The following is a 72,089-nucleotide window of genomic DNA, read 5'->3' as shown; positions in this document are numbered from 1 at the left end:
TACAACTCAACCTGTTGAATCCTGGTAACTTCCTGGTAAATCATTTCATTTTAAGAGGCGGCTTGGCCCTTCATGTCAATAGCAGTTATTTACTGGAGCCATTGTAGATTAATCCCATGTTTTCCAAAGCCCCGTACGACCTTTGTTTTGTTCTACAACAAATTCCTCTAGCTGATTTAAAACATTGGGAAGTAAACAACACAAAATGCTGGACTCAGCGGGCCAGGCAGCATCTCTGGAGGACATGAAGAGATTGTTTGCAGGATATAGAGATTGACATTCCTCATACCTTCCCAGCACAGACTGGAATGAATGCCCCTGGAGCAGAGAAATGCCAGAGGTGAGACTGGTATTCTTCACGATGGTACCACACAAGGGTCCCAGACAACCTGATGAATCTGATGCACTAAGGTACACAAAATTGCTGGAGAAACTCAGCGGGTGCAGCAGCATCTATGGAGCGAAGGAAATAGGCGACGTTTCGGGCCGAAACCCTGTTGATTTCAGCAGTTGACACGGCAGAGAAGGTTAAACAGACAACTCGCGGGCCAGTTCGTGGAAGCTAAGTGCCACTTCAATTCCGAGACCATCATTCAAATCCAACAGTAAGCCAGTTTGCCTCCACTAGCCTCTTGGGACCAAACAGAAGGAGTAACAGATATAGGGACTGTAATGTATAATCCATACACTATCATCTAGGGGAAACACCTGGGCCAAACAGACCGAGCACATGTGAACCAAGATCTGGTTGCAATTTATTTGCAGAATTTTCTTTGGATCCAGTCATATATTTTACCAGATTTCCCTAAATGCACCACAGGCATTGAGTTACTTTTGAAGAGCTGTCTCTGTTATATAACTAAATGACCCGCGAAATTGAACTGATTAGCACCTGTTTTTAATGTGCATTTTATGCAAATTAATTAAACCCAGAGTACAATGTGAAATTGGACAGGGGATTTACATGTGATGGTAACATCATGTGTCTGACTTTTCTCTGACATCAGACGATCACCTAATGATATCACTGTTTGAGCAAAATGCATTTCAACTCTTCTCAGCATAAATTGGAGCTTCAACCTACAATGGACCTGCAATAATCTCAGTTTATCCAGGAGTACAGTGCACTCATAAAAATACACAAAGTGCTGGAATAACTCGGCAGGTCAGGCAGCATCTCTGGAGAACTTGATGTTTTTGGTCAGGACACTTCTTCAGACTGATTGTGGTGGGGTGGGGGTGGGGGTGGGGGGGGGGGGGGGGGAGGGGAATAAAGACGGAAGAGAAGAGGAGCAGGTGAGGATAGAAGAATTGTGAACCCAGAGGAAAGAATATATGCATGAGGGAAGCGGAGAAATGGGTGTGTGGCCAGGTGGGGCACAGGGAAGATGGAGGGGGGGGGAGTTGCAAAGCAAGCAGATATGTGGTAAAGAAGGCATGAAGTATGCTTGCCTTCATTGGTCAAGTCAGGAAGTTATGTTGCAGCTCTAAAAGACTTTGGTTAGGCTGCTATTGGAATATTGCGTGATGATCTTTCAGACTAATTGGGAATTCTTCAACCTCTGAAATCTATGCTCCAGAATCATAGTCGTGGAATGTAGTCATGGAGTCATAATACAGCACAGAAATAGGCCTTCTGACCCAACGTTCATCATGACTAAGATTCTCCATCTAAGCGAGTCGCGTTTGTCAATATTTGACTCCATATCCCTCTCAACCGTTCCTATCCATGCATGGGCCACGGAACCGGGGGGGGGGGGGGCGGGGGGTTTCAGCCCCTTCACATTTTTGGCGAGACCTGCTTCATAGCCCGAAATTATCCGGCCCGCAGGTGTATTTTTCTCTTCTTCTGAGGACCTCCGCCATCCAGAAACTCAGAACAAACGCACAGCGAGCGCGGCAAAACCATGACCAGCCGTGGCGGAAACCGACTGCCCCCCCATTACCCTCCCTCCCCTCCGCTCAACGGCCAATCACAGTGCGGTTTACAGTCGAGATATGGGACAGTGAACGAAGCGTTGTGAATAGCCACCCGAGTGGATGAGAGGGAGGGTGGGCCGAGAGAGAGAGTGAGTCGGCCCCGATAGGGAGGGAGAGAGAGGGGGGGGGGGGGAGATAGGGGATATATCACCCCACTTTTTGAGTTGGGGGTAGCCTGTATTATCCCCCAGTTTTTGGAGGTCGGGCAACAAACAAAAAATAATAATTGTGGCACCTTCCCCCCACTCAGTCGTTCCGCTCCCTCACCAGGTACCCCCGAGGCTGGTGATCAGTGATCGCTCAGCCCCCCCCCCCACTTTCAAAAACGTTCCGTTGCCCCTGCCATGTACCAGTTGAGATATACCATGATAGAGTCTGTCCTCACCTTCTCCATCATGGTCTGGTTTGGCTCAGCCACCAAGCACGACATCCAGAGGCTGCAGCGAATCATTCGATCAGCCGAGAAAGTTGTTGGCTGCAACCTTCCCCCCATTGGTGAACCGTACACTGCAAGGACAGGACCAGGAAGCGAGCGGGTAAGACCATCACTGACCCCTCTCACCCTGCCCACAAACTCGTTGAAGCACTTCCCTCTGTGAGGCGACTCCGGATTATCAAAGCCGCCACAGCCAGACATAAAAACAGCTTCTTTCCACGAGCAGTAACTCTACTCAACAGCCAAAAGTCTGCAGCCTCCTTTTACTCTGGTACTTTATTGTCACATGATTAAATTATAATGTTTTAGTTTTAATTGTCTGATGTATATCGTGTTTTTTAACGTGCGAGCAAAGCACCAAGTCAAATTCCTTGTATGTATACATTCTTGGCTAATAAATTTATTCTGACTTCTGACTTCTGAATTGTACCTGCCTTAACTACTTCATCTGGATACTGAGTTGGATGATCAGCCATGATCATATTGAATGGCGGTGCTGGCTCGAAGGGCCGAATGGCCTACTCCTGCACCTATTTTCTATGTTTCTATGTTTCTATCTGGCAGCTTGTTTCATATACCCACCACTCTCGTTGTGAAATAATTGCCCCTCAGGACTATTAAATTTTTCCACTGTCACCTTAAACCTAAGCCTCCTTGTTATTGATTCCCTTAACCTGGAAAAAACACTCTGTGGGTTCACCCTATCTATTCCCGTCAAGTTTATGCCCCTCCATAAGATCACTACTCAGTCTCCGCTTCAAGAAATAGTCTTAGCCTACCCAACCTATCCCTATAACTAAGTCCCTTGTATCCTGGTAACATCCCCGTAAATTGTCTCAGCACTCTTTCCCGCTTAATGGCATTGTTCCAAAAGCAGGGTGATCAAAACTGAACACAATACTCCAAATGCGGTCTCACCAGAGGCAAGGTAACGTGAACCTCTGTAAATGAGCTGCTTTTGCATTTATGTACGTTCCAAGACCATATTATTAAAAAAAGATACTCAGCATCTTTCAAAAGAAACGGCTGTGAGTGGGGTAGGGGATATGGTTTAGGTATAGGTTTATTATTGCCACGTGTAGCAAGGTATGATGAAAAGCTTTGTTTTGCATCCAGACAGATCAGATATACCATACATTACAGTACATACAATATGTGGATGTATTTCGGTTTGTGGAGTAGGAGTGTGGAATAAATTGAACGGGGAATTAAAGCAATGCACAAACATGAATCATTTTAAAATGATATATAAAAAAATAATTTTCAAGGGGTACAGGGATGGAGGGGATGGTTGACAAGTGGGGGTTAATGTTTATTTATTGCTTTACTATTGTTTACTTATGCTTGGGTACTTCAGATATGAAGTTTGTATGTGCATAATAGTTGTATGTATATATATGTCTGTAGGTATTATGGGAAATTGCCTAGGGTAGTATTATTATTAGTAATTAATTGATTTTTAAATATGGTAGAAGTGTTGGGGAAAAGGGGTGAGATTTAATAAGTTATTCTTCTCACTCCTTTTCGAGCTTGTACAGACACAGAGTTGGACATTGGAACTTTGCTTTTGTTCTTTTCATTGCTTTGTAAATATTGATTGTAATGTCCAATTGTTTGATAATTTCGATTTTGTTACTATTAATGTCTTTAATGTCTTTACTTGTTCGGAATAAATAAATAAATAAATAAATAGATAAATAAATAAATGGGGGGGGGGGGGTTGATTGGCAGATGGGGCTAATGCTAGAGATGAAATGGAAGCAAAAGGGTGTCAGATAAGAAATAAAGGATACACTGATAGAAAAAATGGCAGGAGGCTAGAAAGCAGTGTAAGTACAGACAGGAATGATCTGAAGTCAATGATCTATTTCCTTTGTAATCCTGTGTAATCCTAAATAAAACTTCAAAGCAGGAATTCATCAGCACCTCATATGGTGCTAGTTTACAACCAAATGGTATGAACATTGAATTTGCCACTTTTTGGTGACTATCCGGCAAACACACCCCTTCTCCCCCCTCTCTTTGTACCCCACCTGGATGCACACTGTGGAGTCTGCCCCCTGCTCAACTCCTGAAGACTGGAGAACCGAAGAGGAGGGAGTTGGCGATGTTGGTTGCGAGGAGCGAGACCGGTAGAAACGTGAACAGGGGTCTTACCTTCCGTGCCCTTGAGGCCGGCTGTGGAAGGCGCCCCTGTGGCACAAAGGTGATCGGGCAAGAAGAGAAATGTTGATATGCTGAATGATCCACGGGCTCACCTGGATCGGGCACCGTTCCATAAAGGGCCTGTCCCACTTGGGCATCATTTGCGCGTCATTTACGTGACAGGTCGGTAGTGTCTAGCAGTACGTGTGCCAAGTGAGGGCCCTGCTTCTATTGGGAGCCATTTGCGATATCGTTCGTACTTAGTCCGATCTCCATGGCAAGGATTTTTCCAGTGAAAATATTTCAACACCACGAGCGCTTTATACCCGGGTGGTCACATGGTGCGGTGCACAAATGATGTGCAAATGGCACGCCAACAGCGTACGGGCGGCGCATGGTTATGAACGTTGATGCACGGTGATACATAATAAATTAGCATAGGCAATGTTCGTGCGTTATCGTGCGTAACCATGCGTCACCAGGCGCTACACGTACGCCGTCAATACGTCAGCGTGAGCAAGGGATACGTCATGCAGCGGGCGCACGAGGATTTTCAGACTGAAGAAGTGTCTCGACCCAAAATGCCACCAATCCCTTTTCTCCAGAGATGCTGCCTGACCCGCTGAGTTACTCCAGCCTTTTTGGGTCTGTTTCCTACAATTTTTTATGTTCACTGTTTCCACGTTCTTCATAATAGATTCTTGCATTTACGAATTAACCACACTAGGGCCACCCGCTGTGGCTCCAGCAGAACAACAAGCTCATTAGCCTGCTGATGTATGGTCTGAGAAGGCAAGGGAAGAAATATGTGTCTGGGGAAGAGAGTATTCTTCACTGAGCAGCAAATACAGGAGAAGCTACAAACACCACACTACCTAAGAGCACCACGTGAATCTGTGCTGGAAGGATCACACAGTGTTTAAGATGTTGACTCACACTTTACAATGGCTGCAACAGTCAGGTGATAAATGCTGATACTTCCAGTGATGCCTGTAACCCTTAAATCAATTTAAAAATATTCAATGTTGCATTAAATGCTTTGGCTGCTTTTATCAAGTGTTTCAGCATGGTGTTCCCTTGGAATAACGGGATAATGCTAACACAGAAAACAATCATCCCTGAAAAAATAACTCCCATCAATTACCTCTCAACAACACTCCCATGCATAGAGATTCAGTGGTTTATGATCCACAAAACCAGCAGTGTGTTTTGTGTCAAATCAAAGTCAGTCCCTACAAAGAAAATCATGAAATTGGCCAAAAATGCACTTGAAATACCAATGTAGGCATAAATATCACTGGCAATTTGTCCTGGACCATCTATATTGAAGCTGTGGCCAAGAAAGCACACCAATGACTCTACTTCCTCAGAAGACTAAGGAAGTTCAGCATGTCTCCAAAGACTCTTACCAACTTGTACAGATACACAGCAGAAAGCTTGGTTGGGCAATTGCTATGCCCAAGACCACAAGAAAATGCAGAGAGTTGTGGATGCAGCCCAGTCCATCACTCAGACTAGACTTCCCGCCAGTGATTCCACCTACCCTTCATGCTGCCGTGAGAAAGCGGCCAACATAAACCCCGATCATTACCTCTTCCCCCCCCGCTGTCAACAAATAGAAAATATAAATGTTTGAAAGCGCATACCACCAGGTTCAGGAATAGTTTCTTCCCCCTGCCATCAGACCACTGAATGGACCTCTCATAAGCTATGGGTGTGGTCCTGATCTCCCAACCTACCTCAATATGACCCTTGCATTTTTTCATCTGAACTTTATCTGTAACTTTGTCTAACCTGTTTACGAGGATGTTGCCAGGACTCGAGTGCCTGAGCGAAATGGAGAGGTTGAGCAGGCTAGGACTTTATTCCTTGCAGCGCAAGAGGATAAGGGGTGATCTAATAGAGGTCTAGAAAATCATGAGAGGAATAGATTGGGTAGCTGCAAAGAGTCTCTTAACCTGAGTAGAGGAATCGAGAACCAAAGGACAAAGGTTGAAGGTGAGGGGGGAAAGATTTAATAGGAATCAGAGGGGTAACTTTTTCACGTATAGGGTGTTAGTTGTATGGAATGAGATGCAGAAGTGGTAGTTGAGGCAGGTACTGTCACAATGTTTAAGAAACAGTTAGACAGGTACTGTACATGGATAGGACACGTTTAGAGGGATATGGGTCAAATGCAGGCAGATGGGACTAGTATAGATGGAACATGTTGGACAGTGTGGGCAAGTTGGGCCGAAGGGCCTGTTTCTATGCTGTAAGACTCTATGACTAACTATAGCACTGATACTTTTTTCTTTGCATGATGGTAGCACAGTGGTGCAGTTGCCTCACAGTGCCAGTGGCCAATGTTCAATCCTGACCTCGGGTGTTGTCTACGTGGGATTTGCACGTTCTTCCTATGATCACGGCGGTTTTTTACAAGTGCTACACCCCAAAGAAGCGCGGGTTTGTAGCTTAATTGCTGAGTTACTCCAGCACCTGTTTTAACACCATCCAAAACCTCTCTTGGCACAAACAGAATCCCTGAAGCAAAGATGAAATTTGCAGGGATGGATGTGAAAGTGATATAACATAGAACAAGTGTGAACTGATGATCGGTGGTTGCCGTGGACTTGGTGGCTGAAGGGCCTGTTTCCATGCTGTATCTCTAAACTAACCTACCTGTTGTAACCACTGATGACAACCTTGGAAATTTGCCCCCATGAATAAATTGATGATTACATGGTGTCTCTGACCTCTCTGCGGGATTGGGCTTCTTGCAGACGGTCACATCTTTAATTCCTGTCCTGTGCATCAGTGAGTGAGTGCCACACCAAAGTCTCCAGTGACAGACTGTTGCCAGCAATGCCACTGCCCAAGTACTACTCATTGTGTATCTCAGGAGCAAAGTGATGGGGACGGCTCTCTCTGATAGCTGTAGCATGTTGTGTGCCTGAGCAGCTTACAGTCAGTTCTGCAACTGCTCGGTCAAGTCCCCTGATATCTGCAGTGTCTCTTTAAGGAATAATAAATGTTGCAAAGTAACGCAATGCACTCCAAGAGTCAAGGGTGTATAATTGTCACATGTACCGACAATGGAACATTGAAATTCTTACTTGCAAAAGCTTCACGGTACTTTACTGTGGCAGTTCAATGATGATTAATAGGGTGCACTCTAAAGGGCCTGTCCCATTTAGGCTATTTTTAGGCGACTGCCGGCGACTGTCAAAGTCGTAGCAGGTCGCCGGAAAACCGGTGAGTGGACCCCAATTCGACATAAGATTTGAAATAGAATCATTACTTTAAAAATAAAAAAAACCTGAAGTCAGCACTGGCGACAACCTACGTTAACCTGGCGACAACCTACGTTAACCTGGCAACAACCATGACAGCACCTACGTCAGGAGAAGTTAAGCTACGCTCATTGACGTCAAATCCACTGTCGCCGACTGTCACCGAAAAATGTTCAACATGTTGAAAATCCAGCGGCGACCAGAAAGACGCTACATATAATTGGGCGATTGGGGAGACTACTCACGACCATACAGGCGACCCCCGGCGACCATGTGGCGACAGCCTAGTCGCCTGTTGTCGTCCAAAAAAACGCCTAAGTGGGGCCCTTTAAGAATAAATTTGTTCTTATGAGAGAAGAAAAAGTTATTATGCAAATAAGGGTCAAGAGCCAAGAGTGTTTAATTGTCATATGTACTGACAAATGGAATAATGAACTTCTTACCAACAGCAGCATAACCAGCCTGTAAAACAACACACATAGATAATATAAAATAAACAAAAAATCACTAACCCTAATGCTTGTGTAAAAAAAGTCCAAGTCCTTAGTGCAACCAAAGACTGCATAGTTCATAGTTGAGGTTGGTGTTGTGTACTGTTCAAGAGCCTGATGATTATGGGAAGAAGCTATTCTTGAACCTGGTGGTCACGGTTTTCAGACTCCCGTACCCACTATCAGATGGTAGGAATGAAATGAGAGTGTGGCAAGGGTGGTGTGGGTCTTTGATGATGCTGGTTTCCTTTTTGAGGCAGCACCTCCTACAGGTCCCTTCAAAGGTGGAGAGGTTAGTTCCCATGATGGACCGTTTAGTCTCTGCCACTCTGTAGTGCCTTATTTTCATGGGCGTTTGATTTGCCCAACCATGCATGATGCAACCAGTTGATATGCTCTCGACCGTACACTAGAAGTTCAAGAGAGAAACTGTCGGCATACCAAACCTCCTCAATTTTCTCTGGAAATAGAGGCATTGAAGGGCTTTCCTTATGATTGCATAAATGTGCTTGACAGCTCTTCAGAGGTAAGCATGCCCAGGTACGTGAAGTTGTTGACTCTCTCCACCGCCAACTTACAGATGAAAACAGATTTGTGGATCTCCAGTTTCCTCCTCTTGGTCTTACTGATGTTGAGAGCAAGATTGGTGTTTTGGCACTATTCAATAAAATGTTCAATCATCCTCCTACATTCTGACTCATCATTACCTGTTATTTGTCCAACAATGTTGGTATCGTTGATGAATTTAATTTTCAATAGTGAAATAGAATTAAATAATGAAACAATGATTTGTTTATTATTTGTGACACTATTGACACATATGTTTTCCTGGTATATGCAGGAATGGAGGGATATGGATCACGTGCAGTCTGTTAGAAGAGATTACTTTAACTTGGCATCATCATCTGCACTGACATTGTGAGCCAAAGGGCCATATCCCTTCCTGTACATTTCTTTGTTCTATGGTGATGTGAGTAAACCTATAATGTTTGTAATTAAAAAAGAAAGAAGTAGCGTAGTATGTGCAATGTTGATTGTGAACAGTTACTGCTGTTTTGAAGTAGCTAATTTTTTAAGGGTTGTCAGATAAAACTATCTGCTATTTGGACTGCAGATATGTTTACAAAGAGTTCCCGAGAGGCAATTGGAGAGGAGCTCTGAATTTGAGCTCCATGTATGTCATGTGTGTGGTCTGTACACTCTGAATATGCTCTTCATTGGATGAAATGTCACACATGTTGTCCCACATGTCCTGTCTGTGTGGAGTTTGCACATACAGGGACACATGACAATAAACTAACTTGAACTTGAACTTGATTGCATGGGTTTCTTCCAGGAGCTCTGGTTTCCTACCACATCACAAAAGATATACAGTTTTGTAGGTTAATTGGCCTTCTGTAAATTGCAGCTAGTGTGTAGGGTGGTAGCGACAGCGGGATGATGTAGAACTAGTGTGAACGGGTGATCGATGGTCAGCGTGAACTCTTTGGGCTGAAAGGCCTGTTTCCATGCTATATATATTTCAATGATTCAATGAACTGTTTTCTCAAGACACAGATTCTGGATCTTTGTACACGCATTCAACGTGTAACATTTGATTTTTAAGTACTGCTCCAAAAGCAGTAAAAGTAACTCCCACACACACCCCTGTGGCAAACGGCTGGCAAAGACTGACAACAACCTCTCCAGCCTGAACAGAAGCTCATGAATTAGGAATATTGAATGCAATCTGACCCCAGACATTCTGGAATTAAACAGCATTTTACAGTTAAGTAGCATATATAGAAGCAGGCTGATTTCTGTTTCAATCTTATACCAGCCCTTTAAAATATCTAAAGCACAATGTAGATATCCTAACCAGAAATCTCACTAACAAGGAGATTGTTGGTGAAACATTTCTTACTTTTATGAGTAAATGGGAATGTTGGTTACGGATTTCTACTTTGTGCATCAGATATTTTAAAGGGATAGTAAAATGTTGAGACAGAAATCAGCCTGCATCCATATCTGCTCCCTTGTGATGTTTAATTGTAGAATGTTTCGGGCAGACATCAGAACAAAAGCCTTGGGAAACACAAAAAATATTAGGCATCCACCTTCAAATTCAATCATCCAAAACTGATAGGGAGAGACAGCAACAATTTTTTTGTTGGGTAGATAATCACCTCAATAAGAGGGAAAGACACTGAAAATAGACTGCAGATGCTGCAGGAACACATTGGGTCAGGGTAAAAAATTGACCTGTTTAGTTTCTCCAACATTTTGTTATTTGCGATTTTAGGAGGTTTTAGGCGATTGAATCCGAAAGTGGCTGCCTAATATTTTTTAAATTATATTAAATGTCTTAGAGAGAATACAATTGACTTTTATAATGCAGAAAATAATATTTAGACACAATAGTGGCATTTAATAGTATTTTAGATAGGCACATGGATATGCAGGGAATGGTGGCAAATAGATCATGTGCAGGCTAAGGAGATTAGTTTAATTTAGTGTCATGTTCAGCACAAACATTGTGGGCCAAAGTAGAATGTCAGAACCAAGAGGTAGTGATTTTCTAATTTTGTTTGGCAAGGATATTGTGGGCCGAAGGACGTGTTCCTGTGCTATACTGTTCTATGTTCAATGTTATGTCGCAACTTTCATGACCATGACACCGAAAGACCTTTGTAACCAGTCAGATATTTCTGAAGTGCAGTCATGTCAGGTGCAGCAGCTAATTTGTGCTCAACTATGTTGACATAAGGAACCGCAGATGCTGGATTACAAAAAGAGACTCAATGTGCTGGAGTAACTCAGTGGGTCAGGCAGCATCACTGGAGAACATGGATAGGTGACTTCTTCAGTTATGTTCAGAGATCCACAGGGTTACACCCGCACTTTGCCTCTTTTGTTTTGCTCAATAATGTCTGACGAACAGCAATGAAAAATGACCTGATAATTTGTGTTGGTGATGTGAACTGAGAGGAGGCGTCATTGTGTTGCAGTGGCTGAGTTGCTGCCTTATAGCACCAGATACCCGGGGTTCGATCCTGACTACGAGTGTTGTCTGTACAGCGTTTGTACGTTCTCCCCATGACCATGTGGGTTTTCTCCCGGTGCTCCAATTTCCTCCCATACTCCAAAGACGTACAAGTTTGTAGGTTAATTGACTTTGGTAAAGATTGTAAATTGTCCCTAGCGTGTAGGATAGTGCTAATGTGCGGGGATCGCTGGTCGGCACGAACCCAGTGCCTTGGTTAAGTGCTCATAGCACTTAAGTGGGCCTAAATAAATGCTGGTAATTGTAATTTCCCCCCACCATCAAATTAAGAGTTTCCTGAGTTTAATGACCTTACATTAACAGCCTGGGGCTGAATCTCTGTAATTCCTTCCCTAAACTTTCCCACATGCCTGTCCTTGTTTATGATCTTTCTTAAGAACTTCATATTGACCAGACTTTTATCTCCATATGTTGCTTGGCGTCAAATCCTATTTGATGCTCCCATGAACTACTGAGGGATGTTGAGAGTGCAAGTCAGAAGTTTGTAGTGTTGGTTAAATAATTCAGCAATTATTGCAAGCATTCAAATGGAGATGAAAACAGAATCGACATTTCAAGTCAAGATCCCATCTCGCAACGGGAGAGCTAAGATAACAAGTGTGTTAAGTGGCTGAGTGGGTGAAGGAGGGGAGAAAGCAGAGAGAGTTACTGAAATGGGGTGCAGATGAATGGAACGATGAGGACGCATGATATAGAGGCTGAAATCTTGAGCAAAACGCAAAGTGCTGGAGGAACTCAGCAGGTCAGGCAGCATCTGTGTGGGGGAATCGTAGACAATGTTTCAAGTCAGGACCCAACAATGATTTGAAGTTGGATAACCTTCTTCTTCACTCCAGGGAAACTAAGCCGAACCTGTCTGATCTCTCCACATACTAACGTCCCATAATCTAGGCCACATCCCGGTGAATCTCCTCTGCTCTATCTCCAGTACAACCACACCCATATCCTTCCTGTAGCATGGTGACCAGATTGCACACAATACTCCAAGTACTGTACAGTGGTTTGTAAAATTGTAACGTAACATCCCAACTGTTATATTCTATGCCCCGAGCTATGAAGGCAGCATGCAATGTGCCTTCTGCACCACACTATCTACCTCTGTCAAGGATCTGTGGACATGAATCCCAAGGTCCCACTGTTCATCAACATTCCTTAACACCCTACCGTTTGCTGTGTAATATTCCACCGTTATTTGACTTCCCAAAAATGATCACCCAGCATTTTCCATCTCACTAAGTTATTAAGAGTGTTCTGTTGTCAAAGACTGCTCCCCTCACTATCAACCACAACAGCAGAACAAGGATCCTGCTGATAATCACCAGTGGGTACATGAGTATTTTTGGGAGGTCAGCGTATAAAGATCATTCCTAATTGTTATTGTGGTGGAGATGATGCCCGTGGCTAGTTACAGTGCATAGAGTGAAGGAAGTCCCACAGAGCTGTTTGCCAGACAGAGTTAAAGTTGTCTTAATGAGTACACATGAATGTGATTTATAATTCCGTGTCAAGATCAATTGTGCAATGGCCATTTATCATCCTCAGTGGTGGAGATCAAGGCTTCTGCTTTGTGGAAGAACTGACAAGTTGCAGTCATCCCCTTTTTTTTGGACACTAATTGTCCCAATATTTCTCATCCACTCTTTCCGATAATGGAAAATAGTTGGTAATTAAAAGTAACAATATGAAACAGATTACAGAGCCAGTCAACAGTCTTAGAGTGGCTCTCTTCCAAACACACTGCCTCTGGAACTTTTCACGCACATTGTGGTTGCCTGGAGCAGTTAATCACATGATAATCTTTAGTGGACTGACAACTTTAAAACAACAATTATTATACAAAATCAATACTATGTTTGTTACATCCGTCTTTGATAAGAAACAAACGTCTATTAACTGTCCCATTCACTTTGTGCTCCAGACTTGGTTAGATGGTTAGAGGCATGGAAACAGCACTAAATAATGTTATAGTACCTGCCTCAACTACTTCATCTGGCAGCTCGTTCCATATACCCACTGCGTGGAAAAAGTTGAAATTGCCAATATAGAAGATATAGATTAAAAACATCACTGGAAAAGAGCTAATTTTAGTGGGATGAACATAAATCTAGTCGATATAAATGTAAACCAAAGTTTAGTTAAACTGTGATAAAACAATTAGAGGCCTTGAAGGTTATAGAATTACAGAGTCCTAAACCCCATTCAGCCCACCTTGTCCATGCTGACCAGTTTGGTATACTGGGCTAATACCAGATGCCTGCATTTGGCCCATAGCCCTCTAAACACTTCCTATCCATAAAACAAATTAAAGTATTTTAAAAGTCATGATTACATCTAAAGTCTGAAGTGGGGTCTCTACCTGAAACGTCACCTATCCATGTTCTCTGGAGATGCTGCCTGACCCGCTGAGTTACTCCAGCACTTTGTGTCTTTCTTCAGCATAACAAAAAACTCCTACCTAATTCTGCCATTCTACCGTTCCGCCAGTCATGACAGAAAGGGGCAAAGATTTTTCAGAGATTTTAAAAACATTTCAAGGGTCCTCAGAAGTCAAGTAATGCAAGTTTACATATACACGTTCCTGAATAGTTTGAAGTGTGAAATGTAATAGGAAAGTTTAAACAAAGTGAAGAATCTTGGGGAAACAAATGCTGAGCACGGGAATGGAATGCTTCCAGACTCACCCTGCCTTTGTCGTGCTTTATTGCAGTTTGCAATAATTAGCTATTAAGCAGGTCATCTGCCTCTAACTCTTTCTTCCTGTCAAAACTGTCTGGATGACCTTTGGTTCAGACCTGAACTCCTAGAAGTTTGTAAGACAATTTTGTCTGATGAACTTTTTATCTCTGCTAAGTAGATTAGTCATGTTCTTTGATACCAGATGTTGATGATTGTTTGAGATACTAAGATGATATCAGACATCAATTGGATTTGTGAACATACTTAAGAATAAATTGGGATCTCTCCCGTAAATGGAAGAAGGCCAAATGCAATAATAAATACAATAAGCATCCTCTTCAAGTAGAGCCATGGAATCCCTTGAGTCCACCCAAGAGGGCAGCCTGGACCTTGGTTTTTCTCTTCATCTGAACATCAGAAGCCTGGAAATTCACTAGATACAAGGGATTGCTGATGATGGTTTATAAAAAAAAGACACAGAGTACAAAGACAAAGACAAAGAGTGCTGGAGTAACTCAACAGGTCAGGAGGCATCTCTGGAGGTTTCTCATCCCTATTACAATCAGTCTGAAAAAGGGACACAACCCAAAATATCACCTATCCATGTTCTCCAGAGATGTTGCCCGAACCATTGAGTTACTCCAGCACTTTGTGTCTTTTCTAGAAATTCATTGTTGCGGGGAAAGTGCACAAATCATTTTTGCACAATGTACCAAAAAGCATGATGATCATGAATTCTCCCACCATCGCATGGAGCCAGTAAACGGCCCATGGACACATCCCTTCACACACCGCACCATTGTATAATGGAAGCAATGGTTAGGTGCCAAGAATGGGAAGGTGCCAAGCAAGAGGACTACTTTGTCTTGAATGGTGTTGTATTTCTTGCTTGCCGCAGCATCACAGGGCAGATAGACTCAGACGACACACATAAACAAATTACACATAAATCACACATAACATTCTAAAAGAAGGCTGTGCAAAAATCAAGACAGAACTGCAAAAAACATAATTAGAAAAAAAAAAAAACCCCACCATAGTGCAAAGGTAGTTTGTAATGTTCCGTTACTGAGGGAGGATTAGGGTTGTGCAAGTGAGTTCAAGAACCTGATGGTTGTAGGAAAGTTGCTGTTCCTGAACCTGCTGGTATGGGTCTTGAGGCTTCTGTACCTCTTGCCAATGGTAGGAGTGAGATGTGGTAGCCGTGAGATAGCACCCTCAACATCCCTTTTATGATAATTGAATGTAGATTGATTGGTAATCAGTCAGACTAGATTTGTCCCAGCCAACTTTCCACTATTGTCTAAAGAAGGATCAGCTATTCATGTTTTTCAGAGATGTATCCAGACCCGCTGAGTTACTCCAACACTTTTTATCTTTTTTTTTATTTTTTATAAAGCATCTGCAGTTAGAATTGGAAATACAAGGATGGAGTTAAAGGGAAAGAGAGTATAGGAAAAGTTAAGAAAGACACCAGAATTGATGGGGCAGAAACTCACGAAGGGTTAGGAGAGTATGGCCAAGTCATATAGGAATCGATGTGAAAGGTGAGGTGAGTAATGGATTAAAAGTATTATATATGAATGCACAAAGTATTAGAAATAAAGTGGACGAGCTTGAGGCTCAGTTAGAAATTGGCAAGTATGATGTTGTGGGAATTACAGAGACATGGCTGCCAGAGGACCAGGGCTGGGAACTGAATATTCATGGGTATACGTCCTATCGAAAAGACAGACAGGTGGGCAGAGGGGGTGGGGTAGCTCTGTTGGTAAGGAATTCAGTCCCTTGCAAAGGGTGACATAGAATCAGGAGATGTAGAGTCAGTATGGATAGAACTGAGGAATTGTAAGGGTAAAAAGACCCTAATGGGACTTATCTACAGCCCCCCAAACAGTAACCTGCATATACGGTGCAAGTTGAATCTAGAGTTAAAATTGGCATGTCGTAAAGGTAATGCTACGGCTGTTATGGAGGACTCAACATGCAGGTAGACTGGGAAAATCAGGTTGGTTCTGGACCCCAAGAAAGGGAGTTTGTGGAGTGCCTCCGAGATGGATTCTTAGAGCAGCTTGTACTGGAACCTACCAGGTAGAAGGCAATTCTGGATTTAGTGTTGTGTAATGAACCGGATTTGATAAGGGAACTCGAGGTAAAGGAGCCATTAGGAGGTAGTGACCATAATATGATAAGTTTAAATCTACAATTTGAGAGGGAGAAGGGAAAATCGGAAGTGTCAGTATTACAGTTGAGCAGAGGGGACTATGGAGCCATGAGGGAAGAGCTGGCCAAAGTTGACTGGAAAGGAACCCTAGCAGGGATGACAGTGGAACAACAATGGCAGGTATTTCTGGGAATAATACAGAAGGTGCAAGATCAGTTCATTCTAAAGAAGAATAAAGAATCTAAGGGGAGTAAGAGGCGACCGTGGCTGACAAGGGAAGTCAAGAATAGTACAAAAATAAAAGAGAAGTACAACGTAGCAAAGATGAGCGGGAAGCCAGATGATTGGGAAACCTTTAAAGAACAACACAAGGTAACTAAAAAGGCAATACGGGGAGAAATGATGTACGAAGATAAGCTAGTCAAGAATATAAAGGAGGATTGTAAAAGCTTCTTTAGGTGTGTGAAGAGGAAACATTTAGTTAAGACCAAAGTTGGACCCTTGAAGACAGAAACAGGTGAATTTATTATTGGGGAACAAGGAAATGGCAGACAAGTTGAACAGGTACTTTGGATCTGTCTTCACTAAGGAAGACACTAGCATTCTCCCAGATATACTAGTGGCCAGAGGACCTAGGGTGACGGAGGAACTGAAGAAAATTCACATTAGGCAGGAAACGGTGTTGGATACACTGATGGGACTGAAGGCTGATAAAACCCCAGGGCCTGATGGTCTGCATCGCAGGGTACTTAAGAAAGTGGCTCTAGAAATCGTGGACGCATTGGTGATCATTTTCCAATGGTCTTTAGATTGAGGATCAATTCCTGTGGATTGGAAGGTAGCTAATGTTATCCCACTTTTTAAGAAAGGAGGGAGAGGAAAAACAGGGAATTATAGACCAGTTAGCCTGACATCAGTGGTGGGGAAGATGCTGGAGTCAATTATAACAGGAAGGCAGATTATTATGGCCTGGGCGAGACCTGGGCGTCCTTGTACACCGGTCACTGAAAGCTGGCTTACAGGTACAGCAGGCAGTGAAGAAAGCTAATGGAATGTTGGCCTTCATAACAAGAGGATTTCCGTATAGGAGTAAAGAGGTTCTTCTGCAGATGTATTGGGCTCTGGTGAGACCACATCTGGAGTATTGTGTACAGTTTTGGTCTCCTAATTTGAGGAGGGACATCTTTGTGATTGAGGCAGTGCAGCGTAGGTTCACAAGATTGATCCCTGGGATGGCGGGACTGTCATATGAGGAAAGATTGAAAAGACTAGGCTTGTATTCACTGGAGTTTAGAAGGATGAGGGGAGATCTTGTAGAAACATATGAAATTATAAAAGGACCGGACAAGCTAGATGCAGGAAAAATGTTCCCAATGTTGGGCGAGTCCAGAACCAGGGGCCACAGTCTTAGAATAAAGTCATTTAAGACCGAGGAGAGAAAAAAACTTTTTCACCCAGAGAGTTGTGAATTTATGGAATTCCCTGCCACAGAGGGCAGTGGGGGCCAAGTCACTGGATGGATTTAAGAGAGAGTTAGATAGCTGGTGGGTTACTTTTATATATTCCAAAGCCATTCAGTCCATTAAGCTTAGGCCAGCTTTCAGAGAATTTCTGAACGGCCCTTCCATAAAGTAAGGTACTGTTTCATTCACCTCTACCCAGTTGTGGACATTGGACTTTGTCTACGGAACTGATGGGCAATGATGCTGAGCTATTTTCTAGCGAGCTTTACTCGCTAGAATTTAGAAGATTGAGGGGGGGATCTTATAGAAACTTACAAAATTCTTAAGGGGTTGGACAGGCTAGATGCAGGAAGATTGTTCCCGATGTTGGGGAAGTTCAGAACAAGGGGTCACAGTTTAAGGATAAGGGGGAAATCTTTTAGGACCGAGATGAGGAAAACATTTTTCACAAAGAGAGTGGTGAATCTCTGGAATTCTCTGCCACAGAAGGTAGTTGAGGCCAGTTCATTGGCTATATTTAAGAGGGAGTTAGATGTGGCCCTTGTGGCTAAAGGGATCAGGGGGTATGGAGAGAAGGCAGGTACGGGATACTGAGTTGGATGATCAGCCATGATTATGTTGAATGGCGGTGCAGGCTCGAAGGGCCGAATGGCCTACTCCTGCACCTATTTTCTATGTTTCTATGTTTCTGCACTCTTTGCTCTATCTATTGGACTTAACTTTGAACTGATTGTATCAATGTTGTGGTATACCTGATTTGATTGAGTATCATGCAAAATGAAGCTTTTCACTGTACCTCTTTGCACATGACTGCTGTTCCTTCCTACACATTTTGTCTGTTCCACTGCAAAATCTCCTCAAGGTGTGCCTACTTTGAAGAACTTCTCCTCTCTTCAATGGGAGTTCTGCAACTGCCTCGCTTACTGCTCCCCCTCTGTGTATCGGTGTCAGCTCTGATTTGTTCTGAACCTGTGACACATTTACATTTTGTTATCGTAACCTCATTGATACAGAAAGTTTGTGCTGCCGAGTTGGCCAGGCCCTGTTAATTCAGAGCATATTAGTCGGTGTAATTGAAAACATAAACCTATTGTGAACGGATGATCAATGATCAGAGTGTGTCTCTAAACTAAACTAAAGTTAATCGAGTGTGTGGATGACAATGTAAAAGAAGGCTATTTGGCCCTTCTACTATATGCCGGCTCTCAGAGCAATCCCATAACTTAATTCTCTCATTGAATTGAGTTTATTATTGTCAGGCGTACCGAGGTACAGTGAAGAGCTTTTCTTTGCATGCTATCCATTCAAAAAAAAACCTATGCATGATTACAATCAAGCCGTCCAAATAAGCAACAGTATGTGCGCTGCTAGCAATTTCTGAAATTCTGTGGGACAAAGGAGCAATCAATGACATCAGATGTTCATGTTGGTAGGGATAGTGCATAATTCACTGAATAAATGAGGCTTTCATTCAAAAAGTTTGAGAAACACCAGGTTAGTTTACAACTGCTGCAAGAACACTGTCACTCGTAGTCACTCAATCTACCCAATCAGATAAGATGTGAGAATGGACATTGTGGGCCGTTGGGACCTATTCCTGTGCTGCACTATTCTATGTTCTATCTCCTCCTCATCTTATAGTCATGATATCTACTCTTTCAATTCCTTCTTTCATACTTTCTTTAACAGGGGTGGCACAGTGACACAGCCGGTAAAGCTGCTGCCTCCCAGCACCAGAGACCCAGAATTGATAGTGACGTCAGGTGCTGTCATTGGGGAGTTTGCACGTTCTCCATGGGTTTCCTTCACCTATTCTGGTTTTCTATCATATCACAAAGACGTGTGGGCTTGTAGGTTAATTGGACTTTGTGAATTGTTCCTAGTGTGTAAGGAGAGTGCGTGAAAGTGGGATAACATAGAACTAGTATGAAAGGGGGGGTAGATGGCCGGCGTGGACTTGGGCATGTGGGCCTATTTCCATGCGGTATTTTTCGATCACTTCACACAATCACTTCTCACCTTCGGTGGTCTATTCTATTTGAGGGACAATTACCGACCTACGACTACCTACGACTACCATCACGACCTACTACGACCTACCTGCGACCTACCTACGAGTAAAAAGTATCATTTTTTTCCACGCTGACCTTTTTTTTACTCGTGGAATTTTTTTCAGGCTGGAAAAAACGCCGCGACCTACTTGAGACCACGAGTACGCGGAGACCACTCATGAGCATGAGGAAGAGTTATGAAGACCTCCTACGACCTCGTGGCGGCCATGCTGCGAGTATGAGTCAAGGACAAACTCGGCAGAGGTCGGCAATTAGGTCGTGAAAGTGGGACGGGGCTTTAGGAATGCACCAGAGAGCATGTGGTGCCTGTCGAACTGGCCCTGGTGTGAATCTGTGCCCAGGAGAGGAAATGAATAGACAAAGACAAAATAAAAGCAGAAAGGTAGAGATTGAATGTAATCTGGAACAGGTATGCACTGCAGAATGCCCATCATGCAATCACTACTAGTCTGTCAAAACATAGTGGGCAAAAGTATCCTTAAGACAGGGGTGTTTGCAGGAATTTAAATATAACTTCTTTCATAGGGACATGTTTTATTAGTGATTATTTTACATATTCATGCATATGTGTGCATCATTAAAATGCTGGGGTCAAAGAAAGAGTGTTCACATCGCGGCCCTGTTAACACTAATCTTTCCACCACCACGCACAAGAAGCACAAGAAGCGCAAGATCTCATTGTATGCAGATGCCGAGAAGTGTGTCAGCTCTGGCTGAACAATTTCTAATCTTGTGATGTGGACTCGATAAGAAGAGTAATATGCTTGATTTCTTTGAGGGTTGTAGAGTTACTGCCTCACAGCACCAGGGACCCAGATTCCGTCCTAATCTTGGGTGCTGTCTGTGTGGAGTTTGCACGTTCTCCCTGTGATCGTGTGGGTTTTATCCAGTTGCTCAGGTTTCTTCCCACGTCCCAAAGATGAGTGGGTTTGTAAGTTAATTGGCCTCTGTAAATTGCCCCTAGTGTGGAGGGAGTGGACGAAAAAGTGGGATAACATTGATCTAGTGTGAATGGGTGATCGATGGTCGGTGTTAACTTGATGGGCCTAAGGGCCTGTTTCCTAGCTGTAACTCTACAATAAACTAAACTAAACCATCAGGTGTTGAAGAAGGGTCCCAACCTGAAATGTAATCTGTCCAGTTCCCTTTACAGATGCTGTCTGACCCCCTGTTCCTCCAGCACTTGTGTATTTTGCTCAAGATTCCAGCATCTGCAGTCTCTTATGTCTCCTTAACGTGTTAAATGATATGCAATCCCCATGTACATGTATCTCTCACCTATACATAGTCATGTTCCAGTGTAAGGTTAAATTGATGATCTCAGATTAAACCACGAATTTAGAGGAGTGATAATAAAGAGCCTGTATTTGACATGGGCAAAATATGAACAAATTAATTGTTATTCAGATCTAAGTTACTTTATTGTCATATACGTCAGGGTGCAATGAAATTCCTTGTTTGCGTGAAGCTCACAGAATCAACCGTATACACGGTAGTTATAGATGAAACACAACAACAACAAAAGCTGAAAGGTGCAAAGATTGTAGTGCAGTCTGAAGTCGTGCAAAATTAATGCTAAAGTGCAATAGTGCAAAAACCGAATGAGGTAAAGTTTAGGTTGAGAATATGTGACAGAAGTTCTGGGAATGGGGTTTAATAAAGGTGTTTGATTCAAGAGTGGGAAAGATGCTACTTTTGATTGTGGATGTCCAGGCTTTCAAAGTCCTGTATCTTTTCCCAGAAAGCATAAGAGAGAATGGGGAATGGCCAACATGACAGGCATCCTTGGTGATACTTCCAGCCTTCATGTTGCAGGGCTGGTGTTCTGGCCCCATGACGCAAGGTTCTTGATCTATTTCAAGTATTCCATCTCTTCGTGGCTGTTGATCTGGCCAACGATGGAGGCATCAATAGTGAACTTAAATATTGAGTCGGCGCTGTATTTGGCCACATGGGCATGGGTGTACAGGGAGTAGAGCAAGGAACTGAACACACAACTCTGAGGGGTACCAGATTTGAAGATCAGGGTGGAAGAAATGTTCTGACCAATTCTAACCAACTGAGTTCCACCAGTCAAGAGGTAGAGAAGTCAGTTGAAGACTGGAAGGCCAAGGTCCAGGATTTAAGAGTCTTAAATATAATCCGGTATACAAATTGTTCTGGAAGGAAAAAAAAAAAGTAGTCACAGTATTATTGAAAGAGAATATTACCATGCTTAAGAAAAAGGATGTCATGAAGGAGGGGAGGGGTAATGGGGGATAGATGGAATCTTCAGAGCTAATAAACTGTGGTGGAGTATGTGTAAATATGTATATATACTGTATACACACTGAACTTTTTTTTCCTGTTGTGTACTATGCTTACATGTTCTGTTGTGCTGCAGCAAGTAAGAATTTCAATGTCCTATCTGGGACATATGACAATAAAACACTCTTGACTCTTGTCTTGGAACATTGTGTGCACACTACAATTTGTTAGCATTGCTGGACGTACACTACAGATCACCAATTTGTGGGAGACATGCAGAGGAACAAAGACGCAGGGAGATTGCCGAGATGTGTAAAAACAAGAAGGTAGCTGGAACGAGGGTCTTTAACTATTCTACTATAAACTGAGATAATGATAGCATTCAGGGCAGGGAGGGTAAGGAGTTTCTAAAATGCTTCAAGGATCATTTTCTTGGTCAGTACGCTTGTGGTCTAATGAGAACAAACTTTGTTGGATCTTGTTCCACAAAACACGGTGGGTCAAATGTACCAAAGTCTTGCTGGAGGAACATCTGGGCGATAGTGATCACTACATCATCAGATTTTGGTTACCTCCGGAAAAGGAAAAGGACGTTCTCAATACAAATAATTAATTGGAGGAAGGCCAATTTGAATGGGATAAGAGTGGACATTGTCCAAATGTTTTTAGGCGAAACTGTAACAGAACAATGGGCTGTTTTTAAGAAAGAAACAGTTCAAATATAGTTGAAACTTCACTTCAAGATCCAGTGCCAGAGCGATGTTGCACGCACAGTGGAAGAAGAGCACCTCATATACACGGGTAGTCTACAACCCAACATCATGAGCATTGAATTATCCAGTTTCAAGTTAAATACCAACCCCTCCCCACACTACCTCTGGCTCCCTTCTTCTCCTCTACCCAGCTTCTCCATCCTACCCCCATGCACTCTTTCTACTCCCCCACCCAGTTCATTTTCTCTCCTCCAACGCCAACCCCTCCAGGGCACACATTTTTCTTCAGCTTCAACCCCCCCCCCCCCCCCCCCCCAAATTCTCTTCGGCCCACCATCCCTAGATTTCACTCCCCACCTTCCTTTCTTATCAGATTCCACCATCTGCATCCTTGTGACTTCCAAACTTATCACACCCATCCTTGGTTACTATCAGCACCCTCCTTTCTTCAACCTCTCATCTGTCTGTCAATCCCTCTTCATCTGGGTCACTCCTTTCACTTATCATAGAATCATAGAAAGTAGGTGCGAGAGTAGACCATCAGGTCCGTCGAGCCCGCACCGCCATTCACTCATGGCTGAACACTAAACAGACACACTTACCCACAAACAGTAGACACAAGACACAGAACACAAGACACTACCCTCCCCTCTATACCGCTATCACCCCTCTCCACCCCAAGAACCGCGTGATCTCCTGGGGGAGGCAAAAAACCGGATAAAAACCCAGGTCCAATTCGGGAAAAAATCCGGGAAATTCCTCTCCGACCCCAATCCAGGCGATCGACACTTGTCCAGGAGATCACTCAGGTCTACTATACTAACCATACCTAGGTCCATATCCCTGCCCTCTCCCCGTAGCCCCTTATCCCCTTGGCAGCTAAAAAACCATCTATTTTTGACTTAAATAAATTTAACGTTTCTGCTTCCACTGCTCCCTGGGGCAGTGAATTCCACAAACTAACCACCCTCTGGGTGAAGAAGTTCTTCCTCATCTCAGTTTTAAAAGAGCCCCCCCTCACTCTGCAACTATGTCCCCTAGTTCTAGCCTCCCCGATCATTGGGAACATCCTCGGTGCATCCACCCGATCAAGGCCCCTCACGATCTTATACGTTTCAATGAGATCGCCTCTCATTCTTCTAAACTCCAAAGAGTAGAGTCCCAGCTTACTTAACCTTTCCTCATATGTCAATCCCCTCATTGCAGGAATTAATCTTGTAAACCTTCGCTGCACTGCCTCCAGGGCTAGTACATCCTTTCTTAAGTATGGACCCCAGAACTGTACACAGTATTCCAAATGTGGTCTCACTAATACCGTGTACAGCGCATTTAGATAAAGCACTTTCAGATGATTTTTACTACCCTTCCTTCCGTTTTTGCCCCTTTTACATCTAGAGCTTTATCTTCACACATTCTGGATCCTCCTGTCACATTTTGATTTTCCGCTTCCCTAGCCTCCCTTAGCTCACTGTACCCTTACTAAATCACTGTACCTTTAACCAAAAAGCAGAAATGCTAACCTGAGGTTGCACCCAATCAGCTGCTTCCTCTAGTCTGCTCCCACCAATCAGCGGCTTCCCCAGAAACCCTCCCTATGGAGTGTGGAACGTCACGGGATTTGGTAAGCCCTGACCCTCCACCGCTGTCTCCAACGGTCCTGGGTCTCTGTGAGAACAAGCCCCGTGCCCGATTCAAGCCCTCACCGCTCTGACCCTCCACCGCTGTCTCCAACGGTCCTGGGTCTCCGCGAGAACAAGCCCCGTGCCCGATTCAAGCCCTCACCGCTCTGACCCTCCACCGCTGTCTCCAACGGTCCTGGGTCTCCGCGAGAACAAGCCCCGTGCCCGATTCAAGCCCTCACCGCTCTGACCCTCCACCGCTGTCTTCAACGGTCCTGGGTCTCCGCGAGAACAAGCCCCGTGCCCGATTCAAGCCCTCACCGCTCTGACCCTCCACCGCTGTCTCCAATGGTCCTGGGTCTCCGCGAGAACAAGCCCCGTGCCCGATTCAAGCCCTCACCGCTCTGACCCTCCACCGCTGTCTCCAACGGTCCTGGGTCTCCGCGAGAACAAGCCCCGTGCCCGATTCAAGCCCTCACCGCTCTGACCCTCCACCGCTGTCTCCAACGGTCCTGGGTCTCCGCGAGAACAAGCCCCGTGCCCGATTCAAGCCCTCACCGCTCTGACCCTCCACCGCTGTCTCCAACGGTCCTGGGATTGGCAGCAATTGCCCCACCCCTTCCCCCAAACCTCTAACAGCTTTCTCCCTTATACTCCATCAGTCTGAAGAAGGGTCCCTGACCCAAAACATCATCTGTCCATTCTTCCATAAATGCAGTCTAACCTGCTGAGTTCCTCCAGCATTTTGGGTTTTGTTCAAGATTCTAGCATCTACAGTTCCTCGTATCTGCTCTATACTATTAGTTTTTTTAATATATTGATAGTGTCCTATCAATTTCAACTGTTACTTTAGAAATAGTATTTTCTCTCATGAAGAAAGATGCAAAGAACTTATGTTGTACCTTTACTGTGTTCTCAGTATCCATCTGCACATTCTTACTTTTGTCCTTAATGGGCCCCAAGCCTCCATGTAATATGCTTTTACTATTTATCTGCTAGGACAAATGTTTGAATTTATGTTTGCAGCTAACCTATTTTCCATATTTTCAATGTGCCTCACTTATTTTAATTTTCAGACTGATTCTTTTGTACGGTATTAGAAAAAATGACGGATCCTAAAATACTTGCCTTAGTAGGACCAGGTTCTAAGATTTTAAGGGAAGTATGGAGGACGTTCTTGGCACACCAACAAGAATTTTTCAATATTTGTTGCTTCCAAGGGTGGTGCCAGGTATGAGGATAACAGGGAAAAAAGGAATAAATATTATCCCTGCAAGTTCTGCCAGAACAGTTTAACAGTGATGGTGAGAAGGCTTTTTCTATCTGGAAGGTACAGGAACCTGAACACTGTGACCACTAGGTTCAAGAACAGCTTCTTCCCAGCAACCATCAGACTCTTGAATACTACACAAAACTAACCTCAGCAACTGTGATCTTCTGTGTACTGTGTCTTTAGTTGCACTACACTTCAATGTTCACACTATTATGGTTGCCTAGTATTACAGCTATTAATTTATTATATACAGTGTTTGATTATTATATATTATATGTGCATTATCGTGTTTATGGGTCAGCTAAGCTGCAGCGTGAGAATTTTATTGTTTGGTTTTCAGTATATATGACAATTAAAGACTCTTAACTCTCTTGATTTTTAGAAATATTGATCTCCTACTGGATTAAATCATTAAAGCAAGTCAGCATGGATTTGTCGATGGAATATCACGTTTAACCAATTAGATAGAATGTTTTGCTCTTGTGACAGATAAAGTCATCAAGGGTAATGCATTAATTGAGGTACATATGGATTTCCAGAAAGATTTTGATACAGTTGGCTAAACAAGGGGCAACAGAGTGTTGTTGCCACTGATTGTTTCTGACACCACAGGAAGATGAACAATGGAGTCCCCCAGAGACAGTATTGCAGTCATTGCTTTTGTTTTTGATCTATACCACTGACCTGGTCTTGGGGAGCAAACGGCAAGTTCTCAATTTGTCGATGACACAAAAGCTCGCAGTATTGTGAACTATGAAGGGGATAATAGCAATCGATTGCAATGGGATATAAACTCGCGGAGTGGGCACATGGATGGCAGGTGAAGTTTAATGTTCAGAAATATAAGCTGATGCATTTTGTCAAAAGAAAGAAAAGAAAACAACGCAGAATAAAATATATTGTTCTGAAAGGGGTGAAAGATCAGTAAGACCTGATGCTTTGGGTTCACAAGTGATTGAAAGGGAGAGCGGGCAGGTTGAAAATGCTGTTAATAAGGTATGCACAATTCTAGGCTTAATCAATAGCGTCAAAAGCATATAAAAGAAGGAAAGTTAAGGTGAACTTTTAGAATATGCTGGTCTGGCCTCAGAATATGTTATTGAAGCAAGGAAGTACTTTGAATAAAGAGAGTGCATCAGATTGATTCCTGGAATGAAGGATTTGTTCTGCATACAGAGATTATGCACACAGATACTCCTTAAAGTTTCAAACAGTGGGAAATAATCTCACTGAAACATGAACATTTCTAACAGTTAAATCTGGTAATGTTGTCCCTGGATTAAGGCACCGTAGACTCAAAATTATGGGGTAACTGTCGAGGAGTGAGATGAGGAACTTTTTTGACAGACGGAAGTGAATCTGTGGAATTCTCTTTCAGAAGTCTGTGGAGACTCCGTTGCTAAGAATACTCAAGGAAGTGACTGACAGATATTTTTAGATATTAAGCAGAATACCTAAATGTCCAGAAAGGGATATGGGATTAGTGTGAGGAATAGATCAATGGAGTAGAAATGAGGAGCCAGCTTGCCCACTCCCACATCCTTGTCATCCATATGATATTTTCCAGCGTCAGATATTTTCTCTGGCAGTTTAATGGGCACTCTATCAAAGTATTCTGAACAGAATTACTGGTGAAAAACACAAATGTGACGTGGAAATTGGTCCTGCCAGGTAAACTGACAAATACAGAAATCGAGTTTACATAGTTGAAAAATACAATGGTCATTTTCAATTCTTGTACAGTTAACTTCATCTGGAAATCTGAAACAACGGAAAAGTCTGGATTTTATTTTTGTTACTACGCAACCTACTTCATTTGGAGACTTCACAAAGGCAGAATCTGTATGTACAAATCGGTCATTGAGACGGGACATGGGAAATTAGTTTCCTGCTTCAACTATCTTGTTAATTCTGTTATGATGTAACCTATGACCCTGAAAAGATATTAGTAGAATGAAAGAATAATTACTCAATGAAAATGATTAGTGTGTACTATACACATAAGGTATAAATTACATTGTGTATAATAAAAACCGCATTATATAATACAGTGAAACAGCAACATTAGATCCTGCAATACATTAGGGAGACTTGCAATAAAACATCAAGTACAATAAAAACTATATTACATACTGCAGCAATTAAGATTAACATTGCACTTGGAGAAATAAGAATTGTATTTTTCTCTACACTAGGACTTCATGTCATGATTCCTTATAGCCAATTCCATAATTTACAGCTACATTAAAATATTACACAACAACAGACAACAATATGCATTTAACACCTTTAATGTAGTCAAAGGAGTGTAGGCAAGAAATGAAAATCAAAATTGGAACCAAAATGATTACAATGAAATCTATTTAAGAAGGAACTGCAGATGCTGGAAAATCGAAGGTACACCAAAATGCTGGAGAAACTCAGCGGGTGCAGCAGCATCTATGGAGCGAAGGAAATCGGCAACGTTTCGGGCCGAAGTCTGAAGAAGGGTTTCGGCCCGAAACGTTGCCTATTTCCTTCGCTCCATAGGTGCTGCTGCACCCGCTGAGTTTCTCCAGCATTTTTGTGTACCAATGAAATCTATATTTTGTACACTCTCACCAGCCCCCTTCCCCTCTACAATCAGTCTGAAGAAGGGTCCCAACCAAAACGTTGCCTGCCTATCGATGTTCTCCAGAGATGCTGCCTGACCTGCTAAGTTCCTCCAGCACTTTGTGTCTTTTTTTGAAGATTAACTATTGTCTTCCAGCGAAAGGAGCCTACCGTCCTAACCTGGTCTGACCGATCCCTGAAGTCTAAACCAGCCACCCTATTCAGAAGCAATTAGGGATGCACCATTGCTGTGTGTGTCCACCTCCAAAGAATGAATAAATAAAATAAAAAAACACTGATCAACAACAGTTGATTTTAGCAATAATTCACATTCTAAACTGAATACAACCAATACTGATTTACTGTGAGCGCCAGGGGAATTTTTTGGAAGGGGGAGAGGGAACTGGGTATAAGGTGCAAGGGTGCGCCTCTGTTTGACCCTACACTCCAACCTAATATATCGTGTATCTTACGTGTTTAACGCGCTTCTCCAAAAGAGGACAAATTTAAATCCCTTCACATGTTTCTACTGCGTGCATTTAAATATTACCCTCAGTCCCATAAACAAATATATATACAATATATGTTGCATTAAACATTACACAGTGCAACCAATGTTGATTAACACTGTACACTGAATGCAAGGGATATTAAATTATATTTTACAATGTGTGCAACGAGCACTATAGCGCCGATAAAACCTAATGCAATAAATGCTGATTTACACTTTACAACGTGTGCCAAGATTAGATTGCGCCGAGTGCAATAAATGCCGATTGTACATTGAATGCAATAAACATTGCACATTACGATGTGTACAAATTAACTATACTGCAGTTACGTTGTGTACAATTATCACATCAAACGTGATCCTATTCACATTTCATTGAACGCAATAAATGCAGCACAATAACTAAGTGTAGACATATCTAATCAGATGGGATCGGATAAGTACCGGACATATAATAATCCTACATCACAGCGTGTACTTAGAATGAATATGTGACGACAATTTGTAATAAAGCAGAAACAGCAATTTTCACCGCGTTGCTATTTCGGAATTTCTCGAGTTTCTTAAAAAGTGAAAATAAAAATATATAAATGTCCGCATATTTCACTGGCGAATGAAAATTGTATTGTTGGGAATTCATGCGTTTAAAACATAACTATTAAAATAATGGTTTCTTCTTTCAAAATGGAAGATGGCGCTTATCGATTTTTCCAATTAAAATATAATCTATTTTCGAATCAAATTTCCCACTTTTCTCTCTTATTTGCTATCTGCAAGTGTTGGGCAGGTTTAAACTACGACTTGACCTTTAATTCTACAAACTTCGAGGGCATCCGATACTCTCTCAAAGACGGCTTTCCAAACAAATCTGGATTCGGATGAAAGGGAAGCATTGGAGTTAATTAACTTTCCAAAACGTTTAGTTTTAGCAAAGACGATCTTGAAACATAGTTTTCCGGGATATTTTGTTTTCAGTTGATATAAAGAGATGTAATTAATATTTGCGACTAAACACACAGTGTAACATTCGTTCAAATGACTTTGATCGCGAATTCAAGAGTCGAGACCGTTTAATTGTCGTATGTATCGACGATAGAACAATAAAACATTCTTTACTTGCAACCGCCTAACAGGCCTGTAAGCACAGTACACAGAGATAATATATAACAAACAAAAAATAAGTAAATTAATAACCACAATACTAATGCAAAATAAAAAATCTGAAGACAACCCAAAGAAATAAGAAATAATTTCAATAAGATATTCTGTAAACAGTAGAGACAGAAACAGACGATGAAAATCTATGTGGTTGGGGCTGTTTGTTAATCTGAAATGGAGGTCGCATCCGTCACGGTTGTCATTCCGATTAAGAATCAATTATTGGAAATTTAATTGAAACGAAACGAAACTTTAAAATTATATAACAATATCTATTGTTTTGTTCCGAAACACTACTTTTTATTTCTGAAATTTATTGGATACATTAAATATAATGGAGACAATAAATATTTAACTATCATGTAATTTCCTGTTTCGTACGCATGTGAAATGTACAAATATAAAGAGAATATACAGAGGAATAATTGTTCCCAGCGAGGGACGTAACAGAAACTAATGAGAGAGAAAAGCATTAAGTTTGAAAATGACCAGAGACAAGAAATAGATCGTACACAAAATTGCTGGGGAAACTCAGCGGGTGCAGCAGCATCTTGAACACAAGAAATAGATCAGCCGTTTTAAAAAGCAATTAAATCATAGGATCCTTTTAAATTTTACTCATTATTTTATAGTGTTTATTTGTAAAGACGAACGCGGTTAAACTGCAATAACCGATATTTTCTATTACGTGTTTCTCTAATAGGCAATAAACGCAAATGCGTTCGTCAAATGCAACCTCATTTCTGTCTGCAAAAGTTGCGTTCTCTTTAGATCGATTAGCAATCTTTACCGGAGGTGTTTTTAAAAATATGCTTCTGCACGTGGGTTTGTATTTACATTTTTTGTCGCCGTTGTCCAATATCAAATTCCAATTCACTGCATTCAAAACGATTGTAATTTATTTTTTTTGATGCAAATATATTTTCTTGCATTTGTTTCTTTAAGCATTTCTATTTCCCATCCCATGAGTGGGCAAATTGGAATCCAACATCACCATTTTTTGCTGCAACCAGCGCATCAAAATGCGGATGAACCGTCTAGGATTCGTGTAGGAAGGAGATCCATCCACCAGGAAACCGCGAACAACCGCGAGCGATGACCCGATAATCTGTATTCCTTCCCAAAACCATCTCAGGGTTAAAATATTCAAATTTGGTAACAAGCCCCGCCTCTCTTTTATTTTTGTTTGCATATGAAAAGCTAAAATGATATTAAGATACTACATTAACTTGTTCCACACAGTTCCATTAATTGTGTGGAACCCCAATTCACAATTTTATTTTAACTTTTGTTTAGCATCCATTTTAAAGCAATCTCCCTTTTCACTATCATGGTTCGCATATTTATGGGATTGTGTTAAAGAAAACAGCTTTGTTCTTAAAAAGATCTCCAATTATTTTTAAACGCCAAAGTTCTAAGGCTGAGTAAGCCTTTAGAACGCTAAGCACCACATACATCTTTTCTTGCAATGAATGGCATGTTTTTCTCAAACACATCTATAGGATCTTTGGTTTTGACCTCCAGGCTCCCAAATGTTTGTCAACTACAGTACAGCTATTCTTCCCAGTCCCTCGCCTTCAATCCCCACCCCTCTCCCACCACCACTACCCCGACCGCCAGAAGGGGAGGGAGAAAGTAATATGCTGTCTCCAGTTTACTTTGAGAAGAGGAGGAGGAGACGGGGGGAGATGGTGGGAGGGGGAGGGGGGGCGGGTAGTCTTTATTTAAGTCGTTCCCGGATGGCTGTACATTTGCAGAGCTAAGAAGCAACTTTCACTGAACAGCAAGGCAGTCGGAACGGGTAGGTGCTCTTCAAACAGCTCCCCTTCGACCTGAATCTTTAACAATGAACAGCTAAATGAGCCAGAGTTCAGGGGATATCGTGTACACTCTTCTGTTCGCTTCCTATATAACGAGCCATCCGGTAGGCTCCAATAATGTGAATTTAATCCGTCTAAATATTGTTTCTTTGAAAATTTTCCTCCACATATAGAATATTTATACTAGTTAGCAGATAATATGTATCTGAGGTTTCGGTTTCATGTAATATGCCTTTGTGATTTCGAGTTTATATATATACATTTCTCGACATGAAAATTGTCTTATTTGTAGGTGAGACTAAGAGAGGTTGTCGATGATCGTTTTAAGGCATAACAAATCTTAAAGAGCACTGAATAATATATATGTTTTTAAATAGTGGACATTGGACTCTACAAAGTGCTTTGACCAGGATTTGAAAGAATGTGGCCGGAGTGAAGCCGTGGTTTTATTTATCAATTTGTAATATATAAACGTGTTTAATTCCATGATTTTAGGAGGCATGCAAATCTGCAGCATTCTGGGCCGAACAATGCGCAGTTATCGAAACAAAAACAGCAGGGATTCTGCACGCAACGCTATTGCGTACGTGTAACGGACCACAAAACTCGGCGTTATTTTGCTGGAAAGCAACGTGTGTCCGCTCTGATTAGTTGGAGCAATTAAGAATGTCCTTTGGCTCTTGTAACTGTTATAGTTACTGTTACCGGATCTGTTAGTTTAACTTCGTTCCATTCCGTGCAAACAAAGATCTCCCAAATATTGCTAAATTAGAAAGTGCCGAATATTACTTTAATGTTCACCAGATGACGAGGATGACTGTTTTAGCGGTGTCAGCATCTAGGGTACAACAATAAAAAAGAATGGTTTAGGATTCCACACTTAGCTGCTGTGAATATTTAGTAAACCGTTATTTAACATGTCAGGACCAAACGAGGCATTAAACTGTTCCTATTCAAATCGTTCAGCTCTATGAAACATTCATTGGCCCAATTCAAAGTAAGGAGTACTTCCCTGCCTTTGTACTCTTAAACAACAAGGCCAAATATATATATTTTTGTGGGATGTGGCTACACACAAGGATGCCTGTTGTTTTAACTTCGGTTAGAAGTACAATTGGAGTTGAAATATAATAAACACCCACTTCCTTTTATACTGCGCCTTCATAAGTGTTACCAAACAAATGTTTCAACTGTGTCACACAAGAAGATATTGCAATGTTACCAAAGTTTAGTTACAGAGGTAGAATTTAAGCATCATCTTAAAAGAGAAGGGGCAAGAAGTCTGGCAGGAGAGAGCATGGGCATTCCAGGGTTTAATCGCTAGACAACATTGGAGCAATTAGAATCTGGAATGCAAAAGAAAGATTAGAGAAGCGCCGAGGCCTGGAGATTGTCGGTCTGAAGAATGTCGAGACTCTTTGGTAATGGGTAATGTTTTGACTCAGAACTGCCTTGTCAGGGAATTGTAGTTGAAGTCGTTATTGTCACATGTACCGAGGTACAGTGAAAAACGTGTTTTGCATGCTATTCAAACAGATCAAACATACCATACAATCAGCTGAAACTCATGTACCATAGATAAAGCAAAGGGCAAGATACAGCAGCAAAATAACATAGAGCATTACACGTCTGAAGAAGGGTCTCGTCCCGAAACGTCATCCATTCCTTCTCTCCAGAGTTGTTGCCTGTCCCACTGAGTTACTCCAGCTTTGTGTCTATCATAGAGCATTACAGCACAGGAGCAGGCCCTTCGGCCCATAATGTATATACCGAACATGATGTCAACATCAATTCTTCCTACACATGATCCTTATCAACTCAACCCCCCCCCACCCTTCGCATCCATATGCCTCACTAAAATTACCTTAAATACCACTATCATATCTGTCTCCACCACAGACAGTGTTGTTGCGGGCACTCACAGCCCTCTAAGTAAAACACTTCCCCTGTGCGTCTCCTTTACTCTATGCCTCTTTCACCTTAAAGCCATGCCCTCTGGTATTTGATATTTCTACTCTGGGAAAAAAGTTCTGACTGTTTATCATATCTATGCCCCTCATAATTATATATACTTTTATCAGGTCTCTCCGCAATCCCTGACGTTCCAGAGTAAACAATCCAAGTTTGTCCAACCTCTCCCTTTATCAATACCCCCCTACTCCAGGCATCATTCTGGTAAATTTGTTGAAGTCCAATTCCTTTTGAAACGATAAAGTTGCCCCCCTACCTGTCCGCTGTCAATAACGCCTTCTTTGAAATCGCGTGTTCCTTTATGCCATGTCTGCGATTTATTAGCAGGTCTTTAGCTGTCGACAGTCTGTCCTTTTGCCAAAGTAACTGTGTCGGTTTACTAGAATACTGGAAAATTCACACAAAATTAGACTTCAGTGGATCGTTCCCACCCACTTGCCACGGGTGAGTCCGATAACAACATGACTCAGGCGATTGGCAGGGGTCACACAATACTGGCAGGGTCCGCCCCATTGTTTCAGTGACAAGATTTGCCGTGTGAGCCTCTGATCCCATGTATTCAATTCTATATTCGCATAGAGCCGCCAAGCCCATGTTGCTTTTGCGTCGAATCATTACATAGAAACATAGAAACATAGAAATTAGGTGCAGGAGTAGGCCATTCGGCCCTTCGAGCCTGCACCGCCATTCAATATGATCATGGGATTAACATTACGCTTTAATGTTTGAGAGAACGCCTATGCACGGTATCGTGGTTGCATCACCTTCGATGCCAGAGATGCAGCGAACTCAAAGGCTTGTCTGGAAAAAAAGTTGTTTTGACTAGACCCCAGTTAAACATGCAAACCCCGCAGCTAAACAGAACACTTGGGCCATTCCGTCATTGGAAAAGCTGCCTTGTGTTCTGTTATTGTTGAATCCGCTGAAGATTTCGTAGGTTTGCTATTCAGAAACCAAATTCAATTGTTTTTCAACAATTAAGCAAAATAAGTATAATTTTCAATGCATTAATTTTCTTCTGTACTATTGCCATTGCCTTATAAATAATAATATTGTTAATATTAATGTACAGATTGAAATGATGTTATAAAGAGTATAAAGCTTTTACAGTGTCTATGGCCTGCTTCCTTGGTAATAACATAAATACAAACAATACACTGAACGCTATTCCAGTTTGGAGTAAATTCTGGTCATTTCTAGGGTTTATCCAAAGTACAGTTTAAATGGAATCACTTGCTGTCAGGTTAAAACTTGCAACCATGTTTTTGCAACATCTCCTTAAGTGGTATGGTATAAAAATAGTCAGGCACTTTTACAATTGGTGGTAGCATGGGGGATTGGATTTACTAGGGAGAAGCAACACATGTGTGCCGAGAAAGAAAACAATACAGAGAGATACTCTGACTGAATAAGAAAATGCAATAGCGGTGTTTGATGGGCTTTTAGATAGGCACATCGACATGCAGGGAATGGAGGGATATGGATCATGTGCAGGCAGAGATTCATTTAACTTGGCATGTGCAGCATGGACATTGTGGGCTGAAGGGCCTGTACCCATGCTGTTCTTTGTTCAAGACAACTGTATTAGTAAGTTCCGTGGTAAAAATGGTGACGGATAGAACAGGCTTATATCCATCGTATATGGATAGAACAAGTTATAAGAATGTTGTGGAAAGGGATTTTTAGGAGTTGGTTGCAATCATTCTTACTCCAAGAATGTACCACACCCAGTTGACTGAGGCTCTTATATTAGTTATTTAATATACTTTTTGACATTAATACAGGAACAAATCAACCATCCTGCCAGTTGGGAAAAGCTTGTGAGGTACACAAGTATTTCTGAAATGCTGCATAATAATAGTTCCCTTTATTTCCTTCTCCCTAGTTTCTTTATTTCTCTTATAACACGGTGACTAACAATGGGTTTTGAGTTAATTAGTGCAGCCCCAAATCAATGTACCTTCTGTCCAGGTCTGAATGGAAGTATTGTGCTGAGACATAAACAGAGCACACTTGGAAAAACTCAGCAAGTCAGACAGCATCCGTGGGAAAAGAAACAGTCTGAACGGGGAAAGAGTGGTTGCAAGCACCAAAGCAAACTAGTCTATGGCGAGTCTGTAACGCTCTCTTTTCCCTTGCCCTTCTTGGTAATAGAACTTACAGGTTTGGGAGGTCCTGTTGCATTAGCCTTTCACTAACTATTGTGCATTACATAATTGCACGCCTTTTCTTACCTATATTTGGAAAACCTAACCTTGGTGATATTGGTTTATCATTGTCTCATGTAGCAAGATTCTGTTAAAAATATTGTTTTACGTGATATCCAGGTAAATCATGTCATACATGGGTACATCAGGTGGTGCAAAAGAGGAAAACATACGTTCTAGGAGCAGAATAAGGCCATTCGGCCCATCAAGTCTACTCCGCCATTCAATCATGGCTGATCTATCTTTCCTTCTCAATCCCATTCTCCTGTCATCTCCCCATAACCCCTGACACTCATACAAAAAAAATAATCTGTCAATCTCCGCCTTAAAAATATCCAATGATGGCCTCCACAGCCATCTGTGGCAATGAGTTACACAGATCAACCACCCTCTGACTAAAGAAATTCCTTCTTATCTCCTTTTTAAAGGATCGTCCCTTAACTCAACTTGTTGGTTTAGGAGCATTTAGGAATGACCAATAATTGTCAGCATTAACATCCTTTGAATGAAAGTACAAAATGTCCTCTTCTCGGCCTTAAAAAACACACAAACAATTCTTTCACGAGCAATTGTGGAACTATTGGAACTATTGTGCTGACAGAAGAATTTAAAACCCAGTGAGCTAAATATTTTGACAGATTTATTTCCCAAACCTTACGCCAACAAATGTATTATTTCAATTATAATCTCTAGGTTAAATTGCAGGATTCCAAGCAGTAAATTCAAGTTTTAACTATAAATCCAACAAAATTTATATTTTTACGACTGGCAAACTTTCAATGAACAGCTTTTTTCACTCAATTATTTAGAAGCTTGAAATTACTCCCTTGGTACACGTCAAGAGTCAAGCAGAATTAATTATCATATAGACCGACAACGGAACAATTAAATTCTTACTTGCAGCAGAATAACAGACCTGTAAATGCAATACACATAGATAATTTATATTACAAGAAAAATTCAATAAGTTAATAACACCAATACTAGTGCAAAATGAAAATCCAAAGTCTTCAGTGTTCGTTCATAGTTGAGGTTTGTGTTATGTATGTGCACAAGGCATGTTTAGAGTTACTTAACTGTTTGAAAGCGACAAGGAAAATGAAAAGAAAGAATCAACATTTTCCATCTTTTCTCATACCTACTTATTATGAATCAAGTTGCAGCAATGAGGAACACAGTGTCTAAAAGAATAGAAGTGTGTAAAACATCAGTTTGCCACATTTGCCGTATTGTGTGAAGTTGTGAAGGATGTGAATGCTGTAGAGAAGGTGCAGAAGAGGCTCACCAGCACACTCCCTGGATTGGAGAGTGTTAGCTATGAGAGGTTGGGCAAACTTAGATTGGTTCCTCTGGAGTGTCAGTAGTTGAGGGGAGATTTGATAGAAATATATAAAATTACAAGCCATCTACAGGGTAAACATTCAAAACCTATTTTGCAGGGTGGAAATACTATATCAAAGACCAGAGGGCATGGTTTTAAGGTCAGAGGGGGAAAGTTTAAAAGAGACAAGTTTTTTTACACAGCGAATGGTGGGTGCCTGGAATGCATTGCCAGGGTTGGCGGAGGAGCCAGATATGATAGTGGCGGTTAAGAGGCTCTTAAATAGACAATCTGTTTCTGCTTTTCTTCCTCTAAATCACATTAGTCAATACAAATCTGGTTGGTTCATTGGTTGCTTGGCTATCTGGGTATTTTCAGAATTTTCTGAGGTTATTTAAAATTTTAGTTCTCCATATTTTCCTATGATGTGTAGTTCGGTCCATTGACTCAATCCTGCTCACAGCACAATTCATCCCCCCCACTAACTCACTTTATGACCTGTTCTCTACATCTTCTCATAATTTCCCCCCAGATTCTTTCATTCATCTACACTCTAGGGTCAATAGACAGTAATATTGGCATTGGTATTAATATATTACCATTTCATGTAGCACGGTAAAGTGTTCAATCTTCTATATCCTCTGTCTGATGGGAGAAGGGAGTAGTTGGAATGATCAGGATGATTATATTGGATTTCCTGATAGCATGAAGTATAAATGGAATCGATGAGGGAGGGGGAGTGAGGAGGGTGGGGGGAGGCTGGTTTACGTTATGGACTTGATTGCATCCCCAAGTCTCTACCTTTTTGAGTATACTAACCCACACGTGTTTTGGATGTAGGAGGAAACCAGAATAGCTAGAAGTATTCCTGTGGTCGCAGGGAGAACATGCAACTCCACACAGTCGGGAGCAGATCCCAGGATTGAACTCGGGACACTGGAGCTGTGAGGTGGCAGCTCTGCTAGTTTGTTTTCAAATCTCTCCATAGTGTTATCCTTCCCTACTTCTGTAATTTCCTGTAGCCCTATAAATCTTATGCTCCTCCAGGTCTGTCCTCTTAAGCAGTATTAATTAATTGCTGCAACAATGAGAGTTTAGTTTTATTATTGTCACGTGTACCGAGGTACGGTGAACATCTTTGTTTTTCATGCTATCCAAACTAAGATATATTACACACAAAAACAATCACGTCAAACTCAAGTAAAATAGATAGCGCAAAGGGGACACATGCCTAGTTGGTCATAGCGAGTTAGTTTTGTTTAGAGATACAGCATGGAAACAGCTCATTTGGCCCACCGGGTCCACACTGACCATAGTTAGTTGGCTCCCACACTCTCAAATTCTCTCTACTGCGTTCATGCTATGACTTCTAATTTTTCAGATCACTTTTTCTAATATTTCTGCATGTGGCTTTGTGTTGGATTTTGTTTATAACATTCCAGTAAAATCCCTTGGGTTAATGGTCTGTATAAGCAAATCATGGAGACAAGACCAAGGATTATCATCACGGATGAGCCAGTTAAATGAGCAATAAATGATCTTTAGTTTTAAATACAGTTGCATGTTATGGATTGGCGATTGCATGATGCTGGCTAACGTTGGGGGGAAAAATGTTTGAAAGTGCAATTTATCACAGAAGCCCACTAAATCTATTTTAAACATTATAAACAATAAACAAATACTCTGGCCACTGGAAACCTGACAAAAACCCAGAAAAATTATGGGAGTCAGGCATCATCAGTTGAGATGATTGAAGATTGTTAGTATTTTTACATTGTTGCTCTACTCATAGCGTATTGGAAATAAAACTATACAGCTCAAGAACAGGCTCTTCGATCCATGATGGCTGCACCAACTATGATGCCAATTTAATCTAAACCCATCTGACTGCACAAGGTCCCTATAGCTTTATTCCCGGCTGGGCATGTGGCTACCTCAGGGGAGGGGAACCTTTTCATGGTGGAATGCCACATTAAGTTAGCTGTAATCTTATAAGGCTGCATCCAAGAAACTTCAATTAGATATACTTCAAAATGTACATTATTTTGTAAAAATCTAACTACTATGTACTAACTTCAAGAAAATGAAAACATTTTGTTAATTCTAAAGTTTTTTGTTTTTTTTGAATTTATTTTATTAGAAGCAATTGTACAGGGATAAGGCGATCGACATAACAGTTATACAATTATTGTACAGCTTCATTTTTAACATTGAAACCTAAATTTTAAAAAAAGGAAAAAAAGAGAGAAAAAAAGAAAGAAAGAAAGAAAGAAAGAAGAAAGAAAGAAAAATAAGAGAAAGCAAGAAAAAGACTCCTAAGCTACCAAAGAAGTGCAAGAGAAAAGAAAAGAAAAGAAATAAGAAAGGATGGAGACATACCTCCCTCTCCCCTCCCCCCCCCCCCCTCCCCCCCCCCCCCCCCCCCCCACCCCCAACCACCCATCCCTGGCATCGGGTTTAAATTTGTGTTTTAACCATTCTGTTGTTGCAGAAATTCAGTAAAAGGTAACCATGTCTTGAGAAATTGATCTGCTTTTCCCGCCAAGACAAGCCTAATGTTTTCTAAATGTAGTGTCTCGGACATATCAATAATCCACATCTTCACTGTGGGGACTGTTGCCTGTTTCCAAAATTTGAGTATTAGTTTTTTCGCCATTATTAGGTTGTAATTAAGGAAATGTCTTTGAAATATTGTTAGCTTACAGCAGGCCTCTGACATACCTAATGTGATCAGTTTTATATCTGGCTCCAATTTAATTTTAAGTATTTTGGAGAAGATATCAAATATTCCCCTCCAGAAGTTTTGTAACTTTATACAGGAAGCGAAGGAATGGGTTATAGTCGCTTCTTGGAGGTGACATTTATCACAAATAGGAGAGACTTTTGGGAAGATCTTGTTCAATTTGGTCTTTGAATAGTAGAGTCTATACAGTATTTTAAATTTATAGTTAATTCTAAAGTTAACTAACCTTTTAAGATTTGAAAGGTTAACCTCTGAAGAAGGGTTTCGGCCCGAAACTTTACCCATTTCCTTCGCTCCATAGATGCTGCCTCACACACTGAGTTTCTCCAGTATTTTTGTCTGCCTTCGATTTTCCAGCACCTGCAGTTCCTTCTTAAACCGTTTAATTACTTAGTTGTGACTGCTTTTTGTGGGAAAGCATTTGAATATTTAATTGCAACATGGAGGTATGCAGTTTCAGCTGATCTTCTAGATGGGTGTCCGTCATTTGTGACCTTAAGGGCGTCTTGATTTGGGTTAGGTTGGAGAATGTAGATTCGCAGCAATAAGTAGTTGAAAAGTAAGAAAGCATTTTTTGTGCGTGTTGCCGAAGACGTGGGTATTCTATTGCATTTTTCCATATTTCACTCGGATCTTTCTTAGTGTCAAATAAGTACTTTAAAATGTCATCTTCTGAGAGCTCAATCAATTCCATCTGTAATTCTTTAGGAGCCTTGGAGACATCAACTAGGTGGGGTTGAAATTATAATTTGAGTGTGATGATTCTCAAAGTCAGTGAACCTTTCATTGTATTCTTTAATTAATAAGTCTATAACAGCTGCGTATTCTTCAAATGATTCGCATGAATCCTCCTGCTCATCAATGACCTTTGCTAACTGGGAAAAATGTTCATCCGAAATTTCATTTTGAAGAAGAAGAGTTTTGAAAAAATACAGCTATTTTCAAAATGACTGAATTTTTTTTGCCACAAATCATATATAGACTTTTATGCCCGTCCCACTTAGGAAACCTGAACGGAAACCTGTGGAGACTTTGTGCCCCACCCAAGGTTTCCGTGCGGTTCCCGGAGGTTTTTGTCAGTCTCCCTACCTGCTTCCACTACCTGCAACCTCCGGCAACCACCTGCAACCTCCGGGAACCGCACGGAAACCTTGGGTGGGGCGCAAAGTCTCCAGAGGTTTCCGTTCAGGTTTCCTAAGTGGGACAGGGGCATAAGTTTTACCTTGCAAAGAAACATTCAAGTCGTTTTGCTTTTACATGATATCACACAGAAAGTATTTCTATAGAAATCTTCTATCAATAATTCACATTGCTGATTCTGTTCTTCATGTAATTTAACTATCTGTTCTCGCAAAGATAAACATTTTGCTAACACATGTGCCTGCGATAGCCAATGCACTTAACAATGATATGGCAAATCCACACTGAATGCCTCATCGTCCAACTTTAGCATATTACGAAACTGACGATGCCATGTTGCATTTGCACGAATATAGTTAACAATACATAACTTGTTGCCAAGTGGCACACAATTAGCACAGAGATTTTGCTGATGTAAGATACAGTGAAAAGAAATGAGAGCATCTGGATCTGATAATACCTTTTTTATCTGTGCAATAAACCCTTCACGTATTTCTGTCATGGAAGATGCACCGTCTGTACATACGCTCACTAAATTAACCAAAACCAGTCCAACTTCACAACATTTATCTTGAAAGTTGTTGCAGAAATCTCTTCCTCGTGTTCTACCCATAAGAGTGCCCAAAGCGAGTAACTCTTTGTAGCAAAGCAAATCTTCTGTTATGGCCCTGATGAATTATACAACCTGCGCCATCAGTAGTATCCGTTGATTCATCCAAAGCGATTGAATAATATATATTTTCCTTTTGGAGTATTGCACGAAGTTGTTCTGTTACATTGATGGCTAATTCATCGTAATCATGCATTTGTAAACCTGCTCAGCTCTTCTGCAAAACTCTCATACATATTAACAAAAGGAAGGACATCTGAACCTCACCTTATACTCAACTTCCATCCAGGGTTCAGACTCCTTGGAGCTGTGACTCACAGTTTGCAACTTTCACAGAAAGAGCCCAAGCAGGCTTTGCAAATACAGAGATTCTCCATTTTGTGACATCTTGTATTTGGCCAATTACAATATTTGGAGTCATTCAAAAGGCCGCACTTAATGGCCTAGAAGGCCACATGCGGCCTTATGGCCGCAGGTTCCCCACCCCTGGGCTACATAAATGCTTCTTGAATATTTCTATCATAGCTACTTATAGCTAATCTACTAATACCGTTTAATCCAGGCAGCATTTCGGGAAACCACAATCATAGTCATACAGCACAGAAACAGGTCCTACGGCCCAACTCGTTCATGCCGACAAAGACGCCCCATCTAAGCTGGTCCGCCTTGTGCGCATTTAGTCCATATCTCTCAAAATATTTCCTATCCATGTCCAAGTGTCTTTTAAATGTTGGCTTGTACCTGCCTCAACTACCTCCTCTGACAATGGGTTCCATATAACCACTGTGTGAAAAAGTTGCCCCTCAGATTCCAATTAAATCTTTCCCCTCGCACCTTAAACTGATGCTCACTGGTTCTTGATTCCCTCACCCTGGGTAAAAGAGTCTGTGCATTCACCCAATCAATTCTCCACCATTAGATCACTCCTCAATCTCCTGCGCTCCCAGGAATAAAGTCCTAGCTTGCCCAATCTCTCTCTATAGCTCAGGCCCTCATGTCCAGGCAACATCCTCATAAATATTCTCTGCACCCTCTCCAAATCATTCACATCCTTCCTGCAATGGGGCGAACAGAACTGCACACAATCCTCCAAATGCGGCCTAACCAAAGTTTTATAAAGTTGCAGCATGACTTTCTGATTCTCATATTCAATGGCCCAACTGATGAAGGCAAATTGCCATTCTGCAAGTGGATCTCGGGAAACATTAATGAATTGAATAGTGTCTCGGGGTCAAACACAACTTGTTTCCACTGCAGTGTGAGAGGACTCTAAGTTGCCAGAAGAGTCCTCTGTGGAACCACAAACTTTGACATGGGTGAAGGAGGCAATGTTTGATGGGGAGGCTGGGTGGGTTGTTTGGGATGCAGCATGCTCCTCTGACATTTGTGCATTCCCATAAGGTGCTTTACAGATGTTCCATCTCTATTTTGAATGTCACAGATAGGGGCAAAGAGGTCCTTCTGCAGTTGTACAGGACTCTAGTGACACCACACCTGGAGTATTGTGTGCAGTTTTGGTCTCCATATTGAGGAAGGACATTCTTGCTATTGATGGAGTGCAGCATAGGTTCACAAGGTTAATTCCCGGTATGGCGGGACTTTCATATGCTGATAGAATGGAGCGGCTGGGCTTGTATACTGTGGAATTTAGAAGGATGAGAGGTTCTTATTGAAACATATAAGATTATTAATGGTTTGGATATGCTAGAGGCAGGAAACATGTTCCCAATATTGGGGGAGTCCAGAACCATGGGCCACAGTTTAAGAATAAGGGGTAAGCCATTTAGAACAGAGATGAGGAAATACCTTTTCACACAGAGAGTTGTGAGTCTGTGGAATTCTCTGCCTCAGAAGGCGGTGGAGGCCGGTTCTCTGGATGCTTTCAAGAGAGAGTTAGATAGATCTCTTAAAGATAGCGGAGTCAAGGAATATGGGGAGAAGGCAGGAACGGGGTACTGATTGTGGATGCTCAGCCATGATTACATTGAATGGCAGTGCTGGCTCGAAGGGCCGAATGGCCTACTCCTGCTCCTATTGTTTATTGTCCATTGTCTATTGCACCACCATGAGTCCCTAAGGATGTTGCATATCTCAAGGAAACTTTGGCCACATCTTTGAGGTATGGCAATTCTACACCTTGACCGACATCATTATGCATCCCTGAAATCTTTGGAATATTCCATCCCAAGGGTTGTGGAGGCTAAATCATTGGGAATATTTAAAGAAAATATTATTTGGTTACCTCATCCAACCTGAACGCAATACTTTGTAGTATGTGGAATCTTGAGCAAAACTCAACAGATGATCCTGAGTTTTTCCAACATACTATATATTGGACAAAACATAATGAGTCTGAAGATGGATCCCAACCCGAAACGTCACCTTTCACTTTCTTCCACAGATGCTGCCTGACCTGCCTTGTGTCTACATATTGAGTTTTATAAAGGACTCCCATATATAGTCACACAGCCAGGCTGGCCCTTAGAAACATAGAAACATAGAAAATAGGTGCAGGAGTAGGCCATTCGGCCCTTCGAGCCCGCACCGCCATTTAATATGATCATGGCTGATCATCCAACTCAGTATCCTGTACCTGCCTTCTCTCCATACCCCCTGATCCCTTTAGCCACAAGGGCCACATCTAACTCCCTCTTAAATATAGCCAATGAACTGGCCTCAACTACCTTCTGTGGCAGAGAGTTCCTGAGATTCACCACTCTCTGTGTGAAAAATGTTTTTCTCATCTCGGTCCTAAAGGATTTCCCCTTTATCCTTAAACTGTGACCCCTTGTCCTGGACTTCCCCAACATCGGGAACAATCTTCCTGCATCTAGCCTGTCCAACCCCTTAAGAATTTTGTACGTTTCTATAAGATTCCCCCCTCAATCTTCTAAATTCTAGCGAGTACAAGCCAAATCTATCCAGTCATTCTTCATATGAAAGTCCTGACATCCCAGGAATCAGTCTGGTGAACCTTCTCTGTACTCCCTCTATGGCAAGAATGTCTTTCCTCAGATTTGGCGACCAAAACTGTACACAATACTCCAGGTGTGGTCTCACCAAGACCCTGTACAACTGCAGTAGAACCTCCCTGCTCCTATACTCAAATCCTTTAGACAATTACTCTCAGAATTTCTATGCCCTTGGCAATACCAGAGATATGTTTGTAATTTGTATATTTTTGCACTAATCTCTTGTGTTTTTCTTTTTTCTTTTCACTATGTGGCAGAATTTTATGTGTAATTTATGTACAAGTTGTTTCTGTGTATTTGTCTGCCTGTGATGCTGCTGTAAGCAAGATTTTCATTGCACCTCTTCCTCACCATACTTGTGCATGATAATAAACTAGGTTTGACCTGATATTGATTTATTCATTACTATTTTGAGTTTCCATGTGATCTTGCCCGCAAATACAGTAAACAGTCTAGAGAGGAAGCCCCACAAATAAAATTAGTAGGCAATTAATTTGTTTTGGTTGAGGGATTCATATTCACTGGGATGTTTTGCTCTTTGAAACAGTTGTCATGGGATGTTTTACATCCACTTGAACAGGCAGACAGGACCTCAGTTTCACACTTGACCTGAAAGACAACAGCTCCCATATGTAACAGTGAAACGTCAGCTTTAAATGTGTTCTTAACCATTGAAAAAAGGCTTTTACCCACAACTTTCGAACATAGACATAAAGGTTCCATCAATAAAACGATTTGCGAGTTTGCAAGTTAATTGGCCTCTGTAAATTGCTCCTCGTGTGTCAGGAGTGGACGAGGAAGTGGAATAACGTAGAACTAGTGTGAACAGGTGATCGGTGGTTGGTGTGGACTCGGTGGGCCGAAGGGCCTGTTTCTTTGCTGGATCTCAAAACTAAATTAAACTAAACTACAATACTCAGATTTTTAAAGTTTGTAGCAGTTTTTGTATTAGTGAAAGAGAGACCTGATTACTCACACCACATATGATCTTCACAAGGGGTACAAGTCAATGCTTGGTATGCTCAACGATCAAAACCTATTCTATGGAATACTGTCACCACTTTCATTTTCCATAGATTTTGACTGTCATGATATGACTTCTTTGAGCTTTTTTCTCCAATTACTCAATGGTAACAAAGATTGCAAAGTTAAATTTACCCCCTACAGAATTATGGAGCCACACCAGGAAGTCTCTTGGCTTGATCTATGTAAGTTGAAAGCAGATTTTAATTTTAATAAGCAGAGTTTGATTTGACACCTTACAACCTTCTCAACCATTACCTTCTATTTTAGTGTCTCTGTGAATTTAAAATTAATTGCTTATATAGCACGGGTGTCAGGGGTTATGGGGAGAAATCAGGAGAATGGCGTTAGAATGAAAAGATAGATCAGCCTTGATTGAATGGTGGAGTAAACTTGATGGGCCGAATGGCCTAATTCTGCTCATATCACATGATCTTATGACCTTAAGAGCAAGCCAGCGGAAAATTCTATTTCACATTTGTTTTCAGATGCACAAATACAGATAGAGGTACAATAAAAAAAATCTTGCTTGCAGGAGTATCACAGGCATATAGATTCAGACAACATACAAAACAAATTATACATAAATTGCACGTAAAATTTTAAAAGAAAGACTGGGCAAAATCTAGACATTAGTATGAAAATTTTATTTTCTTTACTCCTTATGCACCCACGATCGTGCAGTCAAGTACAAATCAAAGCCATTTTACAAATTTGTGGGCCAGATATCAAACAATGAGACGGAACAAAGGGAGGAGATTGAGAACCTCGTAATCTGCCGTGAAGACAATGTTTCTCTCAATGTCAACAAGGCAAAGGAGATATTGATCGACTTCAGGAAGCGAAGTGGTACACGTACCCCATTATACATTGATGGCACCGAAGTAGAGATGGTTGAAAGTTTCAAGTCCTTAGGATTAAATATTACCAGTAACTAGTCTTGGTCTACTTCCTTACAAGGCTTAGGAGGTTCAACATGTCCCCAACAACTCTCACCAACTTCAACTGATGTGCCATCAATGCATTTTATCGTGATGCATCACAGCATGGTTTGGGAGCAGCCCAATCCAAGGCCGCAAGAAATTGCAGAGAATTGACCATCACGCAAACCAACCTGCCTTCCTTTGACTCCATCTATGCTTCATGCTGCCTCAGCAAGGCTACCAGCACAATCAAAGACAAGTCTCACCCCGGGTCCTCCCTCTTTTCCCCTCTCCCATCATGCAAGAGCTACAGAAGTGTGGAAACCCATACATCCAGATTCAGGGACAGTTTCTTCCCAGCTGTTATTAGGCGACTGAACCTTCTTATCACCAACTAGAGAGTGTTCCTGAGCTACCACCTACTTCATTGGAAACCCTCGGACTATCTTTAATCGGACTTTATTGGACATTATCTTACACTAAACGTTATTCCCTTTATCCTGTGCCTGTATACTGTGGACATGGATAAAAAAATAAATTAAAGTAAACTAATTAGAATTGGGGTTTTTTTGTTTTTTTGTAAATGGTAGTATGAGGTCCATATTGTTCTGTTGTTGGGGTAGGATTAGAGCGGTGTGGGTCTCTTCAAGACCCTGATAGTTGTAGGAAAGTAGCTGTTCCTAAACCTGGTAGCAAGGGACTTCAGACTTCTGTTCCTCCTGCCGAGGTAGCAGTGAGAGAGGGCAGGGCTGGATAGTGGGGATCTCTGACGATAGATGCCATCGTTTGAGTCTGCCTCTCATGTAGATGCTTTTGATGGTGGGATATGTCCGTAATGAACAGAGTTGAGTCCATATCTCTGCAGCCTCTAGCATTCCTATGCGTTGGAGTTGCCATACCAGGCCAAGATGCAACCACGCAGGATACTTTCTACGTCAGCATCTGTAGTGCATCTGTAAACATATGTTTGAAATATATTGTACGATCAATATTAAACAAAACTTTGTGTTTTGTCAGAGACACACGAGAATGTAAATGCTGCAATATGGAGCTGAGTTCCCCCAGCAGTTTGTTTTATATGCTTTGTCATTTAAATCTTTTGAATGAATGAATAAGTTTATCGGCCAAGTATTCACATACAAGGAATTTGCCTTGGTGCTCCGCCCGCAAGTGACAACATGACTTAGTGACAGTTAGGAATGACACATCAAACATTAATAATAAAACATTATTGATTAAACATGTAAATTAAATAAAATACCAGAGCAAAAGAAGGCTACAGATATTTGGCTATTGAGTAGAGCTACTACTCGTGGAGGAAAAAAGCTATTTTTATGTCTGGCTGTGGCAGCTTTGACAGTCCGGAGTCACCTTCCAGAGGGAAGTGAGTCAAAGAGTTTGTGGCCGGGGTGAGAGGTGTCTGAGATGATCTTACCCCCTCGTTCCTGGGTGTACAGTTCGTCAATGGAGGGAAGGTTGCAGCCATTAACCTTCTCAGCTGATCGGACGATTCGCTGCAGCCTCCAGATGTCGTGCTTGGTGGCTGAGCCAAACCAGACCATGATGGAGAAGGTGAGGACAGACTCCAAGATGGCCGTATAGAATTGGACCATCATTGCCTGTGGCAGATTGTGTCGCAGGAACTGCATCCTCCGTTGTGCCTTTTTGACTGTGGAGTTGATGGTAACCCCCCACTTAAGGTCCTTGGAGAGGATGGTTCCCAGGAACTTAAAAGACTCCACAGATGTGACTGTGGTGTTGTTGATGGTGAATGAGGTGAGGGGAGGGGGAGCTCTAAAGTGTATTATCGATTCCACTGTCTTAAGAGCATTGAGCTCCAGGTTGTTGCGATGACACCAGGACGCTAGCTATGTCACTTCGTATCTGTAGGCAGATTCTTTCCCAGCTGGATCAGGGTTGTGTCATCCACAAACTTGAGAAGCTTGACAGAGGAGTCAATGGAGGTGCAGTCATTGGTGTAGAGAGAGTAGATGAGAGGGGAGAGTACACAGCCTTGCGGTGCTCCTACGCTGAGGGTTTGCGGCACAGTGAACTTGAAACATTTGGAATGTAGTAGCTGTGGCACAATGCACTGTTGAATGCAGGTGTTAAATGCAGAGCTAAAATCAACAAACAAAATCCTCGCATAGGTCCCCTGGCGGTGGATGAAGTACAGGCCCAGGTTAACTGCGTCATCCACAGATCTATTGGCCCATTATACAAATTACAGAGGGTCCAGCAGGGGGTTTGTGATATTTTTCAGCTTGGCCAGTACCAGGTCCTTGTTGAACCAGGTCCGGGTCCTAGTTGGAATGCAACTGTCCTCACAAAAGCTGACATATGATGATACAGTGTCTGTATATTCATCGAGACTTGTGGTAGCTTCTCTGAACACATTCCATTCCATGCAGCCAAAGCAGGATTGTAGGTTCTCAATGCCCTCGCTTGTCCACCTTTTCGTTGTTCTGACCACAGGCTTAGAAGATTTTAGTTTCTGCCTGTAGGTCGGAATAAGGTGAACTGGACAATGATCAGAGAGACCCAGACCCGCCCGGGGAACAGAGCGATATGCGTTCTTGATTGACGTGTAACAGTGGTCCAGTGTTCTCTCCCCTCTGGTGGGGCAGGTAACCTGAAGTCTGTACTTTGGAAGGTCACGGCTGAGATTAACTTTGTTAAAGTCCCTCAAAACAATGACCATGGAGTCCGGGAAGTCACTCTCTATCCTCATTACCTGGTCAACGAGTTGCATTTGCGCCTCACGTACGCAGGCATGGGGGGGGGGGAGAGATGTAAACTCCTGCGAGAATAAAGGAGTTAAATTCCCTTGGAGAGTAGAAGGGTTTGCAGTTTATAAAGAAGGATTCTAGGTTGGAAGAGCAGAAGTTTGACATTACCGTGATGTCACTGCACTAGTCCTGGTTAGTATAGAAGCATATTCCACCGCCTCTTGATTTCCCCGCTGCCTCCACTTCGCGGTCTGCTCTGTGAAGTTGGAAGCCAGCCAGTTGCAGCGCACTGTCCGGGGTCGACTCACACAGCCAGGTCTCGGTGAAGCACAGGGCAGCGGCTCGAGAGAAGTCCTTGTTTGTCCGGCGCAGGAGTTGTAGTTTGTCCACTTTGTTATTGAGAGAATGTACGATTGCCAGGAATATGCTCAGGAGTGGTGTGCGTGATCCTCGTCGCCGGAGTCGGGTGAGTGCTCCAGAGTGCTTCCCATGAGTCCTTCTCCATCTGAAAACCTTGAACACAGCCACAGCCATGCCGACGAGTGTGTCCAAATAATCCAGCGAATGAGAGAAATCCGGAACGATGTTTGGAGGTACTGTATGTCCGATGTTAATGAGTACCTCTCTCATGAAAGTAATCTTTGCAGGGTTTTCACAGACGACACAAACGAACAAACACATACAAAACAGCAAGGAGCAGTACACCGTGGCAGCCATTGTCGGTGCCAGCAGCAGCATTAGTTATGTATATATTGGAGGAGGATAATAGACCACTTGACTGGGAGGGGTAGATTAATGCGCAAGTTCATGTGATAAAACAGCCAGGAATATATACATACATAGTTAGCAACTGGACTTACACATCACAGTCTGATAGTGTGGTTTACAGGGATTCTCTAATAAAGCACTGTTTATCTGAAATATTACCCTGCCTTTTCAGAGAAATTACATCTTCGGTAAAGTTTAGCCAGTTCACAACCCTAGAGTAACTGAGTGCATTAAGTTATTTTCCAACCTTCATATAAGCATCTGCATTTCCTGCATTTAATTTTGATCAGTGCAAAGGTTAACCAAGAGATGTAACTGTAATTCCTGAAAATCACAGCTTATTTGAAGACGTCTACCTTAGCTCAAGAATTATTTACAATGGGAGGAGTATATGCTCTAGATGCAAATACCTGTTTAGAAACATAGAAAACAGGTGCAGGCCATTCGTCCCTTCGAGCCTGCACCGCCATTCAATATGTTCATGGCTGATCGTCCAACTCAGTATCCTGTACCTGCCCTCTCTCCATACCCCCTGATCCCTTTAGCCACAAGGGCCATATCTAACTCCCTCTTAAATATAGCCAATGAACTGGCCTCAACTACCTTCTGCGGCAGGTAGTTCCAGAGATTCACCACTCTCTGTGTGAAAAATGTTTTTCTCATCTCGGTCCTAAAGGATTTCCCCTTTATCCTTAAACTGTGACCCCTTGTCCTGGACTTCCCCAACATCGGGAACAATCTTCCTGCATCTAGCCTGTCCAACCCCTTAATTTTGTAAGTTTCTATAAGATCCTCCCTCAATCTTCTAAATTCTAGCGAGTATAAACCGAGTCTATCCAGTCTTTCTTCATATGAAAGTCCTGACATCCCAGGAATCAGTCTGCTGCAATTCTTCTCCAATCTCGATTTGTTCAAGCAGAGTAGATAGTTTCTCCAAAGCAATAACGTCAGGTCAAGCAATGCAAGAGTGTTCAATTGACTTATGTATCAATAACAGAGCAAACTGCAGTTTAACAGGCCAATAAGGCTTGGCAAATAACACACACATCTCTGGAGATATTGTGGCTTCATGTCCCAACTCAAGAGATTTGTTAATCCAAATCCTTTTCTGATGTGTTACACAGAGGGAGTGTTACACTGTAAAGGGTTGATATTGGTTTATTATTGTCATGTGTACTAGAGTACAGTGAACAGCTATCCAGGTAAAATATCCATACACGAGTACAATCAAAACATGTAGAATATAGCATTTCAGCTACAGAGAAAATGAACATAAAAGAAAAGGTGCAAGGGCTGAAACAAGTAATTGGTAATTGGGAATCCAATCTTAGCTTGTGAAAGGTCTGCTCAACAGTCTGACCACACTATACGTGAGTACAATCAAGCCAGTACACAGTATAACATATAGTGGAAATAGAAAAATAGCAGAGGGCAGAAGATAGTGTTCTAGTGTTAGCGTTACAGAGAAAGTGCAGATAAAAAAGTGCAAGATATACAATGAGGTAGGTTGGAAGATTGGGACCTCACCCTAGCTTATGGGAGGGCATTCAACTGTCTAGTAACAGTAGGGAAGAAGCTGTTCCTGAATCTGATGGTGTGTGCTTTCAAACAGGAGAGGAAAGAAAATTGAATGATTGGGGTGTGAGTTGTCCTTGATGATATTGGCTATATCATTCTGTGGATCAGACATTAAACTGAATCTGTAGCTGCATTTTCTCAGTCATCTTACTTTTTAGGCAGTCCACGGGGTCGAGGATGACTTGGTCTCACTCGACTCTTGAGCAGTGAAGGATACCTGTGTGTGAATTCACTTGGTGTGACTGGGTAAATCGGCACCACATAGTCTGTTCCGAGAGAGACCTTGGTCGAGTGACAAGAAAGACAAGGACCTCACAGACTCAGTAGACATGTGCAAGTTATATAACAGATCTCAGGCGTTATTTTGAATATGGGCAGGGAAGTTCTCACAATGTGTTGGACAATATATATATATATAACAAAATATATTTTGTTAAGTCATGACAGGGCAGTCTCGATATTTGTCAAAGCCCAGGCAAAAATTCTCAAATAAAAATCAGACAGTCTATAAAGGGTGGAGACAAAAGGATCTGAAGATGCTGGAATTTTAAGTAAAAGAAAATGCTGGAGGAACTCAGTGGGTCAGGCAGCATCTGTAGAGGGAATGTACAGGCAACCTTTCAGGTTGGGAGCCTTCTTCAGAGAGTTGGTGGGTGGTGCAATGTACATTTGGAACAGGGACTGTTTGACATAACCAACAAAGTGGCAGGGACAGCTCGGGCGCATGCGAGTCCCCATGGCTATATCTTTGATGTAAGAAAGTGAAAGGAGTCAAAGCAGGTCTGAAATCAGAATAACTGTCAGGGTCCAATTGTCACCTATAATCAGTCCGAAGAAGGATCCCCACCCGAAGCGTCACATATCTAAGGAAGGGTCCTGACCAAAACGTCGCCTATCCAAGTGCTCCTGAGATGCTGCCTGACCCACTAAGCTATACCAGCATTCTTTATCTTCTTTTATAAACCATTATCTGCAGTTCCTTGTTTCTACAAAGGAGAAGTTGTTCAGAGTGAGGATGAACTCCGCCAGGCCAAGGAGAGTGTTCCTTGATTCAACTAATTGATTGAGATTGATTCAAGGAAGAATCAGAATGCCCTGAGACATTCCGGGAAGAACCACTTCCATTTGGCTATTCGTACAATTGAACTATTGTTACATTACCAAAGGTGATCGGAGGGAAATTTACACAATGAAACGGAGTGTGGGGCCCTGAGGAAAACAGGTTTTTTGAAGGTGAAGGAAGACATATTTTAAAATATGTATTTTATTAAGGAATTCTGTGTTGAGTTACCAGTTTACTCTACTGCTGTTAAATAACTGGAAGATGTGGAGATGTTAACTCAGAACATACCAGAAATGTCTCAGCACAATCACATAACTGTCAGAGTTAACAGTAAAAGCTAAGTGCCAAATCCTGTTCTTTGTTTGCTCACAGTATTTTATTGAGGATTATGTAGTGGTGCAGAAACATTCTTTGAGGTAATTTTTATCTAGCCTGTTTAGGTTTAAAATCCCAACTGACATTAATTACCCCGAGTCTAATTCAATTTCTGTGAATCTAGAACAAAAAGTAAACAGCTGAAGGAACTGAGTGGTTCAGGCAGCATCTGTGATGTGTTGAGACACATCTTCAGTCTGACCAGTCTCATCAGTTTGAAGAAAACATTATCTGTCTTTTTCCCTCCTGAGCTCCTCCAGCAGTTTGCTTTTTATTCAAGAGTCCAGCACCTGCAGTCCCCTGTGGCTCCATTCTGAGAATTTAATATAACAGGAAGGATATTAATTATCCACTCCTCTGTGAACCAGAAATATGTACTTCTCCTGTCTCAGACTGATAGGGTTGCTTCCTTCAGTGGCCAGGCATCGACCTTACCAGACTAGAACCCTGTGATAGTCTTTTCATTTTACATTCCAAACTAATGCACACTCTTTAACAAAGCCCAGTCACCCCCATAACCATGACTAATTCTCTGTCCTTTCAGAACATGTAATGTTTGTCCTCTCACTGTCCAAGCTAGATGTTTTCCTGACTGATTAATATGTAGTATCATTCCTTCTGGAATCATATATTTTTATTTATCCAAAATAAAGGGATGAAAGTATCATTGGGACAGAAAAGATTAATAGGTGATGTTTTGTTCTGAGAATGATTTTGCATTTGGCCATGAAGCTAATGAACCTGGAGACACAAGGAACTGCAATGCTGGAATTTTGAGCAAACACAAAGTGCTGGAGTAACTCAGCAGGTCAGGCTGCATGTGGAATGGATAAGCAACATTTCAGGTCAGGGCCCTTCTTCAGACTGATTGAACCTTAAGGGCCTAACATTACATTTTCAAAACCTTTCTCTTGGCATTTCAAAGTGGCGCTGAGGGATGGGATCCTGCTCTCCCTGACATAGGTGGGAATGTGTTTAAAATGACAACGAGTTTCATCACTGTGCGACATAGAGAGTTCTGGAAATCTATAATATATAGGAAGCCTATTTCACAGTAAATACGCTGAAAATTGAGGAAATACTAACTATATGAATCAATGGTGACAGAAATGTTTGAATTCTTCAGGCACGAGTCTGTGGCAGTCTGCCCTGTTTGTTCAGGTGGAAGTCACGGTTACCCAAGTCCCTGGATCATTCGAGGCAGTAATGTTGGCTGACATATGCCATGCTTCTTAGTTTGCAGCATACAAATACAGAAGAGACAACAGGGAAAGAGATATTCCTTTCTTTACTCTTACTCTTTAATCTAAGGACCTTCTACAGGGGCACCATCGAGAGTATATTGACCTATGGCATCACTTCCTGGTTTTGGAGCTGCAAGGCTTATGAGCAAAAGCCAGTAGGATCATTGGTGCCCCACTCCCTTTCCTGTTGGAGATCTATCAGAAGCGGAGCATCAGCAGAGCCATCTCCATTATTAAGGACCCCTATCATCCATCACGCCACATCTTCTCCATTCTGTCATCTGAGAAGAGGTACAGGAGCATCAGCTGCAAAACCAGCAGGATGCTACACAGCTTCTTTCCATAGGCAATAAGGCTGGTTAACGGACTGTGTCCCCTCCCCATATATCATACACCCACACATCTAACCTCGCCCATACTTTGACAGCTAGGCACCTGTCAAAGCAAAGCCACTGTTCGGTCTGAATGTCTGTTTTTATTTCAACTATTAGGCCTATTTTAGATATGGTAATTTTAATTTTTAAAGCTATATGTATTTATTCTGTTTTTATTAACTGCACTGACGGGAACTGATTGAGAAACAATTTTTTTGGTTTCATCTGTGTATGTAAGTACTCAGTTAAAATGACATTAAAGTAAATACTGAATACAACCAATAGGCATTGGGATATGTGGATTTGCCAGAAATCCAGACTTCCTAGAGATGTAGTGTGATGGCATGTAAATGCAATTCACATCCTCTTCAGCAAAGGCAGAAAGTCAGATTTTATCTGTGCGCCAACAAAAGAAAACCTCTCGGTCATTTCAATTCATGAGAATCTCATGTTACACGTGTCCACAGTGCCCACCATACTTCTGTCACCAGATGGAGATTTGGCCATGGATAAGGGGTAACTCTTCTATACTTGGCAGCGTACTGTACTCCAGGTTTCCCGTGGTGCAGGAGAGTAGAATTAAACTCTTTAGTGCAAAGTGTCACTTTGAATCTTCAAATTAAGTTCCATTCTCTTGGCTGTTCATGGATGCTGTGTATCACTCTCACATGAGGAGCCAGACTTACCTGCTATGCCTCAGCAAGGTAAAGAGGAACAGAAGTAATTAGGTGGCAGTGAGCAACAAATCAAGGCCCTATCTGGACATGTAGTCAATGCCGTGTCTTTTAGCCCTGAGGTGTACTTGACAAACCAATCCACTAACTCATGGTACAGCCTTAACACAGCAAGTCCTTACAATCGTTTAACGAGGCAAGAGGTACAAACGTTTGAAATTGTATTCCTCCAGATTCAGGGTTACTTTCTTCCCAGCTGTTATCAGGCAATTGAACCATCCTCTCACCAGTTGGAGAGCGATCCAGACCTCCCACCTACCTCATTGGACCACCTATGAACTATCTTTAATCAGAGTTTATCGGACTGTACCTTGCAATAAATGTTACACTCTTTATCCTGTATCTGTGCACCGTAGACGGTTTGATTGCAATCATGCATAGTCTTTTCATTTACCGGATAGATCGCAACAAAGGCTTTTCACTGTCCCTTGGAACACGTGACAATAATTAACTAAACTAAACTACCTTAGTACATGTGACAATAATACACCTAAACCTACAAGGAACTGCAGATGCTGGAAAAATCGAAGGTAGATAAAAATGCAGGAGAAACTCAGCGGGTGAGGCAGCATCTATGGTGCGAAGGAATAGGTGACGTTTCGGGTTGAAACCCTTCTTATAGGCTAATATATCCTTGTTTCATGACATTGTAACCCTCCAGTGAAGGTGTACTGAAATAATATCTTCTTCCAAGAGAAACTTGCCCAGACCTGCGTATGTTGTTCATGATATAGATAAGACTTTGCTTTGTTGCTGTCAATTTTTTAAATGATCTTTTGGTAGGGACTTCTTTGTTTCACGTACCAGTCTATTACCATGAAGAAAGCATTCATCCTTAGTTCTCAGCTGCAAAGACTGGTTCCATTAACAACTCTCCTGTATATTGGTTTTCGTTTATTATACCGAGCTGCAGTGAAAAACTTTGTTTTACAATCTTGGTCATATGAAGAGGGTTAAGAGAAAAGAAATGAAGATCATTTCTGAATTTAATTTTCCTACTCTGATTCACAAAGGACTCCCATGAAGTGCTTTGCGAATAATAGCACAAAATAAATGTAAACATTTGAGTAACAATAAAAGAGATCTGGATGCAATTACAGATCACCCATTGAACGCTTCATGTCAACATAAAACTGTTATGAACAAAGATAATCAAATACTTCAGGATGTGGGTCTCAGTAACTGAGCTAAAGTCCAAATAAGTAATTCTATCATACGATGACACATATTAAAAAAATGTGTACTTTTGTGCATCCTACTTTCATTATTGATTATTTGAAGAAGCTTCAGAGAAAAGAAATGTGGTTCCTTTCTGAATGTATTTTTTCTGTTCTGATTCACAAAGCTACCATGCGAGCTCCATTTACTTTGATTGGAAAGAAAACAGTGAGTGGTTCTTGGACCTTAGAAACCTCAACAAAGTTGTTTAGTTTTGGCAATGAACACACAATTAAAGATACAAAGCACCAGACCCCCATCATTGCCTCCAACTTCATGCTGCCTCAGGAAAGCAGCTAACATAACCAAGGTACACAAAAAAGCTGGAGAAACTCAGCGGGTGCAGCAGCATCTATGGAGCGAAGGAAATAGGCAACGTTTCGGGCCGAAACCCTTCTTCAGACATAATCAAGGATTCCTCATACACTGCTTATTGCTTCTTCTTCCTGGTGCCATCAGGCAGAAGATTCAAAAGCTTGAAAGCATGTATCACAGACTCAGGAACAGCTTCTTTTCCTCTGCAGTCAGACTTCTAAATGATCCTCCCCTAAGCTAGGTGTAGTCACAATCTTCCAACCTACCTCACTACAGATACTGGACTATTTTTTCAGTCATTGTATTGCTAAAATGCTGCAAAACTATATTTGGCACCTTTTCTCTTTGCGCTGCCTGTTATACTTGTATTTGGTGTGATTGTATTCATGTATAGTAATATCTGATTTAATTGGATATCAGGCAAACAAAAGCTGTTCATTGTAACTCGGTACATGTGACAATAACAAATCAATACCCTTTACCAATATATAATTAACACAGATTGCAAGTCTACAATGGAGAACTGGTAAAATAAGAGTTGTGAAGGCAGAATGTTTAAAAAAAAAAGTTCTGCTATATTGGAAGTTTTCCTTGCCAAGCACACCTTCTCTCCAAAAGCAGTTCAGATTAAATCAGAAAGGTAGGTTAGACATCCATTAATAGAAATTAAAATAGGTTAAAAATACTAAAAGAGGTCACTTGGACCGTTCTTCTTATGTTGAATATTTATTATAACATTGCAAAACTCCCTCAGTTCCGACCCTTTCCCCCAAGCTCCCGCACCGCCACCTTCTCCTCGCAGTGTGTCTCCGGTTCCTGCGCCCGCCGTAGTGCGCACATGGGCTGGTCGTATCGTACGTCCCCATGTCCGTTTCATGCCTCCGGTTCTTTGGGCGGGGGTCCTGTGGCGGTTCCTGGGGAGTAGGCTACAACCTGGTTCATCCCCCTCGGCACTTGATGGACTGGTCGGGGGGAGGCTCCCAGCTACGGAGATAAGAGCAGGGATTTTTGGCGCGAGACCAGTCTTCAGTCTCTCACTGAAGCAGAGAGTAGTGTGCTGTGCTCATTAAAGCCTTTACAGAATTTGCCTGGCTCCTCGCCTTCATTCCGGGCTCTCTCACGCACCCGCAACACATGTAGCATACAACACAAGCATTAGACCTTGGAGGCACAAGGAATTGCAGATGCTGGAATCTGGCATAGAACACCAGAAGTACTGGAGTAAATCTGCAGGTCATGGAGTACCTCTGGAGGATATGGATAGATGATGTTTCAGATTGGGACTTCTCGCATTTGATTTTATACAACTCAAGCTAAACATCAAATTAAAATACAATAAACTTGCAGGTGAGGCAACACTTGAGGAGAGAAACAGAATAAATATACGATGGGAAGATTCAGCAACAAATCTCCATTGCCCTAATACTTTGTAGTTTTCCTACTCCAGACCTATTAACTATTTCCAGCATTTTCTGTTACCTTTGGATTTCCAGCATTAATTAGTTTCATCTGCAGAAATTGAAATAACAGAAAATATTTTCAATCATATTTTCAATCCGCCAGGGAGGAATAGAATGTTTAATCAGGGAATTAAATATCTTTTTTTGATAACGTTCAAATCTTGGCCATGATCTAGAGTATAAGTTTTCGAATTGCATTCCAAAGAAAATGCAGAGAGATTCAACACAGGCAGATTGCAGTAGAAATGTTGGCCGTTCTTCCTTTCTTTAGCCAGATTAATACTGAGGCCATCTGCAGTTCATTTATTAATGTCATCTGAAGTCAGTCAACTTAGCATGGACCTTCCCGAGCTAAAATGCGTCTGTGTCACTTAGAGAATATTTCAGTCAGGATCAAACATGCACAATAGGATATCATGAAGAAGAAGATTGCCTGAACTATATTTCCCTGCCTGATATCCATATATCTTGATCCTCCTCTGGTCCAAAAAGCAGTCTAACTCAGCCTTCAATGTATTCAACGATTAGAACACTGAACATAATACAGTACGGCACAGGGAAAGATTCTTCGGCCCACATTGTTTGCGCTGAACATGATGTCAAGCTAAAGTATTCTCCTCCGCCTGCATATGATCCATATCCCTCAATTCCATGCATATTAATTTGTCCATCCACTCTGCACGTAAAGCCACTCTGTGTAAAAACCATGCCCCACACTTTGAACGTTACCCCTCCACAGTTGTGAAACAACCATGGTGGTGCAAATTACATAGGAGTTTGGTGCTGAGGTAAGTTGTGGTTAGAGATGTGCAGGGTTGTTCAAGAGCCTGATGGTTGATGGAATAAAAACTGTTCTTGAACCTGGAGGTAACTCCTCTCATGCCTGTGTATATTCTTATCTACCCTTTTTAATTTGGAAGAGGGCAAACACTATTTCTACAGCTATCTCCTTCAAAATTATTTTTATGTGGGTCCTGCCATTTATTGTGTTTCCATGTCATTAATTTCTCCAACGTTAATTGATTATGAATGCAAATTTCTTTCAGCTCTGTTTACTCTAGAGGCACAAGAAACTGAATCTGCAGCAAATCTAAGCTGCTGGAGTAACTTAACAGTTCAAGTAGCATCTGTAAAGGTAATGAATGTCCAATGCAGGGTCTTAACACAAAATATTGACCATCCCTTTCCCACCACAGTTGCTGCCTGACCTGCTGAGTTCATTCAGCGGCTCATTCTTTGGTTTGTTTACTCTAAATCAGATGTTTTCCATCACTTCAATGAGGTTTTCTATGTCTTCGTCTATGATGCATATAGGACGCTTCACAGACCCAAAATATGGTTCATGTATCAATATCACTAATTGCAATGTGAATCATAATTAAATACCAAATGAAACCATACAGCAATCATGCCACAGACCGCACCTTCATCTTATTAGCAGAGTAAAATATTTTATGGTACATGACAAAACACAGAATATTCTCCGAAGTATGAGATACTGAATGGTAATTGTCTAGCAATTCAATAAATAATCTTCATGCAAAATAATAACATGTCAATGTATTTTGTCAAAACTGCAAGTATTATCTGTTTCTTAGTTCGCATGGCATACTTCAGTCTATTATTACGACACTTACATATTTTCAGACAGTGCCTGGAGACACAAGCAGGAACTGCATCTGCTGGAATCTTTATTTATTTATTTATTTATTTTTATTTATTAGAAGTACAGTAAGTTATAGTAGTACAAGCCACATATATCTTATTACATTTATTGTACCCCTTCATTTTTTAAGCTTTAAGGAAAGATAGAAATAAAGAAAGTAAAGAGAGAGAGAGAGAGAGAGAGAGAGATAGAGTCGTGTTAGTGTGAAAGAGTGATCAAAAAGAAAAACCCATTAAACAAAGAATTAGAGAAGAAAGTTAAGAAATAGGCCATAGAAAAGAAAGAAAGAAAAAGAAACACAAGCTCTATTATAAAAACCGCACAAAAAGGGATATACCAACTTCATATTTTTCATCCCCCCTTACCAGAACTTGACACCATTTCTTTTTTAAAGTATTGTTGCACCTTATACTTGTAGTAAGTCGATAAATGCAGACCACGTCTTTTGGAAGTTTCTGCTGGAATCTTGACTTACCAGGTACACACAAAGTACCGGAGGAACTCAGCAGGTCAGGAACCATCTCTGGAGGACCGGATAGTCGATATTTAGGGTCGGGACCCTTCTTCAGACGGATTGAATAAAGGTCCTGGTCTGAAACGTCATCTAACCATGCTCTCCAGGGATGCTGCCTGACCTGCTGAGTTACACCAACACATTGTGTTTCAAACTTCAACTATTATGCTCAGGGATTGTATTAATAAGACAGTGCTAAATTAGATATAAAGTAGTAGTGGTTACTGCTTATCTAAAATGCAACAAAAGTAATACAGGCCCTAACTTCCATGTGTTCCACACATGGAGAGTAGATTGCTACTTCATAATCATAAACCCTGATCCCCTCATTTCATGTCCATTAATCTTTGGAACATATTTCTGTTAATTTGAATGTTCTGCATCATTCACTAAGTTGCCAGACTCCAGACACTCCTTCCACAGTATTCAATTTTCTTCAGAAACTGCCTGATGCTCTGAAATCCAGAGTTATTACATGCAGCAGTTCATAGATTACATTTGTATGTGGATACCACACTCCAAAAACGTACAGGTTGGTAGGTTAATTGACTTTGGTAAAAAAATTGGAAATTGTCCATAGAATGCAGAAAAGTGCTTGTGTACGTTAGAGATACAGCACGGAAACAGGCTCAGTCAGTCCACGCCGAACAGCGATTGCTGTTCGGCGTGGAATCGGTGGGCCGAAGAGCCTGTTTCCACGCTGTATCTCTAAAGTCTAAAGTGACCTTCAACCAGTTAAGAGAGTAAAAATAACCAGATTGGAAAATTATAAGATGGCTACACAGGTCAGTACTACCCTCTCAGCTTTCCACAACTGATTAAAAAGACAAAGTGTAAAGTATCCAACTTTGCCCAAGATAAAAGTTCAATGGGCAAGCGAGTGGCAAAGGAAAAATAAATAAATCATAAAACATAGAACAGGACAGCACATGAACAGGTGAACTAAATGAGCCCACTGTGTGGATGGATTCTGGTATCCCAAAGTTCATCCATGAGCCAACTGAACCTTGAACCTTGAATTGACCTGATGAATTACTTTTACACTTCACTACAATATGTAAGATTTTACTGAGCATAACTAAATGTTCATATTTGTCCACATAACGATAATGATTACATATCAAAAGTATATGACTGAATATAATAATATATATTAGAATAAAATTCTAATATTATGTTCTCTATATGAGAATATTCAGATGTTCTATATAATATAGATACTCAGATTTTGGACATTTTGAGGTGAATAAAGCTGTAAATTTGCAAGGCCTTTATTTCTATTAAAATACATGGTTATTCTTGCTGCAGGTGCACAGGTAATGACCGATTTTGTTTTGCCCACTCTAGTTCTCCAACATCTAAGATGGCTAGGACCGTGTACTGCTATTGGATTCTCCAATGCATCTGCTGCATCCTTGTATACTCACACCTTGTTATTGAAGAAAGAAAACCCGAAATTCCACAAAACAAGAACATTTCGGATCTTCATCAATCCAAGTACACCGGCATCTCCATAGTGGGTCAGTTACAATTTATTGGTTATTTGGCCAGCAAATAAAATATTATTCTATTAACTGTGTCAGTGTTATTCAGAGGGTAAAGCAATTAATGGAGTGTATTGAAAATCACTTTTTGGTGTGAGTGAGTAATTCATTTAAAGTCACCGTACTCTGTGATTGAAAAGATGCATGTTTAATTCTGATGACATTAGGTTTCCAGGAAATGTTACCCCAAAGGACACAAAGTACTGGAGTAACTCAACAGGTCAGGCAGCATCTCTGGAGAACATGGATAGGTGACGTTTCGGGTTGAGACTCTTCTTCAGACTATAACCAGTTATTAACTGCTAAGGTTACACAAAACTTGGCTTTAAATGATAATTCCAAATTGCCACATTTTTAGTGATTTTTCCAGCTGTTTCACAAACGTCACGGAGTTTATTAACCAAATATATTCTTCTACTTGTCCCTCTAGGTGCGGTCGTGAGTTTGGAAAATTATGTTGGCATAGCCTTGATGGATTGCTTGAGCACATTTGCAGATGGAGTGTTGGTGATGGAGTGAATGGCCAACCTAGTGGATGGTGTGAAATTTAAGGAGGCTGCTTTATCCTGGATGATGTCAAGCTTTATAGAAGCCTCACATCCAGGGAAGTGGAGATTATTTTGTGTCTTGTAGATGGTGGACTGTGTTTTAGGCAATCAAGTCACTTGCCCCAGCAGTTACCACTCACACACTGCACACATTTACTCTCACAATGGCTGCTCAAAAAAAACAAAAAACTTTGAACAGACTCTTTCCTGTAGGAAAATAACCTCTGCCTATTCAATCTCTCTCCATAACTAAAGTCCTCCAATCCAAGCAACATTCTGGTGAATCACCCATGTTGTTATTGCTATTTAATTAAACATTTTGCTGTTATCCCCAAGACCGAAATAAATTGTAGTCCATCACACAGGCTCTCCGCCATTGACTCCATCTCCATTTCTCTTTGCCTTGGAAAAGCAGCCAACATAATCAAAGATCTGCCCCACCATGGTCATTCCTTATTCTTCCACTCTGGCAGAAGGTTTTGCTGTTATCCCCAAGACTGAAAGAAATTGTAGTCCATCACACACACTCTCCACCATTGACTCCATCTACACTTCTCTTTGCCTTGAATCTGCCACACCATGGACATTCCTTATTCTTCCACTCTGGCAGAAGGTACAGAAGCTTTAAAGTGCGCACCACCAGACTCAGGAGCAACGTCTTCCCCTCCGTTATCAGACTTCTGAATGGTCCTTTCATAAGCTAGAGTACTATTTCCTAAGCTAGAGTACGTTGGACTCATCTCCGGAACTGATGCGCCACATTGCTGAGAACTACATTCTGCACTCTCTATCTTACCCTTTGCTCTATCCATTGTACTCGAGTTTGGCTCGATTCTATTTATACCATTATCAGATCTAATTGGATAGCATACAAACATTGCTTTGCATTGTACTTTGACATGCATGACAATAACAAACTTAAAACGTATCAGGGGACTTAACCAGACAACCTCAGAACCAACTACAGGATTGCTTCCAAAGTGCACAGACTGGACTACAACTAACAGTTAGCATTTCCTCTAGCATTTAACTATTGAGATGTCTATTCAATATGGGAGCGATAAAACTTTGAAGGAGTAAAGACCTGACCACAGCACAAGGGAGAAAAGCAAAGCATAAAAATGCAATGTATGGTACTTACTATCATGATTGACAAAGGATTTTATTAATGCAATCCCTGGCTGCAATCAAAATATAGCAATTCTTAATAATTGGCCATTGGAAGCTAAAATAAATTTTAAGGACATTGCGGTTTTTATAGATTTGGTTAAGTCTTTTGATTCTGTCAGATAATTGTTATTTATTTGGGTCCTGGATAGATTTGGTGTGTGAAGATATTTCATTGATATTGTTTTAGATATTTACACAGACTCTTCTACAGCTATTGAGAGAAAGAAGGGAAGGAACGCTCCTATTCATATTAGGAGATGGGTGAAACAGGGCAATCTACTCTCCCCTTAATGAATGGGCATTTTATTATATTTAATGAAAAGGGTTGGAAATGGTTTTAACTTGATTGACTGGGATATGTAATGAAACAGAAAGATTGTACCTGCAACTATTATTGTGAATTATGAATGAGATACTGTCCAGCAATATTGCTGAAATATATGCAAGAGAGTTTCTCACCCAACTAGGAAAAGGTATTCAGTTGGTCATGCAGCATCTAAGGTTGGGACCTTTTTTCACACTGAAGAAAGGTCCCGACCCAAAACATTGCCTGTTCATTACTGCCTGACCCCCCGAGTTCCCCCAGCACTTTATGTTTTGCCCAAGATTCCAGCATCTGCAGTTTCTTGGATCTCTAGGAAAAGATATTGTGGGAAGTGATGTTGAGGAGAGAAGTTGATCTAATGGATGAAACATCAGTATAAGTACAGTGTTCAAAAGGGAACTGCAGATGCTGGAATATCGAAGGTACACAAAATTGCTGGGGAAACTCAGCGGGTGCAGCAGCATCTATGGAGCGAAGGAAATAGGCGACGTTTCGGGCCGAAACCCTTCTTCAGACAGTACAAGTACAGTGTTTAGTTGATATATATTAATAATGGAGAAAGGCAAGGAGTTATCTATTTTTGGAAGAGAGTAACCTTTTATTGAATGAGAAGGAATATATCCAATGTAAAATGGAATTAAAGTTTGACAGTGCAGACTGTTACAGAACAAAGGATAACCTTTAGGGAAGTGATGCTTCCAGTGGCGCTAGGTTTATTCTAATGAGAAGAAAGCAACACCCAGGCTCCTTCAATGAGAAAAGAGATGGAGAAAATAATGAACAAAAATAAAAGAGTATGCATGCCATACACTTTTCAAATAAGAGCTAGGCTAGCTACAATAAAATATATAAAATGATATAAAATAAAGTATATAAAATTATGAGAGGCACAGATAGGGTAGACATTCTAAACCATTTTCCTGGGTTGGAGATTTCAAAGATTAGAGGGTATAACTTTAAGGTGGAAGGGGCAAAGTTTAAAGGAGATATGCTTTTTAGACAGAAATTGCTGGGTGCCTGGAATGTGATGCCAGGGAAGGTGGTGGAGGCAGATACAAGAGTGGCTGTAAGAGGTTTTTGGATAAGCACATAGGCTGGAAATGGAGGGATATGGATCATGTGCAGGCAGATAAGATTAGTTTAACTTGGCAGTATGTTGGGCACGGACATTATGGACTAAAAGGCCTGTTCCTATGTTCAACGCTATTCTATATTCAATGTGAAGTAAATGAGACTGGGAAAGAGAGAAAATAAGAAAATAGTTCATGTAAGGCCCCAAAAATCTTATAATAACATTCAACTAGCCAATGAGTACAATGCCTGGACCTAGTAGGGTCAAAGATTACTGATAAGAGCGGCAGGGAAAGCCTTGGATTATTAATGAATACTTTGTATCAATTTCTACTTAGAATGAGTAAATTGACAGGCAAAGATCTTTGTTGACAGGGTAGAAACAGAGAAGTGAGAGATACTGGATGATGTGAAAATTGATAGATGGGATGGACAAGAATGACTGGTTATACTGAGAATGGATATTACCAAGTCTAGTTAATTGCATCCCAGGTTCCTAAGATAAGTGATCAGCCATGATCATATTGAATGGCGGTGCAGGCTCGAACGGCCGAATGGCCTACTCCTGCACCTATTTTCTATGTTTCTAAGTGTGAATGATGGCAGCAGATGGCTTGCCGGGGGAATTTGAAAATCGCAAATCGTTGCCTCCTTGATTGAGAACGGAAGTAAAGATATTCCAGGTAATATTCTAACACTGCTATTCTCTTATGTTACAGCTTAGGCCTGGGAGGGATGCCCTCTCCCCATAGGCCTTAGACAATGCAGCATCGAGAGCTGAACGATTCACTTCTCTTCAACATGCAGTATATTTAACTACAAAGTTAGATCAGTTGTGGCTTCAGTGGCAACGAGCAGCACTTGTAAATTTAAGTAGATAGCAGCACTAAGGCAAAACGATCATTTACTTTTGCAATATGTCATTATGTCTCTAAAGTTTTGTTCAAGTTGTATCATCACATTTTACAACATTTTTCAAAATTGCACTCAATACTCCAACCGACTTTTGTTCCTTACAGAATTGCCAAGTAACAGGAAAATGAACTTCAGAAGAGAGAATGGCAGGAAATTCCCCATTCAACAGAAAAGAGTGAGTAAAATCAATCAGCCACTGAGGGCTGACTCCTCCTGCAATATGAATTTAATATAAATATTTTTGTCCACTGCCCATTCTATTACTGCACCATACCTCCAGGAAGGTTGTTGGTCCTATTTTTGGTCTGGCTATTTAGTTTGACCTACAATAGAAGAATTAGCATTAACCTTACGGTCCTGAACAAAGCAGACTAAATACTAGCCAGGATCCCTGCATCCAATTATCTACTTATCTCTGCTGGAATGCATTTGTGTGAATTGAGGCTAGAAATGGACTATCCTTAATCTTCTTCTTTGGTAGTCCCTCAGGATCAAGGGCGACTAGTTTCCTCTCCAGAGGTCCCTCTTAAATCTCTCCCCTCTCACCTAAAGCCTGTCCTCTAGTTTAGAATCCTCCACCCTGCGAAAAAGACTGAGCGTTCATTTTAACCATGCCCCTCCAGATCTCAATGTCACCCTTCTGCCTCCTACACACCAAAGAAAAAAAGGCCCAACTTATCCAACCTCTCTCTATAACTCAAGCCCAATTTCTTGGGAATCATTTCTGCACCCTATCTAACTTTCATTGTAGCTGAACACATTGTTCTTGCAACAGCCCTTTGATGCTAGCCACAATCATTCACCACATCCCCATGCAATAAGTGTGCGGTTAAGTGACCAGCTGAACTGCTACATCTCCAGAGAATTGTTGCCGTTCCCAGTGATAGAAATCAAAAGTGTTAAATGCTTCTAAGCTCATTCTAGGGATCCTTCAATTTGGACAATCTCTTTAAAGGGATCCAATGCCAACACGGTACAGGCGACGTATGTGTTTAGTTTAGAGATACAGCGCAGAAACAGGCGCTTCAGCCCAGCAGTCTGCGCCAACCAGCAATCCCTGCACATTAACACCACCCTACACACACACACACACACGGGACAACTTTACAATTTACCAAGCCAATTAACCTACAAACCTGTACGTCTTTGGAGTGTGGGAGGAAACCGGACCTCCCAGAGAAAACCCATGCAGGTCACAGGGAGAACGTACAAACTCCGTACAGACAACACCCCTAGTCAGGATCAAACCCGGGCTTCTGGCGCTGTAAGGCAGTAACTCGACCGCTGGGCCACCATGTCGCCCAATTATGTTATGACCATTCTCACAGAATTTGTGTGATAGAAGTAAAATATGAACAATATTTATTCAACCTGCATTTCTTGATGTGCAGATTATGCAGTTCTGTGCAGATAATATCTCGCCTCTCCCACCCAATGTAACATTGACCAGAGGTAAACAGATGTCTCCCACAAATGTCAGCCAGTTGCTAAGGAGTTACTTACAAAGTTGAGATTAATGCAGCAGAAAGAGTCAAAGCACATTTCAATAATAATGGTTAAAACAATGCCACATAGTATAATACAAGCGAATGAATAAAAATAAAAATATGAATGGGATACTGTACAAATGCAATCCTCTTGACGTCTCCTTGTTTATTCTTGCTATCAACTTGCCTCCAAACATTGGAGATAAAGTTATGCATGGGGTTCTTTCTAGTCATATTATCTATGTATTGAAATCAATACAGGTGATTATTTAGTTTAGTTTAGAGATATAGCATGGAAATAGGCCCTTCGGCTTCATGTCCACGCCGACCACCGATCATCTAGTTAATCAATCACAAAGTTATCCATTTTCTCATCCACTCCATATACATCAGGGACAATTTAACAAGAGGCCAAATAACCTACACGTCTTTTGGCTGTGGGAGAAAACCCGAGTACCTGGAGGAAACACACAAATGGTCACAGGGAGAATGTTCAAACATCGCAGACACACCTGAGGTCAGGATCGATCCTGGGTCTCTGATGCTATGAGGCAGCAGCTTTACCAGGTGTGCCACTGTGCCGCCCTTGTGTCACTGTGTTGTAGAACTCTTTCCATCATTCAATCTCCCTTCCCCTTACTGTCAATTAAAAGCAAAGCTTGATGCTATATTATGTCAAGTCAAGTCAAGTCAAGTTTATTTGTCACATACACATACGAGATGTGCAGTGAAATGAAAGTGGCAATGCTCGCGGACTTTTGTGCAAAAAGACAACCAACCAAACAAACTATAAACACAATCATAAACACACATATACCTTTACATAATAAATAATGGAAGGAAAAAGTTCAGTAGAGTTAGTCCCTGGTGAGATAGGCGTTTACAGTCCGAATGGCCTCTGGGAAGAAACTCCTTCTCAACCTCTCTGTTCTCACTGCATGGCAACGGAGGCGTTTGCCTGACCGTAGCAGCTGGAACAGTCCGTTACAGGGGTGGAAGGGGTCTCTCATGATATTGTTGGCTCTGGAGTTGCACCTCCTGATGTATAGTTCCTGCAGGGGGGCAAGTGAAGTTCCCATAGTGCATTCGGCCGAACGCACTACTCTCTTGCAGAGCCTTCTTGTCCTTGGCAGAGCAATTCCCAAACCAGATGGTAATGTTCCCGGACAAGATGCTTTCCACCGCCGCTGCGTAGAAGCACTGGAGGATCCTCGGAGACACTCTGAATTTCCTCAATTGCCTGAGGTGGTAAAGGCGCTGCCTTGCCTTACTCACGAGTGCTGAGGCGTGTGATGCCCATGTCATATCCTCGGAGATGTGGACTCCCAGATATTTAAAACAGTTCACCCTATCCACAGGATCCCCATTTATCCTCAATGGAGTGTACGTCCTCGGATGGTGTGCCCTCCTAAAGTCCATGATCAGCTCCTTCGTTTTTTTGATGTTCAAGAGGAGGCTGTTATCCTGGCACCAGAGTGCTAGACCAGCCACCTCCTCCCGGTAGGCCTTCTCATCGTTGTCTGAGATCGGTTTACTATTTTTTTCTATCTCATTTTCTACACTTTTTAATGGTGTCCTGAACTTTGGACCTTCATCTCTCAATTGTTTGATTAGGAAAAAATACAGATCAATAACAAATTATATTCTTCTTCTGTAAAGTAACATTTAATACAGTGATTGTACCATAATTTTCTCACCTTTACTTTTCATTTCCTTAAATTCACAACGGGATTACAATGATCCACAAGGTGAAGAAGCTAAGAGCGTACAACGGTCACTGTGTGCAGCTCTGGGGAATGTGCCTACCACCATCTCCACCATGTTGCAATCCCTGCGCCTTCTGCCATTGTCGTTTCTTCAATACTGTCTGCTATTGCCGGAAGCTGAAGTCCAAGTGCATGGACAGAACATAAGTGGTTGACTTTGTGTAATTTACACAAAGATATACAAATGAAAAATATATAATATGCATGCCTTCTCTTTGGTTATTGTTGAATTTAATATGGGTAAGGGTAACAGTGGATTCCAATCGACTAAGAATTATCTACAAACCACCAATAAACTCTTATAGTCTTTCACCATATTTGATGTAAGCTACTTCTGTGGAACTTCTGTCTCACAAAAATGTTTGGCTAAAGAATGAGGAGTGGAGGAATACAGGTGGAGTAGATGTTCATCAGCTTAATATCCAATTAGTTTATTTTATAGCGACTTTCATGAATATGCAATGATTTTTCAAATCAATTTGCTTCACACTTTACCATGAAGACAGTTGCTTTGAAGAAAGAAACACCAACAGGATGATATGGGATTGGAGAGGCCGGTGGGGGAAGGAAGAAGGGAATGGAGTTAGATGGCGATTGAATATTTCTTGTTCAATGTTATTTTAGCAGTTCATATTGATAGAGTGCAAAGAATGAGCTAAAACGGTTTAGCTCATTAAGGTCTGTTTTACCATTTATGAAAAAATGAAATTGGTTAGGACAGAGGAAATCAACAGGAAGATTTCTAGTGTACAATTTGGACATAAAGCATTGTCAAGAAAAACACAAAAAGAAAAACTGGGTATGGTCTGTTCTATTGCACCTCTATCTGCACATGTTAGTTCTGATTAGTCAATGTTTTCTGCTCAAGCACCAAAGAGCAATTGGATCCTAAACTGTGAATTGCTTTCTCGTATGTCTTGCCCATTTTTGTCCTTCTCATGTTAATATTTTCTCTCTAGAGGTGCACCAAACTGTCAAAAGCTTTTTTTAAATACCATTTTAGTAGCTATTTCCAAGAAAACACTATTTTTAACTGACTATGCTTCCTTTGTTTTTTCAGTTTCTTCACTTTTAATGCAAGGTCAATTCCAGTTGAACGATTTGCTCAACACAATCATATAAATAAAAAAATAAAAAATAAAATTAAAAAAAAATAAATAAATAAAATTGTTATATAGTCTTTGACTTGTGTAATCAGACAGATCATCTACAGTGCATTCAGAACGTATACAGACCGCTTCACTTTTTCCACATTTTGTTATGTTACAGCTTTATTCTAAAATGGATTACATTTTTTTCTTTATCATCAATCTACACACAATACCCCACAATAAAAAAGTGAAAACAGGTGTTTTTGCAATTTTTGCAAAGTAATTAAAAAAGAAATAACTGAAATATCACATTTACATAAGTATTCAGACCCTTTACTCAGAACTTTGAGGCACCTTTGGCAGCAATTACAGCCTCAAGTCTTATTGGGTATGACGCTATAAGCTTGGCTCACCTGTATTTGGGTAATTTCTCCCATTCTTCTCTGCAGATCCTCTCAAGCTCGGTCAGGTTGGATGGGGAGCATCGATGCACAGCTATTTTCAGGTCCTTCCAGAGATGTTCGATCGGGTTCAAGATCGGGCTCTGGCTGGGCCACTCAAAGACATTCACAGACTTGCCACGAAGCCACTCCTGCATTGTCTTGGCTGTGTGCTTAGGATCGTTGTCCTGTTGGAAGGTGAACCTCCGCCCCAGTCCGAGGCCCAGAATGTTCTTAGCAGGTTTTCATCAAGGATCTCTCAGTACTTTGCTCCGGTCATCTTTCCCTCGATCCTGACTTGTCTCCCAGTTCCTGCCGCTGATTCCCCATAGCATGATGCTGCCACCACCATGCTTCACCATAGGTATGGTAGGTATGGTATTGGCTAGGTGATGAGTGGTGCCTGGTTTCCTCCAGACATGACGCTTGGCATTCAGGCCAAAGAGTTCAATCTGTTTGATCAGACCAGAGAATCTTGTTTCTCATGTCTTTTAGCAAACTCCAAGCGGGCTGTCATGTGCCTTTTACTGAGGAGTGGCTTCTGTCTGGCCACTCTACCATATAGGCTTGATTGGTGGAGTGCTGCAGATATAGTTGTCCTTCTGGAAGGTTATCCCATCGCCACAGAGGAACTCTGGAGCTCTGTCAGAGTGACCATTGGGTTCTTGGTCACGTCCCTGATCAAGGACTTTCTCCCCGATTGCTCAGTTTGGCCAGGCGGCCAGCTCTATGAAGAGTCCTGGTGGGTCCAAAGATCTTCCATTTAAGAATGATGGAGGCCACTGTGCTCTTCGGGACCTGCAATGCTGCAGAAAATGTTTTATACCCTTCCCCATATCTGTGTCTCGACACAATTCTCTCGGAGGTCTACGGACAATTCCTTCGTCTTCATGGCTTGGTTTTTGCTTTGACATGCACTGCCAACTGTGGGACCTTATATAGACAGGTGTGTGCCTTTCCAAATCATGTCCAATCAATTTAATTTAATACTGGTGGACTCCAATCAAGTTATAGAAACATCTCAAGGATAATCAATGGAAACAGGATGAACCTGTGAATTTTGAGTGTCATAAAAAAGGGTCTGAATACCTATGTAAATGTGATATTTCAGT

The 72,089-nt window shown here is 41.5% G+C and overlaps 1 protein-coding gene across 2 annotated transcripts; it reads left to right on the top strand.

The window, feature by feature from the left end:
- The first annotated feature begins 31,561 nt into the window (after positions 1–31,561).
- On the top strand, positions 31,562–69,763 carry LOC116986315 (agouti-signaling protein-like). 2 transcript variants are annotated; one of them, XM_033041729.1, is made up of 4 exons: positions 31,562–31,653; positions 61,968–62,140; positions 66,298–66,368; positions 69,405–69,763. In XM_033041729.1, exons 2-4 carry the CDS (start codon positions 61,984–61,986, stop codon positions 69,591–69,593), a joined length of 417 nt encoding a protein of 138 aa, XP_032897620.1. In that variant the 5' UTR covers positions 31,562–31,653; positions 61,968–61,983; the 3' UTR covers positions 69,594–69,763. The 2 variants fall into 2 exon arrangements, with proteins under 2 accessions (XP_032897620.1, XP_032897621.1); XM_033041730.1 differs by lacking the exon at positions 31,562–31,653 and adding an exon at positions 59,471–59,575.
- Positions 69,764–72,089: the final 2,326 nt, after the last annotated feature.

This window comes from Amblyraja radiata, chromosome 23 (genome assembly GCF_010909765.2).
Source record: "Amblyraja radiata isolate CabotCenter1 chromosome 23, sAmbRad1.1.pri, whole genome shotgun sequence".
Taxonomy (NCBI): Eukaryota; Metazoa; Chordata; class Chondrichthyes; order Rajiformes; family Rajidae; genus Amblyraja; species Amblyraja radiata.
This window is presented reverse-complemented; position numbering and strand designations above follow the sequence as displayed.

Bases quoted from the DNA above. Each gene is read 5' to 3' on its own strand.
- LOC116986315 (XM_033041729.1), top strand. From the start codon at position 61,984: ATGGCTAGGACCGTGTACTGCTATTGGATTCTCCAATGCATCTGCTGC. The intron at 62,141-66,297 runs GTCAGTTACAAT...TGTTCCTTACAG, and splicing joins CACCGGCATCTCCATAGTGG to AATTGCCAAGTAACAGGAAA. The intron at 66,369-69,404 runs GTGAGTAAAATC...CCTTAAATTCAC, and splicing joins TCCCCATTCAACAGAAAAGA to AACGGGATTACAATGATCCA.